Here is a 71,384-nt window from a genome sequence, read left to right as displayed (position 1 = left end):
ACTAACAAAAAAACTATCCTTATAAGTTATAAGTGAACAGTTAGCCTTATAATTGTAATTGAACTATTGAAGCGTCCAACGAGTGATCAGATGGATGCGGAGAGTACTCTAAAATATTTAATAACTTATGCATTTGTTTCATAGTAAAGCCTATTTTTGAGATCTTTGACAAGTCTCTCTACCTTTGAAAATTATAACGACCATTAGAGAAGTGCTTTATCCTCTTGTTTGTCAAAATCTAATTCAATTATGAAGGGTTGCATGTACTTCGCCCGGTTCTGAATCATGAGCTATGGAATAAAACCCTTTTTTTAAAAGACTGGACATTATTTAGAATCCACAGGGCAAAGAATAAGGACTGGATAAATGAGCTGCCGGCATGTGGGGCAAGCTAAAATTCTATTGCAGAACTAAGTTCCAGTGGGAGCTTTTGGGTTAGAATCATAGAATAATCAGAGCAACAACTAATCAATTGGAACCAGGCAATTTTATTTGATTAAGAATTGGGTCAAAAGAACTACATTAAAACAAGGTAATGTATTATGAGAGATTAACAAGAGTATAATCAAAGAATATTACAGAACTCATACTATGGGGCACTCAAGAACAAAGAATGAAAGTATTGTGATCAATCAACAAAAGTTAGAGAGCAAAAAAAATCATGCTGTCAGTTAGAGCAAGCAGAACTACTTATGCGATTTTTTTTTCGATGGCGAAGCAGAGGTTGGAGCCACTCTCAGCAGGTAATCTGAAGCACCAAATATGAATTTTATGGACTCTCCCTTCGAATTTCAATCTTGTAACCATGGCTTTCCAGTGCTTACCAATCAATACATATTTATTCACACTTACCCAGAACTTAAATTGAGGATAAGATGTTCCTCCTTCTGAATCAATCACCATGACACTCAGTCCGTTCTTGTTCCCCTTTGAAACAACAGTTTTATTCTTCTCTGTATGGGTTAAGTAGCTTCCCAATCTTTCACAAGGTGGGAAAAGGAATCTCCCTTCATTTGGATTAATATCGCTAATCTCAAGTTTCTTCTCTGTCACCCACATTAGGTCTGTGCCGTTGTATTGAGTCATCAACTGTTCGAGCATAGGAGGCATCCGTCGTCCTTGTGGTGCTGGTGCTGCTCCTTGTATGGGTGCTAGTCCTGCCAGTGGTAGTGCAGCTACTGCTGCTGGTGGCGGTGCAGCTACTGCTGCCGGTGGTGGTGCAGCTACTGCTGCCGGTGGTGGTGCAGCTACTACTGCTAGTGGTGGTGCAACTACTGGTGGTGGTGCAACTAATGCTACTGGTGGTGGTGGTGGTGGTGGTGGTGCAGCTATTGTGCTACTCCTCTTTGTTCTTGCTTTTTTATGAATCTTGACAACAAAGTCATCTGTTGTATACCTCTTTGTTCTTGGTTTTTTATGAATCTTGACAACAAAGTCATCATCATCATGATCGCCTTCATTAGACCTAACTCTTTTGTTCCCTTGAGTGGTTTTGTTGCTTGCCTGGCGCCAGGCTTGAATATAGTCATTGGCAACATCAGATCGAGGTCTGGGTTTTTCACCTCTTCTGAATCTAAGTTTTTCTAACTCAACAACTTCAAGTACAGCAGAAATACACTTGTTTCTTTCTTCAATGGTTCTACTGTTAAAGTGATAACCCTTAAAAGGGATTTTTTCAATTTCATGTCGTCTTAATTCCAACTGCTCAATATCCATATCTCCATATTCTGACTCAGCGATTCTAATTTGTTCAGGAAACATCATGTATACAACTAGGGTTTACTTCAAAATATACAACTGAACGAAAGTCTTGATTACCCAGAATGGAAATTAAAGCATAGAAGAAACTGATGATCAACCCACTTCAAGAACTGAAACAATAAAAAGATTTAGAAAAGAATTAATAAAAATACCTAGTATTTGGATGATCAGAACCTATACTTGAAAATTGATTGATTATTCTTCTTCTTATAAAGAATTTACTCTGTTCTGTGTATAAAGAATGAAAATCTGAATGCTTTTCCAGAAACCTAATTTCCCCTTTCTCTTTCTCTTTGTCGCTGTAGGATTTCTTGTTTCTAAAACTTGCAGAGAAATAGAATGAGAATTAGTTTACAGAGTTGGAGTTCAAAGTGAATACTATAGTTTCTATTTATTCTTTCCGAAATTACTTCTTCTCCAATCCAACTTCTAACGGTCAGTTCCATCAGCCGTTTATTTGAACTGCAATTTAGGCGGGAATTTTCTTGGACCATCCGATTAAACCTGTATCTCATTTTGAATTACGCCCACTACTTCTTTCTATCTGAAATTTCTTCTTTCTAACGGTCATTTTTATCAGCCGTTCATTTGACGCGCAATTTAGCGCGGATTTGCTTGGACCATCTGATTAGACCTGTATTCCATTTAGAATTACGGAAATACCCTTATCTTTGTTACAGAGAAATATGACCGAAGAAAACCCTAATTCAGAGAAAACCATTTTTGGGATCAAAACCCAGATACATTAAAGCTTTAAACATTTGGAACAAAATTAAGCACAACTTTGGGTATGAAGGGGATTTTGATTTTGATTTGAAATTTTCTACTGATGAAGAGCTTTGGCATTGTCAAGGTTGAATTTTCACAGATTGATACGAACCACCATTGTAGTATTAAAGAGGAAGGAGTAGATGAACCAATATCAAGAAGGCGACGGAAAACTGATGCGAACGCCATTTTTGTAGAACCAGAGCTTCGAAAACCAGAAAAAGAGAAGGAAGGGTTTGATTAGTGGCTGGAGATTGATCGATCAGAAACCCTAGAATCTCAAAAACCTTCGAAACAAGAGACAACAGATGTTACTGGGGCGGGACCTTGTAAGAGGGTTCACATTTCTTACCCTTCTTGGGTTAGGTTCAGTCATACAAATTCTGTAGGCGCCCACCATTTTGTTATCGGCACACACATGACTTTGATTTGGTCAATTTACAAGGCAAGCGTTATTCATACACCAACTAACGACCACCCTCTCATCTATCTATATAATTGTTAAACTCAGTTTCCAGATCGGCCAAGTCCAAATTACTCACCGACGCTTTTCTTCTTTGAAAGTACTTATTAAACTAGAAAAATGCTATTAGGCTCGATATATGAGATTCTAGATGACGCGCGTGAAAAAAAATGACGTTCTAGAATATAACGTATTATGAACAAATATTCAGATTGTATGACGTATGTGCTATAAAAAAAATTCTAAAGAGATTAAAAAAACCCCTAGAGGAAGAATATAATCTTTTATGTTCGTAACGCATTATGAATAACTGTATTATTTTGTGATTGTTCATAACGTATTATTTTTTTTATAACGTACCATAAGAGAAACATGAAATGGTTTGGAAAGAAAAATATATATTGTATCCGAGTTGAAGAACAAAAATAGGATATTTACATTATGAGTGATAGTAAAAAAGACTGAAATAAGACCGTTGATTATACGTTATGGGGTTCATGGTAATTCACAGAATTTCACAACCGAAGGAGTATTTTGGTCCGGAAGAAGTTGATTTTGGATTTTTGATTGACTCATTAAGCTTGATTTCCAAGTGGTGAGTATGGGAGAATTCGGGGTTGCCCTGTTTGTTCTACCAACTCAGGAGAGATCTATTTCTTATGCAACCGATTGTGCACCTACATTATTCTCATTCGTTTCAATACTTCCCATGTTAGTCCCACATTGTTTGGTGATATCGAGACATAGATTATGATGTAACACCTTATGTTCATATTGCTAGATTTTCTAGCATATCTTGTTGTAAGACAATCAGGAGGGGGTGGGTTTGGGTAGTATACACAGGAAATCATGGCATAGAAAATCTTGTTGGAGTCGACAATCTTTCGCTGAAACAACTTGCTGTTAGGTATCGACAAAAAAACATATGTGAAAGAGGTCATAGTGAAAAAAGTAAGAAACTGTGTTCATTTCAGTGCTAAGATGGTATACATACAGGTTCAAATAATATAGTTATGGTTCTCCCCTACCTAGTAGTAAGTAAAACTAAAACTAGTCTGAACTCTGAACCACACCACTAGAAATAACAAAGGAACAAAACTAAAATCTATCCACAAAGTATTGAACAAAAAAGTCGGATAATCTCTGCCCTGAGATAGAGCAAGCAAATTCTTTATGCTAATTGTGATTTGTCGATGGCGAAGCAAAGCTTGGATCTACTTTCAGCAGATAATCTGAAGCACCAATATGGATTTTATGGATATTTTTTTGAATTGAAGATTTTATGGATATTTCCTACCATCCTCCGTCTAGTAACCATGGCATTCCAGTTCTTACCGCTCAACACATATACCTTTAGACTTGGCCACAACTTAAATTAAGGATGAAATGTTCCTCTCTGAAAAAACAATTTTATCCTTTTCTATATTAGTTAAGTAGGTCTCCCATGTTTCACAAGGTGGGAAAATAATCTCCGCAGTTTTGGGTCCGTATTAGCCACATTAGGTTTGTCCCATTCAGTTCAGTAATGATCTGTCGAATCATCGCAGGCACCTCTAGTTGTTGTCATGGTCGTGGCTTTACAAGGTAGTGGTGGTAGCGGATGTAGCAGCGGTGGTGCAGCTGCTTCTAGTGGTGGTCGAATCTTCTTTATCTTTGTTGGTCTTTGATGCATCACGACAAAGGAGTTATCATTATCATCGTCATTAGACTGCAATCTTTTATTTCTCGTTTCCAACTCAATAACTTCAAGTAGAGCACCTAGAGGATTCCAACTCACTAGCTTTTTCCATTTGTGAAGAAATAAGGCTGTAAGCAACAATTTTCAATGAGGATTTATACACAACAATTAAGAAATTAAACTCTTTCTTTCCTATTCAATCTGGGGAATTGAAAGAAAGGGTATTTGAATTTAGTTTCTAAACCACAGATTCATCTTTTTCTTAATGAATCTGATCTTTATGAATTACTAATTGAAATGAATGAAGAAGAAACTTAAAAAGAGTGAAATTCAAACTGATACAAGAACTTTATGTCATTCAAAAAGAAAACGAAACATTTAATTCTTGACTGCCCAGAATACAAGTTAAAACAGAGAACAAAGAATGATCAAAAAATATTATGAGACATTAACACGAGTGATATGCGAGATTTACATGAGTGTGATCACAGAATATTACAGAACTAATAGTATGTGGCACTCGAGAACGAAAGTATTTATGATCAATCAAAAAAAGTTAGAGAGCAAGCAGAACTAATATAGAGGAGATTCCATGTCACCAAATTTCTGCAAATTTGGTAAACTTAACAACTGATGCACTGTACTGCACAAATTTGCAAACATACTTAGAGAAATTTGTGCCAGGAAGGACCTCACCAAAATGTCGTTCAACGCCCAGAAGGGCTAGAATTCTTGCTTCAACCATACTTGCAGTAACCCCCGATCCACCTTTAAACCATACAAGAATTGCAGAGTCATATTTCATATAAAATAGTTTGTGGTTTTAATGCATTTGATACAAGAAGAAACTTATATATATATATCCAACACTGATCCCGTTATATACATATAGAAAATACAAAGAGAAGAAGTAGTTGAATATGCCCAGAAGTGGTAGTGAATAACTATGATTTCACCAAACGTAACAATATGGTGTTGAAGGGTGTCAATAAATCAGCGCTTACAGTAAACGAGAAAGAGTGTTTCCTATATTCATGCAATCTATCAATTTAAATCATATCTTATATGACAGAGCTACATCTAACGAAAATGTGGAATCATTCATGAGCTACATCTAACGAAAATGTGAAATTCAAACTGAAACAAGAACTTTATATCATTCAAAAAGAAAACAGTACATTTAATTCTTGATTGCCCAGAATACAAGTTAAAACAGAGAACAAAGAATGATCAAAAAAATATTATGAGTGATTAACATTGAGTATGATCAAAGAATATTACAGAACTCATACTATGTGGTACCCAAGAAACAAAGAATGAAAGTATTATGATCAATCCACAAAGTTAGAGAGCAAAAACTTTATGTTGTCAGTTAGAGCAAGCAGAACTATTTATGCGAATCAAGTTTTCTCGATGGCAAAGCAGAGGTTGGAGCCACTCTCAGCATGTATTCTGAAGCACCAAATATGAATTTTATGGACTCTCCCTTCCAATTTCAATCTTGTAACCATGGCATTCCAGTTCTTACCATTCAATACATATTTATGCACACTTACCCAGAACTTAAATTGAAGATAAGATGTTCCTCCTTCTGAATCAATCACCATGACACTCAGTCCTTTCTTATTCCCCTTTGAAACCACAGTATTACTCTTCTCTGTATTGGTTAAGTAGCCTTCTAACGTTTCACAAGGTGGGAAAAGGAATCTCATTTCTTTTAGATTAATGTCGGTAATCTCAAGTTTCTTCTCTGTCACCCACATTAGGTTTGTGCCGTTGTATTCAGCGATCATCTGTTCGAGCATAGGAGGCATCCGTCGTCCTTGTGGTGCGGGTGCTAGTCCTGCCAGTGGTAGTGCTGCTGCTGTAGGTAGTGGTAGTGCAGCTACTGCTGCTGGTAGTGCTGCAGCTATTGCTGCTGGTGGTAGTGCAGCTATTGTTCTATTCCTCTTTGTTCTTGGTTTTTTATGAATCTTGACAACAAAGTCATCTGTTCTATACCTCTTTGTTCTTGGTTTTTTATAAATCCTGACAACAAAATCTTCATCATCATCATGATCGCCTTCATTAGACCTAATTCTTTTGTTCCCTTGAGTGGTTTTGTTGCTTGCCTGGCGCCAGGCTTGAAGATAGTCGTTGGCAACATCAGATCGAGGTCTGGGTTTCTCACCTCTTTTGAATCTAAGTTTTTCTAACTCAACAACTTCAAGTACAGCAGAAATACACTTGTTTCTTTCTTCAATGGTTCTACTGTTAAAGTGATAACCCTTAAAAGGGATTTTTTCAATTTCATGTCGTCTTAATTCCAACTGCTCAATATCCATATCTCCATATTCTGACTCAGCGATTTTAATTTGTTCAGGAAACATCATGTATACAACAAAACTATTACAACTAGGGTTTACTTCAAAATATCGGACTGAAGGAAAGTCTTGATTACCCAGAATGGAAATCAAAGCATAGAAGAAACAGATGATCAACCCACTTCAAGAACTGAACAAAGAAAAAAGAATTAGAGAAGAACTAAGAAAAATACCTAGTATTTGAAAATTGATCGATGATTCTTCTTCCTATTTTTCTATCGTTGATTGTTCTTGATAGACCAAAGAACGGGTAGAGTTACTCTGTTTTATGTATAGAACAAAAATCTGAATGCTTTTCTGCAGAATTTCTAATTTCCCCTTTCTCTTTCTCTCTTTAGGATTTCTTGTTTCTAGAACTTGCAGAGAAATTGAATGAGAATGTGAATTAGGTTAGAGAGCTGTTTCTATTTATTCTATCTGAAATTACTTCTTCTCTAATCCAACTTCTAACGGTCAATTCCATCAGCCGTTTATTTGAACTGCAATTTAGGCGGGAATTTTCTTGGACCATCCGATTAAATCTATATCACATTTTGAATTTTCGCTCAATTCTTCTTTCTATCTGCAATTTCTTCTTTCTAACGGTCATTTATATCAGCCGCTCATTTGATGCGCAATTTAGCGCGGATTTGCTTGGACCATCCGATTAAACCTCTATTCCATTCTGAATTACGCAAATATCCTTTTCTTTGTTATAGAGAAATATGCCCAAAGCCCAAAGGAAACCCTAACTCAGAGAAAACCTAATCTGGGGATCTAAATGAAAACATTTGGAACACGAATTTGGGAATGAATCTTGAAAGAGAGAAGCAAATGATGAAAACTAGTTTTGATGAAGGGGATTTTGATGTGAAAAATACCACCGACGAAGAGCTTTGGCATTGTCAAGGTTGAAGTTTCACTGAGAAGGCGACGAAAAACTGATGCCAACGCCATTTTTGAGAAGAGCTTTTGTAGAACCCTAGAATCTCAAGAACCTAGAGCTTCGAAAACGAGAAAGAGAGAAGGGGGTTTTAGGTTTGGTGAGTGAAGTTATCGTATTCAACTAGAAATCGATCATAAACCCTAGAATCTCAAGAACCTACGATGATACAAGAGCTGATAGTTGTTACTGGGCCAGGGTCTCGTATCAGGGTCCACATTTCTGATTAAGGTTCTGTAGGCACCCACAGTTGCCTATAAATAAAGGGACACAATTTTCTTTATAGGCACACATAACTTTGATTTGGTCAATTTACTAGCCAAGTTTGATTCACACACCAACTAACGACCACCATTTCCTCATTTAGTAGGCTACCTGTCCGACTACCACCCTCTCATCTCTCTATCTAACTTGTTAAACTCCTAATCAAGATCGAGATCGACTTAGGGATGAGTCTGACCCAAGTTCAAAATAACTTGCCCATTCATGAATGCTCTTCTTGCTTGAAAGTACACATTAACTTAGAAAAACGCCATAAGGATCGAAAAATGAGGTCCAAGATAATGGGTGGGGGGGAGGGGGGAGGGGGTGGGGGGAATGACTGTTCTAAAATTATGAACAAATGTTTAGATATTATGATAGTCCACATGTATTATGAACAAAATAGGTTATTTGTCACAATGTATTATAAACGTTCATAATACATTATGAGTAATAATAAATAGGACTTAAAAAGGACAGTTCATAATATTTTTTTTCTTTTGTTGAATAGATAATATTATATTAAACAACAAGAGTTCTATTACAATACATATTTGAAATAAAGTAAGGGATATTCTTCCATGTCTGCGATTTTTTCCTCTTCCTTGCCCACTTTGCCAATCTGTCTGCAACTTGATTAAAGTTCCTGTTCACAAACGGAAACTTAACAGATTCCGTTCTGGATCTGATTTCCTTTATTTTTTGAATGTTCTTTTTGGTTTGCCATTGTATTTCATTTCTATTATTTTGAAGATATTGAATCACATTGATATTGTCACTTTCTATGATAATATTTCTGTAATTGTGGACTAACGCCCATTCCATTCCTTTTAAAATAGCTAAAGATTCGCATTCCTCTGCATTTCGACTTCTAGTATTTGTTGCGTGAGCTTCTATGTATTTCGATTCATTGTTGTGTATAACTAGTCCAATACTTGCAATTTCATTTATGTTACTGAATGATGCATCTACATTTATTTTTACCCAATCTTGCATTGGCGGTGTCCATCTCTCTTGCACCACCTTAGTTCTGTTTTGAGTATTCTTTTTATATTGAGGAAAATTTATTATGATTGATATTATTTGTTCTAATGAATTGATTTCATGCTGAAAGCAATGATCGCACCTTATTTTCCAAATAATCCACATTATTGTCGCCAGGTGAATGCCATTATATGTTTGATTGGATTCAGAGTTTTGTTCCCATGAGAAGATCCAATCTCGAATCGAGGGGATCCGTTCTGAAATGATATTGAAGTAAAACCAAATGTTTTTTTCTAATGGACAGTGGAGAAGTGCATGTTCCACGGATTCCACGACGTTGCAGGTAGGACAATTCAGATTATTATCAATGTATTTTCCTATTCTCTCCCGAACTGGGAGGGCTTTAACGCATATTTTCCAAATAAATAATTTAATTCTAGGTACTACTTGGAGTGACCAAATAAGATTCCAGTTGGGTTCCAGCTGAGGTGGAGAATTCATACTGGTGGAAAGATTTCGGTACATAGATTTGACCGAGAAGTTTCCTGATTTGGTAAGGGACCACCTAAGTTGGTCTTCATTATTACAGTCAATAGGAATGGACAGGATTAAGTTTTTAATTTTATCTTCGAATGTGCTATTAAGAAGATTTTCATTCCAATGGTCATGTTCTATAAGTTGAGAAACCTTAGTAATCTGTGAGTTGTAAATATTCTCCGGGGGGTTGTTAAGTGTTGGAATCCAATTGTCTTTCCAAACCTCTACGTTCTTCCCGTTTTGGACCTCCCAGAACGAGTGTTTATCTATATTATGCAGATGTTTACTGATGTTTTTCCAGTGCCATGAGTGATGAGACTTAGCTAAACTCGGGTGATCGCTATTGTTATAATATTTTGACTTAAGGAATTGTACCCAAATAGCTTTAGGCTCAGATTTGATCTTCCAGGCTAGTTTACTCAACATCGCTTGATTGTCCAATTCTGTATTGTGAATTCCTAGCCCCCCCAGCTTTTTAGGGGAACAAATGGAAGACCAACTTTTAGTGCAAATACCCTTAGACTTACCCCACCAGAACGACTTTTGCAAAGTCGAAATGCTTTTGCATGTGCCTTTAGGAAGGGCAAAGCATTGCATTTGGTATCGGGGTACAGCTGCCGCGATTGTCGAAATGACAATAGTGCGACCCGCCTGAGAGAGGAAGTTATAATTCCATTTATCTAATTTGTTTTTAATTTTCTCAATAATGTCATTAAAGACCTTCTTTTTGTGTGCTCCTATGAAAAGTTGTGTTCCTAGGTATTTTTCCGATGTGGAGGCGTATTTGACTTTGAGAGTTTTCGTAATTAATCTCTTGAATTTAGGATGTGAGTTTTTAGAATAGAAGATGTTGGACTTACTATAATTAATCATTTGACCTAACGAGTCGCAAAACATCTTAAGAATGGATTTGAGAGTATGAATATTATATAGGGAGTTCCTCCCAAAAATGATACAATCATCAGCGAAGAGGAGATGGGATATGTTTAGGTTGGGATTATTAGTGGGAAAACCTATAAATTTGTTACCTTCGTGATTAGCATTAATGAGTCTACTTAGAGCTTCCATGGCGATAGTAAACAGAAAGGGAGAAAGTGGGTCGCCTTGTCTAATGCCTCTCGATGGGTGAAAAATTGGACCTGGGCGACCATTAACAAGAACTGCCATTGAGGACGTGGAGATACAATGAGTGATCATGCGAATCCAATGTCTCGAGTATCCTAATTTAGACATGATATCCGTCAAGAATTTCCATTCTATTCTGTCGAACGCTCTGGACATATCCAACTTAAGTCCAAAGTATCTAGTGGCTCCTCTCAAAGTACGAAGAGAGTGGATGATTTCCTGACCTATTATCACATTGTCCGTAATCTGCCTACCGGGAATGTATGCTGCTTGGTATGGGGATATAATGTTTTGTAAGGAGAACTTAAGTCTATCAGCTAGAATTTTGGTGATGATCTTGTAAGTGGTGTTTAGTAGGCTGATAGGTCTAAAGTCCGTCGGGTTCTGTGGCGTTGTGGTTTTAGGAATGAGACAAATATGGGTGTGATTAGTTTCCGGAGGGAACTCTGCCGAGGTGAAGAAATCTTGCACTAAACTCAGAATGTTATCACTAACTGTGTCCCAATTCGTCTGAAAGAAGTAGGGGGGTATCCGTCCGGTCCCGGGGCAGCCTCTTCCTTTAGGCTATTAATAGCCCTATTTATTTCTTCTTGATCAGGGATTTTGTCTAGTTCTCTATTCTGTTCTTGCGTGATCATATTGGTGAAGAGATCTAAAATTTTTGGGTTGGGGTTACCCCCAGTAGAGGTACTAATGTTAAGAAGGTGTTCGGTGAAAACTGTCTGAATCTCGCTCAGATCATCACACCAATCCCCTATGTTATTTTTAATCGCCCTAATTTTATTGCTCCTATTATTCTGAATCGCTTGAGAGTGAAAATTTTTTGTATTTTTATCACCTAGCTTTAAAAAATTATTTCTCGATTTCTCTTTCCAAAGCGATTCTTGAAGTCTATACACCTCTTCTAGCTTTTGACTTAACTTATTATACTCACTTCTATTAGTAGTATTGTTTAACTGTGTAATAATGTTTTTAATATTATTCTCAATATTACCAAATACTTTCTTGTTCCATTTAGTGAGATGTCTACTCAGATTTTTAAGATTAACTTGAATATTTTTATTATTTGTCCATTTTGTGGATATGAAATTATGACAATCTGGATGGGACATCCAGGTACGAATAAATTTGAAAGGTTTTGGTGTGGTGTGGAGATCTTCCTCTTCTGATAGGAAAATGGGAAGATGATCCGAACCCACCGCTTCTAAGTTTTTAACACTGAGGCGCCTGTTCTTGGAAAACCAAAAGAGGTTCGCCAAGGCTCTGTCTAGGCGTTCTTGGATGAAGTTTTCCCCAAATTGCTTGTTATTCCAAGTATAAGGGTACCCTTTAAATCCTACATCTAGAAGATTGAGTTTGTTGATATACGATAGGATCCGAGGAATGTGAGAATTAGAGGCCATGGAGCCTCCCTATTTATCTTGATTATCTAGAGTCGTATTCAGGTCTCCTATCAAGAGCCAAGGCGAATTCTTGTCTATATTCAGATTGTCTAACATTTTCCAAGGTCTACATTTATTTTTATGGTGTGGACAACCATAAAAACCGGTAATCGAATAATGAGAGTTGTTACTATTATTCGTCATAGTAGTGTGTATAATATTATTATCAGAGAACTCGATTTTTAGGTTTAAGTTATGTTTCCAGTACATAACCAATCCACCAGCTTTATTAATAGGTTCCACAAAATGATTGTTATAATGTTTATTAAGTTTGACATATTTATTAATATTTAGCGATTTGGTTTTAGTTTCTGACAAAAATATGATGTCCGGCTTGTGCTTGTGAATGAGATTCATCAAGTATTTTCTAGTGGTGAAAGACGATAAACCTCTAACATTCCAACTTAAAATCGAGGTATCATAGTAAGAGTTAGTCGACATTAAGAAGAACTAAGTTTAACTCCTGAACTAACTTTATCTAAATAGGTCAGAAGGCCCAAAAGGCTTACTACTAAGGGTCCGACTAAAGGCACTCCTAAGTGTCTGCTCGTTTATAGACCTCTACTGATGTTGTTAATGAGTGTGATTTTTAGAGGCACCTACTTTTCTGGCTGGTTACTGAATGGTTCAAGGCCCTAATGGTTAGCCTACCAAGTCTACTATAAACACCTACTTAGAATAAGAAAGACAGAATTTAGAAGAGATTCTAACGAATGTCAATTTGGTTATTGCCTAAAAGGCTCTCCTAACTAAAAGACCCAAGAAGATCTAACTAATAAGGCTAATGGTGAGAAAAATCAAATGGAAATACAGGAAAAAACAGAAACGATTACACTACCACCATTAACTATTAGATTGAGCTATAATACTATAACTGCTGGGATCATAGAAATACTCTTAACAACTTACAAGTACAAATTAGAAAATTAACATTTTCATATAACCGAAGATACCAAAAAACAGAGAGATGAAATTATCGACTTTTATCCTTTAAGAAGAAATAGAAGTCACTACTAACAAGATTAATACTAAGTTCAACAAAAAAACCAAGATTAATACTACTTATCAGTAGCAATCCAACCATAATCACTACAACTTAAAACTAATTAACATAAACTTAAACCAACTAGACTGAGATGCAAATGGCCCAAGAACAGACTAGTCTTTATCACCATCACTTTTCTTCTCCACTGAAAAACCATGGGATTTAAGCAGAGAGTGCGAATTTGTGCCTACGCCTTTCCTCCGTACTATCTATAGATTCTGGTGGTGGAGTATACCAACTAGAAGGACCATAACCTGTGAAAGAAGACGATCCTGAAGAGTTTCCTGAATTCCAACTATGTTGACTACCCGAGAAAGGAGAAGTGAAACCCTCCCTATAATCCTTCAACCTCTTGCTCATAAGCTGTCTCCTAACATCTTCTTCTATTTTACTTCGACTAACTTGTCCAAATCCTTTCTTTTTCCTTTCTGATTGAACAATTCATGAGGTGGAATAGGATTGGATTGAGCTTGAGAGGGAGGGACTATAGTGAGAGCCCAGTTATCTGCAGGACCATGGGCTACAAAATTGACCTCCATAGGGACACTGTCCAAATGATCTCGAGTTTGAATGTATGGAGTAACTGGGTGTTCCACTATTCTACATTTGTGACAAATGGCTTTAGGGAACTTGAAATAACTGAAGTTTACAGGCTTTCCACCATCTGTAAAGATCGAGTTGAGTGTTGCTAGAAGAGGGGTACGAACATCATAAAGAAATTGGATACGGATATTAGAGTTAGTGACCTTACTGAAATTTTTCGGCTGGATTTGTAAGATGAAACCCATGCATGAAAATATGATCTCCAAGTCATGTCTATTCTGAATCGAAGATGGAAGACCTGAGAAGCTACACCACATAGGTTCCTGGATGAGAGCAGGAACCTCTCCATGAAAAGGAAAGTCCACTTCTTGCATGACTACCAGGTACCCTCTTATGATCCAAGAACGACCTTGGTTAATTTCATTCATGGCTATCAGGTTCCTGGGTTTGATCATAAAATGGTTTGGACCAGTTGAAGAAGGGATGATCTTACTTTCTCTAAAAAATCTAGACTGGGCCGAGAGATACTTGCGAATAAATCCTATCCCATAGTCATACTGACAACAAAGACGGGCCAAGAAACCAGAAGAGATGATGGGGAGTTCTTTGTTTTCAGAGGGTTTGGGGTAGTTGATAGTTAACTTGCCATAGTCAGACATACTTAGTTGTATCGACATGAGTTGAGAGAGTTCTTCTATACTGTCTGGAAAGGTAATCGACATCAGAAGGAGTAGACGAAAGAGAAGATGATAGTGTGTTCTAAAAACCCTAACGTTGTCTCTCTTAAATATATGGAAGATGAAGGGGTTATGAGTTACTATTGACCCCCACTTACTGCTTCTCTTCACCATAAAGAGAAAACAGAAGATCAACTCCACGTGTACGACTAACACTTATCCAGTCGAGTCTTCTCCAAGATAAAATTCTAATCACTCCACTTGGAGGAACTCTAAAACGGAAGTAATGGGGGGAAGGCCTAACGTCAGATTGCCCTGTGAATCCGGCGCATGCGTGAGGTTTACAGAGTAGTCCGTCTCGGTTTATGAGTTAGTTATGCCACATGTTGAGTAATCGAAATAAAATTCAACAAATGTACTTAAGATGAGGGAATTAGGGTTACCTTCTAGATTTAGCCGAATAATCTTCCTCTCGTTCCTTTCTGAGATCCTTCTCCAGGCTATCTTCTCTTCTCGAGGAGAATAAATGTTTTAGATCTTCTCTTTCTCTCTCGTCTTTACTGACTTAACTTTATGAACTATAATGGTTCTAAAAAAGCATGTATTTGTCTTGTTCCTATCTATGTCTTTCCTTGCATGGGTACTTTAAAGGCTTTTATGGCAGCTTTGATGAGCTTCCATGGATGGGATTAGGTTTCAGCAGTAAAAAGGAGGAAGAAGAAAGTCGACTTGCTTACGTCAGCCGGCTCCTTCTCTCTCCTCAAAAAACTCTTCACAAAATATTATTTCTTGTGTGACCATCCAGTTCATAATACATTATGAATTGTCATAATGTATTATGGGGATTTATAGTAATTCCCATGATTTCACAACCGAATGGGTATGTTGGTCCAAAAAAAGTTGATTTTGGACCACTGGTCAATTCTTTTTTGCCCAAAATTAAGACTAATTGCTCTTTTTTGCATAGCCCGACTAATTACCCCATTCCGTGACGTAGATTAGATTTTAAGAACATTTTTTCTCTTAATAAAATAAAAATTGAAAGTAGATTTAATTAGAAAGATATTTGAAAAATCCACTCCTAACATGTAAATTTCATGAAAATTCAACATCAACTGTAAGATTAAATGTACTTAAAGTTCAATCAGAAAATAATAGAAAGAATTAGGTACATAAAATGGGACTTTGGTCTTCATAAAATCTTTTGACTTTTTTTTTTTTTGCTTTTTTTTTTTGTTGAAGTACAAACGAAACAAAATAAACCAAGAGGACCTAACTAAAACAGTGGTACAAAGATTCTGGAAGATCTGATAAAGAAAGCCACACCCAGGTTCCCACGTGCATACGACTCCATTTAGCTAAGTGATCTGCTTTATAGTTTCCTTCTCTGTGAATGTGAGTGTAGATAACTTGGGTGAAATTTACTTCTAGCTGATGCACTTTGTCTATGAGTTTGCCTGTCTGCCAAGAGATATCTGATTGCTCTTTGTTTAGAAGCAGAACTATATTACTGTTATCACTTTCAATATGAAGATAAGAAATTTTATTTTTCATAGACCACTGGAGAGCTTTGATGATAGCCCAACATTCGCATTCTTCTGCATTTTGTCCCCGTAAATTGCACGCAGTAGCCGCAAGAAAGTTTGCTTGGTCATCATACATAATACAGCCAACCCCTGCTAATTCCTGCTCATTCATAAAAGAGGCATCCACATTAATCTTAATATAAGGAGGTTTCGGAGGTGACCATAAGATAGTCCTGTCATTCCGCCGTGTTATGCTGTGAAGGTTTGGCATAGTCGTAGTACACTTGATTTGATCAATGATCATCATTGGTAAAATCTTAGTATTGGAAAAACATTTATCACATCTTGCTTTCCATATCTGCCAAAGGATATTCGCAAAAAGTTCACTTATTTGTTCATCGATATCTTTCCAAGAAGTAATTCAGTCAAGAAGATTAGTGATATTTTTTGAAATGATATTAAAATGAAACCAAATCACAGTCGCCAAGTCACAATGTAAAAGGATATGAATCATCGTTTCGTGTTCCTAACAAAATTCACAGTTATATATATGACCAACATACTGACCAATTTTATCTCTTACCTGTAGGCTATTAGTACAACATTTCCAAAGGAATACTTTGATTTTAGGCTGAATAGGCATATCCCAAATGAAAGACCATTCCTTTTGTTCATAAGGATAGTGTTCAGTACGTAAATAATAGTACATGGATTTAATAGTGAATTTACCTGATTTTGTAAGTGACCATCTGGCTATATCATCCATCTGTGCCTGTAAATTAATACTCAAGATAGAATTGCATATATCACTGTTAAAGCATTGAGTTAATATATTCGTATTCCACGTATTATTACTAATAAGTTGGGAAACCACAGTGAGGGTGCTATTAGTAGTATTGCTTATGGGAGGAGGGTGATTAGGGATCCAATAATCATGCCAAATGCTAATATTCGTGCCTTTGTTAATATCCTAAAAGGTTAATTTGGACACTTTATCAACCTGTTTGGATATGGATTTCCAGAGCCACGAGTGGTGATTCTTAGCTTCTTTAGATTTATGATCCTTAGTGAAATATTTAGCTTTGAAAATCTCAGCCCAAGGGGTACCAGGATCATTGAGGAGACGCCAGACCAGCTTACTAAAAAAGGCTTGATTATCTAGAATCGGGAAACGAAAACCAAGTCCTCCAAGTTTTTTTTGAAGACAGATAGCCGACCAATTAATCGTATGAATGGAACGGGTTTTTCCCCACCAGAAAGCTCTTTGAAGAACTTCAATACGATTGCTTATACCTTTAGGGATAGCAAAGCATTGCATTTGGTATCGGGGAACAACCGCTGCTATTGTGTTGATAACAACAGAGCGGCCAGCTGGAGAAAGGAGAGAGGCCTGCCATTTAGAGAGTTTATTCTGGATTTGAGTGGTGAGGGAGGAAAAAACTTTTCTTTTATTGGCACCAATGAAAAGATGAGTGCCGAGATACTTGTCCAGGTTAGAAGATTGATGCACTTTAAAGTTACGAATAATCATACGCTTGAATTTCGGATGAGTGTTTTTCGAAAAGAAAATCGTAGATTTATTGAAATTAATCATCTGCCCTGACGCCATACAGAAAATATCAAGAATGTGCTGAAGCGAGGAGATATTAACCAGAGAATTCTGACCAAAAATGATACAATCATCAGCGAAGAGAAGGTGCTTGAGATTAATACTGGTTCTGGGGATAGGAAAACCTTGAAAAGGCGTAGCAATCCTATTGGTTTCAAGAAGACGATTCAGGCCTTCCATGGCAAGAGTAAACAAGAAAGGAGAGAGAGGATCCCCTTGCCTAATCCCTCTACTGACATTAAAAGTGGGGCCCGGACGCCCATTAATAAGAACTGCCATGGTCGAAGTCGAAATACAAGTGTGAATGAGGCTAATCCACTTAGTAGCAAAACCCATCCTACGCATAATAATATTTAAAAAGTTTCATTCAATGCGATCGAACGCTTTAGACATATCAATTTGAGAGCAAAGAAGCTTTTCGATCCTTTTATGAGTTTGAAAGAGTGAACCACCTCTTGGCTGATAATGATGTTGTCTGTGATCTACCTCCCTGGAACATAAGCTGCTTGAAACGGCGAAATAATATTAGGAAGAACAAGTTTGAGACGATTGGCCAAAATCTTGGTGATGATTTTATAGGTGGTATTCATAAGAATAATGGGTCGATAGTCAGAAGTAGTCTGAGGGGTTTTGGTTTTGGGGATAAGGCAGATGTGAGTATGATTGACTTGCTCAGGAAGGTGGTTGTGAAGAAAGAAATCGGAAACTAACTTGATGATATCTGGTTTCACAGTATCCCAGTTAGTTTGGTAAAAAAGAGGAGGAAAGCCATCTGGGCCCGGGGCCGAGTCAGATTTAAGAGACCTGACGGAGTTATAAATTTCCATCTCAGAAGGGACACAAGTGAGGGCAAAATTTTGGTTGTCATTAATTTGATCGACAAAAAGATCCAGCAGCTCATTAGAGATTCTAGGATCAGAAGTAGTGGAAATGTTACGAAGATTGGCAGAGAAAATGTTAGCAATATCAGAAGCCTCCTAAATCCAATAACCATTGTTGTCCTTAATAGACGTAATACGGTTCTTCCTATTGCGATTAATAGCCTTAGCATGGAAAAACTTAGTGTTTTGGTCGCCTAGTTGAATATTATCATTCCTGGATTTCTCTTTCCAAAGACTCTCCAGCTGATTATACGCTTCCTCTAGTTTATTATTCAAATCCTGGTAATTCTCAAAGGTGTCAGTATTCTGGAGAGCCTCAGTCAGATTGCGAATCCGGTAGTCAAGGTGACCAAACACTTGTTTATTCCATCTGGCTAGATTAATAGCTAAGTGATTCAGTTTTGGCTGGATAGGATAGGTGTTGGATGGCCAGTGATCCCGAATAAAATTACCACAATCCGGGTGAGACATCCAAGTCTGAATAAATTTGAAAGGTCTGTTGCCCAGATTAGAAGTAGCATTGGTAGTCAGTAAGATCGGAATGTGATCAGACCCAACCCCAGACATGTGAGTGACTAGGGAGGAGGGAAAGTCCACGAGCCAACTATGATTCGTAAGGGCCCGGTCCAACCTCTCTTTAATGAGAGTGCCCTTAAACTGCCTATTGGTCCAGGTAAAGGTGTTGCCTCTGTAACCCGCATCTCTAAGGCCCATATTGTTAATCGTTTGGTTGATTTTAGTGACATAACTAGGGATCTCTTCTCTCCCTCCTTCCTTCTCCGAAGGATGTAATATGGTATTTAAGTCACCTATTACTGCCCAAGGGACTGAGGCCTCTATCTTCTGATTTCTAAGAGTGTCCCAGGGGGCCATACGGTTTTTACTATATGGCCTTCCATAGAAGCCCGTGAAGACAAAACTATGGCCAGTACTAATGTGGGTGAAAATAGTGTGAATCAAATGATCATCACACTACAAAAATCCGGAGTTTTCGTAACGACTTATTGTAACGACCCCCGTGGACGCCGTTACAATAAGAACTTTTTATAACGGCTCTCTCTAGTAAAGCCGTTACAACTAACACAAAAAACTGGCGCCACTTCCCGCGAAATCTCGGTCTCCCTCTCTCGCAGTTAGGGTTCTATCCTGGTAAAGATCTCTTTCTTCTCTTTCTTCTTTCATTACTCTATAGGGCTTATTCCCAGGTAAAACCCTAACTCTATCTTCTATGTTGTTTCTTATTTTTCCACCTATCTAGGGTTTCTTCAAAAAACTTGTAGTCCTAGAAGTTTTATTGGTCAAAGTTGTTACTTTAATTTTTATAGATGTTATGAATCTTCCTATAACTTTCATATTTCATCGAAATCCTCTTTCTAATTCACTTTTGATCTTTTCTCTTTCAACAGTTGAGCTGAGTATCAATTATAGCCCTGAATTTCAACTTCTCTGGTACAACTCTATACCTTATTCTTCATGTTCACTAGGACTTTAATTTGCTTCATTTTCTTGCTTTTTCTGAGTTCTTATTTCTTATATAGTCTTTTCTGATTGCAAGAAGTTTCAATTTGAACAAAATTAGGGTTAGATTGATTTGGGGGTGTTTCCATAACATAATCTGGAATAATAACACTATTATCTGAATGGGGATTAGGGCATTCAATCATTTGGGAACAATAAATAGTACTTGGAAAGAAATTAGGGGAAAAAAATAGGGAGTAGGGATCAACAAATTAGTAGTCTTCTCGGATTTCCTGCTGTGCTTTCTAAATCCCTTTTTCACCATGATAGTTAGAAAATTTCTTATTCACGAGCTTTATAGTTAATTGGTATATTTTAATGAGTTTAGGGAAAATGTTGCTATGCAGACTAGTAGCTCTCTTAATGAGAAGAGTGAGTTAATGTGCAAAGAGCAAATCATATGTTGTTGTATCGTCCCAAATGAAACCTTGGTTGGTCGGTCGGTCTAGTACCTAAGATTGTCACTCGTTTAGAAATTCCAAAGATTTGGTTATTGATATAACAGTTTCACATCAGTTGGGGTAGCGTCTAGAGCCTAGACTATAGGTGAGAAGCCAGTACTTAAGTGGGCTTGTAGTTGTGAGTTGTGAGAGTTGAGGCCAATGTAACTTCGTACATGTTGGACCTTTCCATGGGTTCAGAGGCCTAGCAGGTCGCCGAAAGATTGATCAACACAGTTGTAAGATTGATCGACACATAATTACCTGTGGATTAGTTTCAGCTGCGACTCATTGAAGAGGGCCGGAATATTATTTGAACAAGAGCAAGAATGAAGAAAGAAAATGAGGCTCAAAAGATAAAACAATACAAAAAAGAAAGATAAGTTTTGATAAAGCAGCACAAGATGACCTATTATGCTTCTTAGTTCTTTGGTTTAGCTAATAGAAAGTTTGCAGTTTTATATTTCATCTTCTTTCATTCTCTGTTACATATTTATACCATTGTTAATCACCTATATCTTAAAACAATAATGCCATTGTGTCATAATTCACATATTTGATTTGAATTACGAATTTTAATTTCTGTCTCTGTCAATGTGAATGGAATAGATGATATTCATTTAATTTGTTAGGGGCTTAGGGCATCGGTACTAAGAATTCTAGTTTAATATAGTCGAATATAGGAGGTGAATAATAAATTAATAACATGATTACGTGATCATACCTATTATCTCTTTTGCTTAATATAGGTAAATCGTTGATCTAGTTGGATTTATTTCGGAATGATGGTCATTTCGCCAAAAGAAGTAATGCCTTGCAATTATAATGTAATATACATATATCTTGTAAGAGTATTGTTGTTAGATATGTTTGGTAAGTCATTCGAGTTTTCATGTTTTTCTTACAGGAAACATGGTTAGCATTGGGTGGGTTTCATGATATCTTGTAAGAGTATTGTTGTTAGATATGTTTCTTAAGTGAATTATTCCAGATAAATAATATACGATAAAACTGTGATGCCAGTCACCCGCTTTATAGATCTGACCTTATTTCTGTCTATAAGGATCTTTTAGCATCGAGGTTGTGTTACTATTGAGCTTTCAGTGATATCAGTGTCTTTCTTATCTACTTCTATGTTTAGTTGTTACTGTTATGAGAGCATCAGTTTCTTAGTATAATACTACTGTAACACAATGACAATCCCAGTTAGCTTTTCCGTGTTTGTACTAAATCGTAGTATACTGAAAATATTGCTGAAATTCAGGGGCATCGATTTATCTTTTCATAGCACATCTCATTGAGCTCTTTAATATCTCCGTTCCAGCTAAGTCCATTCAAGTCAAACTACTTGCTGCTTGAAGCGATGTCTTGCCTGGTTGTTTAGGTGCAGTTCGGCTGTGAATGGAAATTAGTGTTGCTCTCTTCAGTCTTCACATATTTGATTTGAATTACGAATTTTAATTTCTGTCTCTGTCAATGTGAATGGAATAGATGATATTCATTTAATTTGTTAGGGGCTTAGGGCATCTGTACTAAGAATTCTAGTTTAATATAGTCGAATATAGGAGGTGAATAATAAATTAATAACATGATTACGTGATCATACCTATTATCTCTTTTGCTTAATATAGGTAAATCGTTGATCTAGTTGGATTTATTTCGGAATGATGGTCATTTCGCCAAAAGAAGTAATGCCTTGCAATTATAATGTAATATACATATATCTTGTAAGAGTATTGTTGTTAGATATGTTTGGTAAGTCATTCGAGTTTTCATGTTTTTCTTACAGGAAACATGGTTAGTATTGGGTGGGTTTCATGATATCTTGTAAGAGTATTGTTGTTAGATATGTTTCTTAAGTGAATTATTCCAGATAAATAATATACGATAAAACTGTGATGCCAGTCACCCGCTTTATAGATCTGACCTTATTTCTGTCTATAAGGATCTTTTAGCATCGAGGTTGTGTTACTATTGAGCTTTCAGTGATATCAGTGTCTTTCTTATCTACTTCTATGTTTAGTTGTTACTGTTATGAGAGCATCAGTTTCTTAGTATAATACTACTGTAACACAATGACAATCCCAGTTAGCTTTTCCGTGTTTGTACTAAATCGTAGTATACTGAAAATATTGCTGAAATTCAGGGGCATCGATTTATCTTTTCATAGCACATCTCATTGAGCTCTTTAATATCTCCGTTCCAGCTAAGTCCATTCAAGTCAAACTACTTGCTGCTTGAAGCGATGTCTTGCCTGGTTGTTTAGGTGCAGTTCGGCTGTGAATGGAAATTAGTGTTGCTCTCTTCAGTCTTCACATATTTGATTTGAATTACGAATTTTAATTTCTGTCTCTGTCAATGTGAATGGAAATTAGTGTTGCTACTTTAATTTCGCATCTTAATGATCTGACTCAAGTTGTTTTCAGAATGCTTTTGACTCGTATGCTTGATCCAACAAAAACTAGGACTAGTCTAGTAGTGTATTTTAGATAAGGAAATGACCAACCCTGATTTTTCTAAAATTCTCATTCTCCATCTCTAGCAGTTGCTAATTGCTCAAAGTCGAAGGAAACTCGGTGGCGACGGCGATAAACCGGAGAAGCTTTTATACACGGATTTGGCTGTGAATCTCAACTCTTCGAACCAGGTTCGGTCTAAATCTCTCAAAACTCAAATTAGTTGTCTTTGTTGTTTATGGTTCTAAATGTCTCAAAACTCAAATTAGTTGTCTTTTATACACGGATATGACAGTTGTTATACTCTTACTTAGGCCTGAATGCTAATGTCAAGTAACCCATTTTTGATGAAATCATATGTCACAATATTGTGCTGATAATGTGTCCCTTTTCAATTCCTCTCCTTATGAAAAGTTTACAAGCATCTATAGTTGTTACTTCTTAATACATTGATATGTTTAAACATTGAGTTTATATTTTAGTTTGATTAGCTTCAGTTTTTGTCTTTAGTATGTTTTACCTATCATCTTAGAATTTTAAGCTTTTAACTATGTAACTATACCTTTCATGAACTCTTTTATATCTTTATTTCTTTGATGGAAGTTAGATATCATGGACAAATCTTGGATGATTCATGATGATAGGCGTTCAAAGAAGTTTGCAGATGGTGTAAATGCGTTTTTGGATTTTGCGTTTACTCACGGTCCTGTTATGGGCGGTGATCAAATTAAGTGTCCATGTGGGAGATGTAATAACTCTAGATTCGCAGTTAGACAAAGTGTTATGGAGCATTTGTATTACCATGGGATGGCAAAACATTATAGAACTTGGTTTTTGCATGGAGAAGCTAGACCGATAATATCGAATCCTTTGCCTGCTCCAGTAGAGGTTACAAATGAAGAAGTTTATGCTGAGGACCTTGAAAGGTTGGTGCGAGATGCTTACGGGGTTCATGACGAATCTGGATTAGATGTAGATGGTGGAACGGACGAGGTTGAAAACGAGGATCTTGAAAAGTTGTTACAACAAGCGAAGAAGTCTTTATACCCGGGTTGCGATAAGATGAGTGTGCTGTCCTTTGTTATAAAATTATGGAATATTAAAATCATGGGAGGTTGGAGTAACGCGTCTTTTGAATCAATGCTCAAGTTACTGCATGCAACTCTACCTGACGGTTGTAATCTTCCCAAAAATTTTACACAGTGCAAGAAGATCATCTCAGATTTGGGATTAGACTACATTAAAATTCATGCATGCCCGAATGACTGCATTTTGTATTACAAAGAAAATTCGGAACTACAACAATGTCCTCGATGTGGCCAGTCTAGGTATAGCAAGAAAAAGTCACCTGCAAAGATTCTTCGTTACTTTCCTTTGAAGGCGAGATTACAGAGGTTGTACACAGTACCGGAAACCGCAACCGAAATGAGATGGCACGATGAAAAACGTAGCGAAGATGGGATATTAAGGCATCCAGCAGATTCTGAAGCCTGGAAAGATTTCGATGTCAGGCATCCTACATTCGCTGCAGACTCGAGAAATGTAAGATTGGGTTTGGCAAGTGATGGTTTTAATCCCTTCCGAACAATGAATATTTCCCACAGCACGTGGCCAGTGGTACTTATTCCTTATAATTTACCACCGTGGTTGTGCATGAAACAATCTTATATGATACTGTCCATGCTTATACCTGGACCTAAAAGTCCTGGAAATAACATTGACGTGTACCTGAGGCCTTTAGTTGATGAACTGAAAGAATTGTGGGAAGAAGGGATTGACACGTATGATGCTTCCAAAAAAGAAACATTCAAAATGCATGCAAGTTTATTATGGACTATTAGTGATTATCCTGGACTTGCTATGCTATCTGGATGGTCCACGAAAGGTAAGTTGGCATGTTCAACTTGTGGCGAGGAGACAGATCATCTTAGGTTGCGTAATTGGAAGAAGGAGGTTTATATGGGGCATAGGCGTTTCTTACCTATGACACATAGATTTCGAAGAAATACGAAGGAGTTTAATGGAAAAACTGAGCGTAGAGTAGCTCCAAATCCTCCTTCGGGTCCTGATATCTTGCAAAAACTGAAAGACATACCACACGAATTTGGTAGGGAACTGGAGATGAGTGTACGCGCTCCTAGAAAAAGAGGAAGAGATGACGAGTCCATCAAAATGCCTGGTAACTGGAGAAAACTGAGCATCTTTTATGAATTGCCGTATTGGAAAGATAATCTGCTTAAACACAACCTAGATGTTATGCACATTGAAAAGAATATCTGTGACAGTATTCTCGGTACCATTATGGATTTTGATGGAAAATCAAAGGATAATAAAAAAGCAAGATTGGATTTGAAAGATATGGGTATTAGACAAGAACTTTGGCCACAACAAGAGGAGGGATCTCGTACATGTACCCTTCCAGCCACATGTTATTCTACAGACAAAAAAGGTAAAGAGTTGTTTCTCAATGTTTTGAAGAATCTCAAAACTCCGGATGGCTATGCATCAAATATTTCTACTCGTATCGATCTTAAACAACGAAAGATAATTGGTTTGAAGAGTCATGATTCTCATGTGATCATGCAACAATTGTTACCTTTGGCAATTCGAAAAGTTTTGCCAAAAAAAGTGTGCTCTATATTAATAGAGTTCAGCACGTTCTTTCGTGAGTTATGTTCAAAAGTAGGTAGTGTTGAAGATTACAAGCGATTAGAAGAAAAAATTCCACTTATTATGTGCAATTTAGAGAGGATATTTCCACCAAGTTTTTTCGATATAATGGTTCACTTAGCCATCCATCTAGCATCAGAGGCAAAAGTAGGTGGACCAGTCCAATATCGATGGATGTATCCCATTCAAAGGTATTTATTTTTCTTGTTTAATTGTTTTATTTCTTAGTTACTCGTGTGTTACTTGTCTAATGAGGTACTTGTGCGATTAGGTTTTTGTATACTTTAAAGAATTACGTTCGTAATAAAGCACAACCGGAGGGTTCTATTGCCGAGGGATATATTGTCGACGAGAGTGTCACGTTTATGACAAGATACATGAGTGACGTTGAAACACGCTCTAACGTAGCGCCTCGGTACACAGACGACAATCCGATTGGAACTGTTCGGAATATTAAGAACCTGGATGTTGCTGAACGTAATAAGATTCATCATTATATCTTGTCAAACGACAATGATGCCTCCGTTTATGTCAAGTAAGTATGATTTTAACTATTATGACTTCATATATGAAAGTCTTTCTAAGTGTATTTTACTAGAGATGATGAAAATACGCAACCTCTTTGCAGTGCTCACAAAAGAGAGTTGAAGCTTCGCTATCGTAAACTAGATGATACTGCGATTCAAAGAAAACACATAGAAGAGTACGGTACTTGGTTTAAGGAACTTGTGAAAGATCTTAAAGAATCTAAACAGCCGTATCCAGAAAGACTTGACAACCTTGTCAATGGCATACACCCACGTGCCGTAATATTGGCAGGTTATACAATTAATGGATACAATTTCAAGACTGTTGCAAACGAGAGAGACGCTAAAACGCAGAATTATGGTGTTGCGGTCGATGCAAATCAACCTTGTGGCTCAAGTGCAAGAGATTCAAATCCGGTTGATGCAATATTAACATATTATGGACGTGTCACGGAGATACTTGAAATCACGTATGGACCAGGATGTGAATTTGTAATATTCAAGTGTGATTGGGTTGATGTCTGCAAAGAAACAAACAGAGGAAGAAGAGGTGTAAAGATCGATGATTTAGGTTTTACACTTGTTAATTTCTATCGTATTATGCCAACTCAAAGTGACGAGCCTTATGTGTTGGCGTCTCAAGTTAGGCAAGTTTTTTATGTTGAAGATCTAACTGAACCTGATTGGCATGTTGTGGTGAGCAATAGACCTAGAGATATTTACGACATGAATATCCCTATACCAGATACCGAGCAAACTCTTGCACCTGCATGCCACGATGCTAGTGATGAAGAAATCGAATACATTAACAAAGATGTAAACGACGTAACATGTGATGGAGATAACTAATAGATTCAAAGGATCGTCTGGAAATGCGTGACCAAAGATGGAGAATTTGAAGAGTTTTTGTTTTGTTCTTTTTTTCCTTTAATGATGAGTTTAATCACAATCTGTATGGTTTTTGATAAATTAATGAATGAATAAATGTTTAGTTTCCGCGATTGTATTTTTTCTTTCAATTTTGGTTCAATTAGATGGGATAATTAGATATGTTTTAGATACAGTTACAAGTGAACTGACCAATTTTGTACAGGATGTCTGATAGAGGAACTACTCAACCTTCTAAGAAGGGGAGGGGACGAGATTTATTAAAATTCCTGAAAGATCTGGATCACGGCGAGAAATACACAGTTGAATGGGATGATAGCTTTCGGCCTGTTGGAAAGATTGCCGGGTTCTTAGCGACTTATATATCTTCGTTTGTTAGAGATCCAGTTCGATTCCCTCTGATTCATGATAAATGGGAAAAAATGGAATCTGCTGCCATCAATGACACAATTACAGACTTGAGGGTAAATATTTCCTACATTTTCGTTATAGTATCATATTTTTTTTATTTATTTCATATATAATTATTTTACCATGTTATTTTCTTAAAGGTGTATTTTGATTTCCCTGAGAATGAAGAAGTTATAAAATGGATTAAGAAGGAACTCAAAGAAAGATGGAGAACTTGGAAAGCAAGAGTTAAGAGAGAATATTTTACACCTCACCTTCCTAATATAGATGAGTGCAGAGCAAATATCCCTCCTGGCGTTGACCCTACTGATTGGTTTGGCTTAATTCGATATTGGTGTAGGGATGACGTAATGGTAAATATATCTTTCCTTTAATAGCTACACTGAGTTTACTTCATAGGTACTAACAATGTACCATCTTCCGATATACAGAAGGTAGCTGAGACCAACAAGAAAAACAAAGCTATGACAAAACATCCTTATGTTGGAGGGCGTCAATCTATGGCCCAAATTGGACATGCGGTAAAATTTTCAATTTCTTTTACAATTTTTGGTTCAATTCAGTTGGTTTTGTTTGAAATTGATAATTGTCATTTACTTTGTATATTTGCAGTATAAAAAGAAGTACGGCACTCAACCTAGTCGATTTTGTATGTTCCACAAGACTAGATTAAGAGCGGATGGAACTTGCGTTAACCAAGAGACAGCAGATTTAATTGTAAAGTTTTAATTAAATTCAATTAAATTTTATTTTGTTCATATAATGTGTAAGAACTCAATCTTATATAGGTAATCAAGCGCATGTAATGTTAACAGGAGCTGATGGAGGAAGATCAGGAGAGGCGACGAAGCGAGAGCTCGAGCGAGTTTGTCGACGCCCCTGGTCCAAATGATGTTTTCGGAAGTCATATGCCACCAGAGTCACGTGGGCGAATCCGAATGATGCCCTTTGTCTCACCTACGGATGCAGGTTTTAGAAATTCAAGCTCGGGTGGTGTTTCAGGTCTTCGAAAAGAAAATGACGGGCTGAGAAAGGAATTGGCTGAACTGCGTGAAATACAAGAGAGACAAGGAAGAGATATGGCTGCACTTATGGCACTCATTCAGTAGCAACAACGACCACCATCAACTTCAGAATCTTCACAACAACTCTGTAAGCATGTTTTCTTCTTCAATTTCATCTTGTTCAATTCCTCAACCATCTTGTTGTAGTCCTTAATTTGTGAATACGTGGTTTAGGCAAGTTTTATAAACAACTTTTCTGGTATTACAGAAGCGGTGACTATTGAAGGAGCATGCAACTTTTTGATCAATGTTTTTGGAGGTTTGGTCTCTCCTTCATGGTTTCCCATATATGTGTACTGTTTTTTGAATTTGTTTTGATGACCATCTGAATTTGGCATGTAAACTACTAAGTCTAGATTGTGTGATTCCGATGTTAACAAGATTCCATTTGCATCTGAATTTTCCATGTAAACTACTAAGTTTAGCTCTCTAACCCCATCATCACTCTACTAACACTACCCACTCTAATTCAGTTAAGTCATAACACCAACACATTAGAATTTACTTCACTTTTGCATCTGTTTTATGCTATGTTTTGTTGTATTTCATAGGGAAATGTGATCGAGAAAGGCAAACTCTTTAGCGTAAAACCCTTATAGTGAGTGTGTATATGCAAGAGTACTTCTTAGTATTTTTATGAATTCATTTCCATGCCTACAGGTTTTATGCTTACATTTGCTTTGATGACCATTTGAATTTGACATGTAAACTACTAAGTCTAGGTTGTGTGATTCCGATGTCAACAAGATTTCATTTGCATTTGAATTTGGCATGTAAACTACTAAGTCTAGCTTTTTAACCCCATCATCACTCTTTTAACACTACCCACTCACTAGAACCAACTGTAATCATATTGTAATTTGGTTACTTGTTTGTGCTTAAATTGGTTGTTTCTGAAGAATTCTCTACTGATATCTCTGTTTCTGAAGAATTCTTAATGTCATGTTAAATGCGCTAATGTGTATATATTCATCGTTTTGGCAGGGTTTTTAAAGTTTTGCGCAATGATGAATCCACACCGATTAGAGATTTTGCTTGAACTCTCATTGCGTATGAAATCTACCATCACCTAGTACCTACTTGTTATCTCTATTTCGTAAGTAGTTGAAATGCATTTAGGGAGCTGAACCGTTAGTTTAGTTTATGATATTGTACTCCGATAAACAACTATCGACATCTTGTGAAACATAGTGACATTATAAAGTAGTTTACTAGTTAATTCATCATCTTGTCTATATATTTTCATCTTGTGTAGCTTAAGTTCTATATTGTGTTTGGGTTGAATGTTTAAAGGTTTTGTGTGGTTGGGTTGAATGTTTATGGCTTTGAAACAGGGAAATGTACAGCAAGTAAAAGCAGCAAAATAGTGCTGCTGGTTTTCACAATTTACTGCAGCTTTTTTTTTTCTTAAAAACAAACATTTGCAACGGCTCAAAGCCGTTACAACAATTTATTTGTAACGGCTGGTCCTCCCTCACGGCCGTTACAATTTGACTCCCGCTAACAGTTCCCGCGCACTCAGTTATAACGGCTTAAAAGAGCACATCCGTTACAATAAAACTAGTTGTGACGGCTTCTGCTCGTTACATTTTTTATTGCCACGACACTTATTGTAACGGCCTAGTAACGGCCCGTGGCCGTTACAACTACACTTTTTGTAACGGTTTTTCCCTTGTTGTAACGGCTTAAAGCCGTTACAACTAGTCCGTATTTTTGTAGTGTCAACATGAATAGTTTTAACATCATAATCGTTTGTCCAATATAACGCAAGCCCACCCGCTTTGTTCTTAGGCTCAACCACAACTAGATTGTAGTTATCATGCAGTCTGAGACTTTTGTTAAGTTGGTTAGTGGTGCTTTTAGTCTCAGAGAGAAAAATAAAGTCAGGTTTATTGGATTTAATCAACCTGTAAAGGTGTTTGCGATTCAAGTATTGCCCACACCCTCTGATGTTCCAGGCCAAAATGGAAAGGTCGGGTTTCGGGTGGTCCATAACTATGCTAAAGGCACCACAGGGAGAACTAAACAAAGACGAGAAATAACAAAAAGAAAGATAGAAAGAGAGAACAGAAAGAAGAAAAAACAAACTAAAGAAACATAAAATAACAGAAATATAAAACAACAAGAAGAAGGGTGACAACAGACAAAACCCTAAACAGAAAGATAACCAGCTGACTCCTACTATCTGGTACTAGTTGCCAAAGGACCAAAAAGGATTCAACCAAACTAGTGTTTCGAACCACACTGTTAGTTGAATCATCAACATAGCTTATGAGCCAAACAGGATCACAGGCCAAGAGCTTTGGCTACTAGTACCAGAACAAACAAACAAAAAAGGCCCTCTAAGCCTAAAGACAAGAACTGAAAATAAAAGAGAAAACAGTCAAGAAGATAGAAACAGAAGACTAAGCCCTAAAACAACAGACAAGAAGAACTAAGAAGACTAAACTGGTGGGTTTACACCTTCCCCTTCCTCCCCTTGCACTAAAATATTCAGACTTCGGGACAAAAGCATCGACTCCTCGAGGAGAGTTTGAGTTTCCTGATTATCTGTAAACAAGGAATGAATATGATTATCATCCTCTGAGAACTCAGAGGAGCTGATCGAATGGTGACTAGCCTGATCACGAGTACGTTTACCTGTAGGGTTGAAAAGAAGATGGGGTGGAGTTGGACCTCGAACTGGTGATGGTGGGGGGGCAAGCATTAGAGGTTCTACTGGTTCAGGAGAAATGATAATGGTCTCATCCATGGGATCATCCATTGGGTCTGAATCAGATTATTCATCGTCACCTGAAAAATAGTACTGAAGAGGGGTGGGACACCGATTCAAAGGGTGTTCAATAATTCTGCAATGTTGGCAAATCGCCCCTGGGAATTTCTTATAACTTATCTTAATCTCTGTAACAGTATCATTGAAGATTGGATTAACCACTGCCAGTAGAGGAGAACGAACATCATAAAGAAAATGAATACGAATAACTGGATTGTTCACAAAACCAAGATTACGAGGGCGAATCTGAATGATCTTACCCATACTCTCAAAGATAGCATCATGGTCTTCCTTGTTCTGAATCGCTTGAGGGATCTTATACAGAGTGCACCACATCGACTTCATAATATAAATCATCAGAGGTTTCGGTGAGGGGGAACTCAACTTGCTTCAGGACCAATAACATACCTCTAAGAACCCAAGGCCTCCCGAAGTTGAGAGCGTTGAGGACGAACAGACTCTTGGGTTTGATTAGGAAAGTATTAATCGGACCCTGAGTTAAAGCATAGTCACAGTCACGGAAAAAGCGAGATTGAGGGTAAAGTAAGCTTTTGATGAAGTTTAGGGAAGCTTCGTACGGGTTACACCACCTTGCTACAAACCCTTGAGAAATGGGTTGAAGCTCAGGTTTAGTTGAAGGTTTGGCGAATCGGATGGAAAGTCGACCACGAGAAGTCAGTGTGGATTAGGAGGCCATAGAAACGATTACGAAGGGATGAAAGATAATCTGGGTTAACGAAGAGGTAAGAATGGCGTATAAATGGAGGTGGTTTGAATAGAAGGTAAAGGAGAAGCAGGACAAACCAAGCAACACGATAAACAGGAAACTCCAATACAACATGATTGATTTGCATGCAAGGGGATTGGGGGGAGGTCACCACCAGAGCAGCCTACTCTTGAGCTCTGGTGACGACTGACCACATTCTAGAGAGAGAGGAGAGGAAAAAAAACGACAAAAAACTTAAAACCCTAGAGAGAAAGAGAAGGCGAAAGACTCGCAGGAGAGAGAGCCAGAGAAAGAAACAGAAGGAGAGAGAAGAGAGGGGTGAGTAAATGTATGTTACCTTGATGGAATGATGATTGAGTACCCAACACTCGTTCTGCTGCCTCCTTCTTAAATGCGAGATGAAGTGTACCCAATCATCTTTACTTCAGTCCTCGGGAAAGATTAAGAGGGAGATCTTCTAATTGATCTGCACTCTCTCCTATCTATTCTCTCTACCACCACGTTAAATGCATGCCGAGGAGGATTAGAGCAGTAATTCAATGAGGGGATCGAGAATGCAATGATGATCTTCCGTCGGATCTAAAGTTGGTGTTGATTCCCGAGAAAAGAATAAATACAACTGAAGTAATTGCTAGACGATTCAGTGGTTTTTGAGTGTTGATGATAATGGTAGCGCCGCCGCTCGAGTTGAGGGAAGAAGATGAAAAGGAGAAAAGAGAAAAAACCCTAGATGACGTCACTCGGGAAACTCTCTCTCCTCAAAAAATCCTCTCTGTTTCTTTTCTTGAAATGTTTTCTTCTCTTCCTTACTTTGAACTATTATTTTGGCTCATTTAGTCAGAGTCTACTTTTACTTTCCTACCAGGTTAACCATGACTACAAGTTGTTGGGTGGTTTTGGGCCTCTCTTACCCCAAAAGCTAGCTCAAGAGGTAAGGCTTCTCCCACACTTATTAACACACCTCATGTCTCCTCCACAACCAATGTGGGATTAACCTAACACAAGTCTACAACACAGGCAATGTAGTCAAGCATTTCTTATGGTCAAAGTAAAGCTAAAGAACTCAACAAAAGACATCCAACATTCCAATATTATCACAAAACAACACAAAAAGGCAAACTAAAGCATCCAGTGTCAGCCTTGAGGTCGTTTCGGGTCTCATGGTCGAGGGGGTCACATTTGAAGAAGTGTTTCCTGTTGATTGTAGGATATATTCTCTCAATATAGCATATATACAGAATATAGGATATATTCTCTCAATATGGGATATATATTGAATATATGATATATATATATATATATATATGATATATGAGATATATGGGATATACTAAATACGTTATATAATATATTCTATATATGTAACTTTTGTAATTACATCTCCAATTGTATACACAAGAATTATTAAAGAAAACGAGTTTCTCTCAATCTATTATTCTTAATTTGTATTAGTTTCTACTTGGTATCGAGAGCAGGTTCGGTAATTGAACCTGGTTATTTCGAATTGAATTCCGCTGCGAATCTCGAAACTGAAAGCTCAATGGGTTCCAATGATGATGCAACAATGGTACTATGAAACCCTCACGTTGTTCACAACCACATCGATGCACCCTTTCCATTAGGTAATACCCTGAATGAGAACAATTACACCCTTTGGTCAAAGGTCATGAAGATGCATATTAATGGTCGGAAGATGTGGGGATATATCAGTGGCACTAAAGCGAAACCTGCAGAAGGAAGTGAAGAATATGAAAATTAGACTCAGCATTTTTTCCTTTCACATTGGCACTAATGAACAGGTATGTTTGTTTGGAAACTGCGAAAGAAGTTCGGGACTCTCTTTAAGCTATGTATACAAACACATACATAGGAAGTGTTTCTCAACAAAAACAAGTTGGTCGATCTATTGCGACCTATTATGATGAATTAGCAGCAATTTTTCAAGAAATTGACCAGCGCAACAATGTGAAAGGAAAAAGTGCTGAGTCTATCGCCATCTTACAACAATATGTAGGACGTCTTAGGGTTTACATGTTCCACTCTGGATTAGATCATTGTGCTCGAAAGCGTGTGTTTCTTGGACATGCTGATTTTCAAAAGGGTTATCGTTGTTATGACCCTGTGGAGGGGAAAGTATATATCTCATTAGATGTTTCGTTTCGAGAATTAGATCCATGTTTTATGGGATCTTTCCTTCAGGGGGAGAAACAAAATGATAGTAAAGGAAAGTTCCCCATTATTGGGGATATATTTCAGGAACTAGAGGATTTGACAAGTAATTTGAATATGCCTAGTAATCTAAGTGATGATGGAAAGGGGAGTGAACCAGAGCAGGTTACAGGGGGAGATCAGGGTAGTGAAGACGAATTTAATGAGAATGGAGAGGATCAGACGACAGGGGGAGATCAAGCTGAAGTAGTAGAAGTTGCCCGTGACTCCAGCTTTCTAACACCATCTACCGAAGACCTGCCTCTGATTCTCGAACCTCAGGTATTACTTGATCCTACCACTGTGAATGATGTTCAACCTAGACGTTCAGAAAGATCTACTAAAGCTATTCCAAAATTTACTTATGAACCAGATATTAATTCTAAAGCTAAATACCCAATTTCTGATTATGTGTCCACCAATAGGTTGTCTAAGTCATTCATGCACCATGAATCAATTGTCCTCTGTATCTATTCCTAATAATTTGCAGGAAGCATAATCAGATCCACGATGGAAGAAAGCTATGAATGAAGAGATGAATGCATTACAAAAGAATTCCACTTGGGAACTTGTTGATAAACCCCACGGATATCGTATTGTTGGGTGTCGTTGGATCTTTACAGTAAAGATGAATTCAGATGGAAGTATTGACAGGTATAAAGCCAGACTTGTTGCCAAAGGGTATAACCAGACGTATGGTGTGGATTATGAGGAGACCTTCGTCCCGGTGGCAAAGATAAACACTATTCGTGTACTCATTTCTCTTGCAGCCAATCAAGGTTGGCCATTACAATAGTTTGACGTCAAGAATGCATTTCACAATGGAGACTTAGAAGAAGAAGTATACATGGAGTTACCGCCTGGAGTCATGAATTCTGAAGTAGGAAAAGTATGCAAATTAAAGAAGGCATTGTACGGGTTAAAACAGTCACCACGAGCTTGGTTTGGACGTTTTACGAAGAGCATGAAGGCATTTGGATATAAACAAAGTCATTCTGATCATACCTTGTTTATAAAACAAAAGTTAGGCAAACTTACTGCTTTTATTGTTTATGTTGATGATATATGGTTGTTACTGAAAATGTCTCAGTGGAAATAGGCTCTGAAAAATTATTTGTCGCAGGAATTTGAGATATAGGATTTGGGGCAGTTAAAATACTTCTTAGGCATTGAAATTGCAAGATCAAGTCAAGGTATTTTCATGTCCCAACGAAAGTATATATTAGATCTTCTTGTTGAAACTGGGATGCTTGATTGCAAACCGGTTAGATACACCGATTGAAGCAAATCATCACTTGGGAATATTTTCAAATCAAGTTCCATGTGACAAAGGAAGGTACCAACGCTTAATGGGGAGAATAATTTACCTCTCTCATACTAGACCGGATATTGCATATTCCATTAGCGTCGTGAGTCAATTCATGCATAATTCAAGTGAAGAACATATGAAGGCAGTCTTTCAAATACTAAGGTACTTGAAGAAATCTCCGAGAAAAGGTCTCTTATTTCGGAAAGGTGGTGATATGGAAGTAATGGGATACACCGATGCAGATTGGGCAGGAGATATAACAGACAGGAGGTCAACCTTTGGATATTTTACGTTTGTATGTGGGAATATGGTAACATTTAGAGCTAAGAAGCAGAAAGTTGTTGCTAGATCAAGTGCAGAATTTGAGTTACGGGGTATGGCTCAAGGGGTATGTGAATTACTATGGATACGAAATACATTGAAGGATCTTGGATTTAAGCTTGTGAAAGCAATGGATCTGCACTGTGACAATAAAGCGGCAATTATGATTGCACATAATCCAATTCAACATGACCGTATGAAACATGTTGAAGTGGATCGGTTCTTTATCAGAGAAAATATTGACAAAGGGTGCATATGTTTTCCATTCGTAAAATCAGAAGATCAACTTGCAGATATTCTAATAAAAGGAGTTTGCGGACGAATATTTAACAAAGCGATTGACAAGTTGGGCATGATTGACATGTATGCTCCATCTTGAGGGGGAGTGTTGAATATAGGATATATTCTCTCAATATAGCATATATACAAAATATAGGATATATTCTCTCAATATGGGATATATATTGAATATATGATATATATGATATATGGGATATATGGGATATACTAAATACGTTATATAATATATTTATATATGTAACTTTTGTAATTATATAAGGGGAAGAACATCTCCTATTGTATACACAAAAATTATTAAAGAAAACGAGTTTCTCTCTATCTATTATTCCTAATTTGTATTAGTTTCTACTTTTCCTTATTGCCCAGCTCGGCTGCAAGTTTGTATTATCTAAAAATATTGCAAATTATTAACGAATTACACTAATTGCTCACTGGTAGGGCTTCATCTCAACGGACCAAAGGTCCCGTATCCAAATCTTGCAACACCTATTACTTTTTCTTCCACGTACTATTTTAACCAAATTTAGTTTCATGAATAAAACATACATCATATTGAACTTTTTTTTCTTGAGATTGGACTTTAAGAGTAATAACGTTTCAATGACATTGATACATCATGAATATAATATACAATACATTATGAATTTGGATAAGCACTATAGACCATATTGAACTTAATCTTAACTAGAGTGATACAACAGAAAGATGACATAAAACCATGAAACAACTTTTTTCGTTGAATGATGTTGAACAATATTTGTGGTCTTCCATAGTTAGGTTGATATAACACGATTTTGGTGTGCATTTCAACTTGGTTTAACTTATATATAGATGCAGATAAGATACATAACCTAGAAGTTATATCAGTCACTCACAATTGTTTTTACGTCGGTTGTAGTTGGTGTTTGACGTTAAATTCTTAGTTGCATCATCTTCGATTTTTCCTCATTGAATTAAATCAGTTTCTTTGACTTAATTTCTAATTTTGCATCTACATACAACACGGTCTTGCAGGTTGATCTTTTAGTTAAAAGCAAAGATATTTCTCAAAAAAAAAAAGTGACACATAAAGAACAATAGTTTAAAAACAAAAAATATCTTAGTTTCTAGAAGTCCGTTTGGATATAAAGTGAAAAAGAATAGAAGACCATTATATTTTTACGAGAGACATATCCACTTGAAGTAGTCAACCAAAACTATTTTTCATTCGTATTTTTGAATCTTTGAGCCTTCAACGGAAAAAAAGAATCTTTGGGTGTTGTAGTTTACTTACTTTTCGTTGTTGATCTTTCATTTTGGATTAGTTATCTTTCTTAGAGTTGACATGGCCTATTTCCTCAGTTAAATCCCCCAAGTAAGGCTACAAAATACCTGTGGGTCACTAAAATCTCAGGGTTGGCCCCGCATCGTTCCAGGTATTAAGCATCTCTAACACCTTAGAGAGTTCATCTGATTTCACTCATTCCAAGCTTTGGTTGCAGAGGAAAAAAGTATTCTTACATTAACAGTATTGATAAAGTTCAAAGGAAAACATTAAGTAACTTCTAATGGTAGCAATACAAATGAATAAATCGAAAATAAGGGAAGAGAACAAATAAACAGTGGAAAACGTTGAGTTACAGTCACATTATAAACCTTTTTCTACTGTACTAGAAATCATCTTTTTTGGAAGTTGAAGAACTTGATACCATAAGCAAAGGTGAAGAGGAAGAGGAAGACGAAACCAACATGGGCCAAAGCAACATACTTGAGGAAGTCATATTCATATCCTAGATTTGTCTTAAGAAACTCCTGTACTGTTGGCTTGACCAACATTCCTGGTATATCAATTTCAGTAGTAATGCTGCCCAATTGAGATGTTATCAGGCCATAAAGCGTCCAAGCTACAGGCGAAGCCCAGAATACCATCTCCACCATATTGGGATTTGCTGCAAATAATTGAGGTAAGCGAATCAGAATCGGGCACAAGGATGTTGTAGTAATGATGCGAATCAGCTGTTGCATCTGTTGTTTTTTGCCATTTTACTCTTGATCTAGAACTATTTTGCTACACTATTAGACTATATACTCTAGGGGTTTTTGTTTTCTAAACTTGGATGTGAATTGTCTTCGACTTAAATGTTCAAACCCATTTACTTATTTTCACATGGAGAAATAAATTCAGGAGTTTGAAGAACCAATATGAAGTCTGTTATTTTAAGTTTACAAAACATTATATCTCAAAAATAATATAAAAATAAAACAAAGACTAAACTAGTGATCTACAAGTAGTGGGACTTAGTTTTGAGTTACAATTACGTACCGTTCGAGGGATGAGGAAACCGGAGAACAAATTCCATAAGCTAAAGAAGAAGGACATAACAATGGCAGCAATTTGTTGGTTTGGAGTCAAAGCGATCAACATCATTCCGTACAGCGTGAAGTAGGTAAAGCACATGAACATGAAGTAGAAAAACCAAAAGAAGTTGCCGGCGATCCAGGGAAATCCAATCATAGAGTAAAGGATAACAGAGTAAACAAAGGTCTGGACTAAAACATAAATCACCTCAATTGCAACCTGCAAAAGAAGATATTAGAGATTAGATCTCTAAAATTTACTTCTCGTAAGAAAGATGGAAAGCTTTCTATTTACAGATTATGCGACCCTGAAGTAAATGTTGGATTCCTTCTTTGTTATCGCGATTTTTTTTGGATAAGATATGCTTGACTTCTTATACTTGTAACAACTAGTGAATGGGAACGATAAACGAAAAGGACGTAAAAGTAGATATCCCATTACCTGAGAAAACGCATAAGGGATTGCTGAGTACATTCCTGCAGCTCTTTCACGGTAAAAAACTGTCCTTTCGATTGCCACAACAGATTGTACTGCAGAAGTATTACCCGCTCCAAGGAAAAGAGTAGCAGCATACATTGCTCCAAGCAAATTTTGCAGGTCTTGCTGCTTTGAACTGTAACATTTAAATGCAAATTATTAGCTCAAGGAAACTAACAGGCTGTTTTAGCCAAACAGAAGAGCAGAAGACAAAAGAAACTAATTGCTTACGTCTTATCTCCTTTCTTCCAAAAGATGACACCAAATATAATACCAATGGCTATAGTGGTGAACAATCGGATTGCATTGTACTTTGGATTCCTCCAGTATGACCAATGCTGTTTCCAGAAACATGCAAGGCATTGAGTTTTGAAGCTCTGGGAGTACTTTGTTGGGAAAAAAAGGTCCTCCGAATCTGGTGCAGGAGTGCTTAGCTCCTCGATTAGTTCCTTATTTCTCCTGAAGAGAATAAATAAAAACATAAATACAGTAAGATATGATAACAAAAGAGATTTCGAGAAGACCAAATTACTAACATTGTAGAACAATGTACTACTTACTGATAGAGTGAGGAATTGGCATAAATTTCTGCAAAATCTATATCAAGCTGGGCCTCAACAGACGGAGCAGTAACTTCCAGCATCCATGTAGCAGGATTATACCCATCTCTAATCTTGGGAACCCCAGGCATTTCCTGCAAAAAGTTAAAATAATAGTGAATCAGAGTTTTAAAGTCCACATCTAAAACTAATCGCTATAGTGTGCCTCGGCAAGGTTTTCTAGTTGCTTTTGTTGTTCTAAAGAGACATATAATGGATAAGTCCAATAAATTCTCATTTCACCAGATGCAACTAATCCAAATAACTGGCCCCGTCTATTCAAATTCTGTATTGTGAGGAACATGTGTGTTTACCAGTCTACAGATAACATTTAATCATAATGTACATGTAACATAGATGCAATTTTTAGCTCTATTGCGAGCTGCAATTAGATGTCAACGGGATACTCACTTCAAAATATTCTATAAGCTTGTGAGAACAGACACCAAGAGGTCCAGCATAAATGACTTTCCCTCCTCTCTTCATCAACAACAACTGCAAGCAAAACCATAATAAATTACTTTCAAGAAACTGAAAAAACAAATAAACAAAGTCCGACAAAAAGATGGAGTCAGACCTCATCAAAAGCTTCAAAAATGTCAATGCTTGGTTGGTGAATTGTGCAAACAACGGTTCTTCCTGTATCCACTGTATTTCTCACTGTTCTCATAACAATCGCTGCAGCCCTAGCATCAAGGCCTGATGTTGGCTCGTCCATGAAAATTATGGACGGATTGGCAACTAGCTCGACAGCTATCGTGAGTCTTTTTCTTTGTTCAGTTGAAAGACCACTTTCTCCAGGCATGCCAACCAGAGAATCCCTCAATTGATTAAGCTCAACCAACTCCATGACCTCATCCACAAACATCTAAACAGTAGGGATCACCAGCAAAAAACTCGCAATCAATACTGTTGCCGTCTAAAGTCTCCCGACACATACAGACACTTCGATAAAAGTAAATAATCAAGGCAATTATGGTATAAAGCAATCACGTCATAGTGACTCCTGGATAAAAGTTCGTGATTTTATAAGTAAAAAAAAAAACTATTTAAGTCGGATATACCTTTCGTTTATCCTTTGTGACATCAGGTGAGAGACGCAACCAGGCTGAGTACAAAAGAGACTCGTAAACAGTAACATTTGGTGAATGGATATCATTCTGTTCGCAGTAACCACTAACCGCGCAAATGTGGAGTGGTTCTTTGGGTAACCGGAAATGTTAATACATCCTTCAATATACCCTCCAGTTTTCCTCCCTGCTAGGACATCCATCAGAGTAGTCTTTCCAGCACCACTAACACCGACTAATGCGGTCAGTATACCTGGCCTAAAAGCCCCGCTAACATCTCTTAACAACTGCAGACGGGTTTCATCAATCCCTTGGCTCTTCATTTCCTGATTATGGAAACTCTCATTAGACTTACCTTGGTTTATAAATAATGTAAAACGAAACGTAAAACTTATTCTTACTACAACTTTAACTTCATTTTCAATAATGTCCATATACAACTGTAGATGGACAGTCAGGATTATGTCACTTTCTTTATCAGCTGCAGTTTCTTTTGGAATACATCAGAAAAAAGTGAAAATGTACAGGATACCAAGACCTTTAAACATGTTAAAGGTGGAGCTGGTTTAGGAAAAAAAATTCCTTATGAGCCAACAAATACTCTTTGTAAGTTAGCTTTAGATAGTTCCTTTGACCAGACACTGACAATTTAAATAAACTAGCTGAAAGACCAACCAGTGACAGTAATAAGTTTCTGGACCTACGTTGCAGTGCTACTGACAACCAGAAAATGTGGTGCATGTCACCTGTCCTAATGCCATCCATCCATATGGCACCACCCAGATCCACTAGCTTGGTTCTACAAGGTACAAGGTTTTACTTTGGCCTAAACCACCCAGATCCACTAGCTTGGTTCTACAAGGTACAAGGTTTTACTTTGGCGTCAAACCCCCCAAAAGTCTAGCTGATATGTAAAATAAGGAGTTACACAATAACTCATTTGATGTTTCCAAAACAATCTAGACGAGTGACTTACAGCAGGCATATCAACATAGTAGTTGACATGGTTGAATGCGAGGGAAAGAGGTTGAAAAGGTAAAATCATTCCTTTTCTAGATGCTTGGGTTGCAGCATTAGCATTTGACCCAGTAACCACTGTTGAACTACTAATGGCCTCTTCACTGGACAATGACTTCTTACTACCTTCACGATCCTCATCCAAAATTACTCCCTTAGAGTCCCCGGTAGCTGCAGACCCATTTAAGGATTAAAAGAAGTATCATAAGAATCTGATATACACCAAATAAACCACGATTGATAAAGGAAAAGGGATAGCTTACGGCTTAAATATGTGAGTGCAGCAACAAATAAAAGATTGAAGAGAATAGAAAATCCAAAGAGCGCCGCAACAGATATCCAATACCAATATCCATCGAGAAACAAGCCTCTTGACTTGAGAAGGACCCTCCCAACTGTGGACTCACCAGTGACGATATCATTTATGGGCTATATCAGAAGAAAAGAGAATCATTAAATTCTTCTATAGGGGCTACAAGAAGAAATATAAATATCTTTTCTACTCTAGAAAAAACATAGCGAAACATGACAAATAATAGTTTTCTGCCCAGATTAAATTAATTGGGAAATCATACAGTGCTCCATCTCTCATCAAGAAATTCGTTGATTGCAATGGCATTTTGGCCGTACGTCATGGGAGAAGCATAATATCCCCACTTCATCCATGGCTGAATGTCATCTGCAAAGGAAAGAAATTTCAGCCTAGTGTAAGGAAGAACACTCGGTGTTCTTAATCATCCCATAAGCAGAACTGAGAGTAACCAGAACAAGTTTAACAGAGACAACAAATTGTCTTTACTATAGATATCTCTAATCATGAAAAGATCACAATCTAACCTTTGGAAATAATATATCCTCCAAGCACAAAGAGCAGTAGCAAGGTGAACGAGCCAAGCACATTTGCAACAACAGCTGTTCTTCCAAGGCCTGCTATAAGGCGGAAGAGAGAGAGAGCCATCTGATGAGTGCCAAAGAATGCCAGGAACTGCCGGAAAAACCTGAACATTTATAAGATACGTCAAACTCAAACAGTAGTCCTCCCAGGCTTCGGTCATTTGTGGAAAAGCTAAGAGACTCTTTAACATAAGCCCACTAATGTGGCATCTGGGAAGAACTCCAAGCTATGCAAGCACACAAAATTTACTAAATTGGACTTGGAGGACTCCATTTACCTGCTAGCAGAAGGAGCGAGCCCAACTGTGTAATAAGTGAGAATGACCCATATGGCTGATTCCATCAGTGAGAGAGGGATTCTGAGGACCCATATTGGTAAAGCATAAGCCCATGCAGGGAAAAACAGGAAATCTCTCTGTTTATAGAACACCGGAAGCCTGAAAACAGTCAGAGAAAGTTCCGCCATCCCATTAAACATCACCTGAATTAGACTGAAGAATAATGCTCCAAAAAATTTTCCTCCATCCTCTATTTGACCAACCTTCATTTGTGTTCTGAGGAACACAGTCATGGTAATAACTGACATGAATGTTATTTGTCCAGTCTTAAACACGTAAATGAAAGAATTGCGCTTCATTAGTAACCACTCCCTTGAGAAACATGCCTTGAAGAGTTCCCAGTTGGAGATACCATACTTATCTTTGACTAATGCAGCAGGATGTGCTCCTGATTTGTTATAAGGAACTTTGAGGTCGTCTAAAACCTGCTTACCAATATGGAAAGATTTGAAGGAATGAACAAACTCATCTACAGAGATGTATCTGTAAGGCTGGTTATTGTCGAACCAATATTGTTCTTGATCCTTCTTCGAAGTTACCTCTTGCAGAAAATCTGCAACTCCTTTTCTTTCAGGGCATTTGAATCCATTAGATTCAAAGAACTCGAGAATATTCTCACGAGGACCGTAGTAGACAATCTCACCCTCAGAAAGTAAGATAATATCATCAAAAAGATCAAATGTTTCAGGGGCAGGCTGTAAGAGAGATATTATCATAGTTACATCCATAACATGAACCATCTGTTTCATAAACTTTACAATCTGAAAGGTAGTCGAACTGTCGAGCCCAGTTGATATCTCATCCATGTAATAAACTTTTGCTGGCCCAACCAACATCTCCCCTGCATTAAAAAAAGTTAGACGAACATAGGTTCATGCAATATGATCATACTGATTCCCTAGTGTGACTTCCTATACTTTTATTTGGTACAGCACACATACCAGTAGTCACACGCTTCTTCTGTCCACCAGAGATGCCCCTTCTCATGGTGTCGCCTACCAAAATATCAGCACAGATATCCAAACCAAGTATCTATAAAAAAACACCGGAAGTTACATTTGCGAAACTTGGACCAAAGGTAAATTTAACCACTTGAATTGGACAAAAATAAAACCTTGAGAGCATAATCTGTAACCAAACTGCTTTCCTGGCCCTCAACTGCTATGGCTTTCATGAATGCGTCAATCTCAGGATCTGGTTTAATTTCCGCTTCCTTTTCTCGTCTCGACAATTCCGCCAACATGTCATATCTGGTTCCAACTCCTAAGCAACGTCCAGAGAAATCTAATGTTTCCCTGACAGTCATCTCACCGTTTTGAAGATCATGCTGGCTAATATATGCAGAAGTTCTTCGTGGGATGAATTCTGACAATTCATGACCACAGTAGGTGACCTTCCCAGATACCTGTTAATTTCTTCGAGTTAATCATTGATAAAAAACAGCGTGAGTGCATCAAATAAATAAATGTGACACTACAACACACATGATGAAAAAAATTTACACAAATGAGAGAGAGAGAGAAGGACCCGTAAATTCTTATCAGGCTTCCCTGCAAGTGCTTGCAAAAATTTAGTTTTCCCTGAGGCTGGAGGTCCAAGTAGCAGTGTCAATCTGGAATCAAAACATATAGCATGAAAGAGATGCGCCACATTGATTAAAAAAAAGTATCGTGGGTCTCACAATTCTGCTTAGATGGTACACAAATTCCGTTAAGTTCATAAACATACCTAGTGGGTCTCACAATTCCGCTTAGGTCTCGGAGTATCTTCTTAGTTATTCTCTTAGATGGTGAAAGTCGAATAGCACCAAGAATCATCTAAGGAACAATTAGAAGTTCAATTTGAATAACAAATATGAGATTAAAAACAGAGACATAGAGAAGGGTATAATTACTTCTACAGCTACAGCATTGAGTGTGGAATTAAGTAAAGTTGGTAATGCCCTTCTCCCAAGATATGCATCTGCCTCTACTGATAAATTCTCAAATCGAACTTCAATCTTTGGAATATCAATTCCAACCCTATTTGAAACAAAAGTCAATCAATCAATTCACTAAAAAAAATACAACTTCAAATCAAGTAAGATATAGAAAGAAGAGAGAAAGAACCTGTCGATTCTGTCTCTAAGCCTACGAAGAAAACGTTCATTATCATCTTCAACAAACTTAAGAATACTATCTAAGAGTTGTTTCTTGTCTTGAAAACCTAGATTACAAACATCAACTTCAGTATGATGAATTCTTCCATTATCCAAAGCTTGTTTCAACATTCCTTTCGTCATTCTATCATAAGTAGGTAATCTTTCAATGGCTGCCCATTTAAGTTCTTCTTCATCATTCTCTTCACTTCCATTACGAAGTTGAAATCCATCAGAAACACTTCCTGTGATCGACTCTCTCATACTACTTCCCGTCGATCTCCCTAAATCGTTCCCGATGAAAGCAGATGCCATCTCAAAATCAAACTGATTTCAGAATAAGACTAATAAGAAATAACAAACACAATCTCCACGGATAAACAACAAAAAGTGGTTTTTAACAGTTTTTTTTATATGAAATTAGAGTTACGATTTCGTGCTATAGCATATGTTATGGAGATGAAGATGAAGAAGTTTGATCATTAATGTTGGTTGATTATGAAAGAACTCTAATTTAAGTGATTCAGTCACCTTGTGACTCTGACTTTTAAATAAAGCTACCCCAAACTCTCATGTTTGACTTTCACACTGGTTAACCGTTAAATCATTATTTTTTCTGTTTTAACTAATTATAATGATTTTAGTATCTTTCATTAAGAATATAGGATAAAGGAATGGGTTATTTCTAATTGGCCCCCACTTTGTAACCGATTAACTTTAAGCCCCATGTTAGTCTAGCATTTAATTTGGCCTCCAACACCATATTTTTGTACAAACAATTCTTTTTTTATTTTCGTACGATGTTTCATTACAAGGCATTGATACATTACGGATGTAATAAGCACGGTAGCTGCCAAATCAAACAAGAACAGGCCTAAAGCCCAACTAACTATAGCCTAAAGCCCATTTACATCATTTATGCCCTAATAAGCCCAAGTTCAATAATCCAAGGAGATCAAACCTGGGACCTTTAGAGTATATGTCAACACTTTAACCACTCGGGCAACCAAGTGTTGACCAAGTATTACAGTTTCGTTAGTTGTATTTCTACTCAGAAAATTATGTCGAAGAGTCTTTCTAGTTTTAAAACTAATTTGTATAAACCCATCTACCTAAATTTGAAAAGTGATTTCATTATATAGTAACATTTCCCCAACACAAGTCTGATACAACTTCGAAAAATTAGTTTATACATATGAAACAAAATTCTGTATGTATCTTTATCTTATCTAATTCATTATGCAAATCTTTTTAAAATTGGGTCACTTAATTATTCATGTATTTTACCACCTTCATGATTTCCCATGCATTTTGCTTCAGTTCTGGTTGGCGCATCTCCCGCCACCATATAGTTTGACTAATGTTACTTCCCAACTGCTCACAAAGTTCCATTGATTTTTAGCTTATTTTATTTATTACAGGATCACTGCCTCCACATGTAATACACCATGTTGTCAGATGACATCACCAGTGACGAATTCCCTGTAATAAAATATAATTCTATTATAAAACAATATGCAGAAGATCCAAAAAGAAAACAAATGCTAACGTCAAGGCCGGCCCCCATTCCTGAAAATCAATGTCGATGCTTCGTTCACAAAGTTGTCAGAATCAGCAAGGATTGGGTGTATTATGCATGATGAGAAGGGTGACTTCACAATAGCTATGTCAGACACAATCAGAGGACAAACAGCAGAGGAATGTGAATGCATTGCCATCCTCCAGGCAGTTCAGTGGGCAACCGAACTCAAGATTTCCCATCTCCAAATAGAAAGCGACAACATCAATCTGATAAATCATCTTAGGGATAGGAGGAATGAAATCAACTGGCAATCGACCAAACACATGGAAGGAATAATTTCACACATAGCAGGTTTCGAACACATTCAGTTCTCCTATGGTCCGAGATCTATCAATGTTCTAGCAGATAAACTAGCCCAGTGGGGGAGGAAAAATGAAGTTAGGAGAATTTGGCATACGAAGGAGGCTATGAGTGATGATGTGGCTATGTAATTTCTTGTTTGTAGTTCTTTGTTTGTTTCCTCAGCAAAAAAAAAAACGGCAAGGCCGGCCGAATTATTTGGGAGGTCCCCGGCGAGTTAAAATTTGAGACCCTATTAGTGTATGTTAGAATAAATAAATAAAATTGCTGCTTAGAGGAAGATTTGAACCCTCGACTTCTTGCAAATGATCTAAACTCTTAACTACAAACTAAATCATGACATGAACTTGTTTAAAATATAAAATATTATTCGAAAATAAGGTACAAATTTTGAAATATAAGGTCCATAACTACTTAACTCCAGTTAAATCAGAATGTTTGTTTTCTTGGTCACTGTATGACTAGTCTAAATAACCGAATTAGGAGTCCATTATCAAAATTATTTTGAAATGACTATTGTTTCCTATTCAGACAAGCCAAAATCAGACAAGCTAGACTCAGACGAGTCAGATCTATAGAAACGAAGTAACGAACAACGCCTTTTCGGGGTTACCTAAACTGAATTTTCACAATCAGTATTACGAGTAGTAGCATACCTTTGTGATCTATTACAATCTTTCTTTAACAACTGTTGTTCTCAGCCCTTTACTGTTGAACTCCAGAACTATTGTTTCCTTGTGTACTGACCTTCTATAAGATTCTGAATCTTGGATGTCAAATGCGCATCTTTGTTGCTTACATTTTGCTATTTTCACGATACTCAAGAATGCTCTTTCTGAATACTGTTGAAGAAGAAACACATTTACAACTGACTTTTCACATCTCTAATATGAAAACCTGGGGTTATTACTACATGAACAATTTACTATGACAACATATGCAGTACAAAGCAATCAAGCATGATCAACCAACTGGGTGGTACTTTTCATTTTTACAAAATCAGATCTGAAATCAGATTCGAGAGCTGAATTAGCTCGAGTCAAATTTCAGAACTTTCTGAATCGTCTGAATGGCTTAATTGGGTTTGAACTACAAACAGCTCGCAGCAATACCAGCCCAAGTTTCACTAGGTTAAAAAATCTAACAAACTGCACTGTACAACTATTTAAACTATAATCATACTTCTAGAAACGACACCGTCAAACTTTCAGCAGAAACCTTGTCTAACAAAACTGATTTTTCACTTAGATATCTTTCGACAAAACCAGTCACAAACAAGTGTAAAGTGAAACAAAATAAAGTAGAACCAAGTGTCCCAAAATTTGCTTCAACAGAATATCAGGATAAATTGTGACTTACACTTGGCCCATCAAAGCCACCTTCACATGCATCACACAAATCCAATGCGACTTTCCGGAGCATGGGCATCTATAACCATTTCATCATAGAAGAAACACATGGTTACAAATGAGTCATCCAAGTTCGATGAGACAAAAAAAAACTGATTTCAAAGTTAAGGTTTAACTAGACAGGCATACCTGTGAAGAAGCTTCGTAAATAAAATTTCTTTGGATTCCTCGACCCTGTATATGTTAAATATACTATCAATAAAACACCATATACATTTAGAAAGTCCACAAACTGGATACTGTTAAAGAAAATTTGAGTCATAATCAAATAAACTACTTTTGTATGTCTTAGACAGAAATGTAAGAGAAAATTTGGAAGCAAGTAATACTAGATATAGGTGTTCAACTCAGGTTTGGAGAGATCTTCGGCACAATCAGACCTGCACTAGACCAATTTGTTCTCCAGATAGAACTTTGAGGGGGAGTTCGGTGGAAGAGGGGGGAGTCCGGTGGAAGAGGCAGTATAATGCTCTTCCCATCTTATTAGACATGCAAAATATTAATAATATCCAAATACTCACACTGTGCCGCAGAGAGAGATCCTCAATCGCTTTGCAGTCATATAGGGAAGATACCCCATTTGATGTGACATCTCCACAGTCCTAAGACATTTAGAAATTACTACATTTTCGATAGGATAATCAAACAAAAACAAGCACATAACTCTTCCTATAACAAGAGAGCAAATAGCATTATAGTTTTCTACGGAATAGTGCAAGCTAACAATAAAGAGACTTACATTTAGCACAAAGAAAGAAGTTGAATACAGCATGTAAGCATGGGACGGGTGTTTCATAACAGAAAGTTTCATTAAAAGAAAATTGACAAATATGCCCATAGAATTAACAGCATATCAAATAATGAGGGGTGCACACATAACCAAAATTACCAAGAACCAACAATTCAATTTTCCCCACAAGAGAAATGGATTACCAAAATCACAAAGTAATTGAGAGCTATGGTGTTTCATTCATCATGTCGTCGGTTGGTCAGGCTTAGAAATCCCAATTGACAAAACTTTTGACCCGAAAGAAAACAGAGAACTTGTATAAGTAGATGTGGTAGCTTCTCAAGAACAATTTTTTTACTTCAGAGGGAAGCATTTGTCCTTTTGATGATAATGGTGTTTCTGAAGAATATACTATTGTTGTTGTCACTTGTCAACAAAAGAATAACTTGTCAGAACGTTGAACACAAAGAAGTAGGGGGACATCAAATTCCTTAGTCATCTATAACATAATGCCAGTTTGCAAAATGCCTAACAAGGCCATTATGTCGAAGAGGGTAGAGTGGGCTTTGACTGTTTAAAGTTCACCAATCTAAGCACCCAATTTCTTTGGGCTAGGTCATTGACCTTTAGGATTTCACATTTAGCTGAGATGTGTTGGCTCATAACATGTAGCTGTGATGAGTGTTTCTGGGGCTAGGTTGTTTCGCAGTAACAAGCTTCACTTCTCATATATATATATTCTTGTGCAACTCTTTTCTTTTGTTCTCTATTATATCAGTTTCCTTGCCAATTTAACAATAAAAGTAAGTAATTCATTCCATACTGATATTTTTTATCGTAACTCCAATAAAAAAAATATGTCTATACTCTATCATTGTTTCCAAAGCAGTAAAACAAAGATTGCTTCAAATGAAGTTTTTAGTTACATAAAAGTGATTAAAGGGATGCAATATGTTTTCGACAATACTATTGGGAACTATATCTCCTTCACACTGGAAGCTTAATGAATGATTAAAAGTCCACCTGTCTAGTTCCATCAAGAGATTCAAAACTATGAAAGGTCAAGTTGTTATTATTAACTACTCTTCACCAATGAATACTTAACTTATATTCTAGTTTTTTCTTCTCATTTGACAGGAAAATGAAGAAAATTGAATAAAAAATTAAAACATTGGTGAAAATGAACCTCTAAATGGAGAGAAGTCAAACCCGGCCATCCACATGAAATGACATGTTGAGAATCTGCAGACAAGATAGACCAATAAGAAAATGATGAAGCATGCTCTACTAGTTCCCTTCAAAGCTGAAGCATATTGGGACTTAAGGTGGTCAATAGAAACAGATAGGAAATATTTCGAGATGCCATGGAGGAAAAATAGTCAGATAACAGTCCCATGGTGAGATTGCTAACCTGAATTGAGAAGCACGCATCCTGATAATGAAAGTTCGACCAAATGTCTACAATTTCGAGATAGAACAACCAAATCATTGTTTGTCATCCACGGTGTTACTCTTTCTAACCTCAACGTCCTTAAGTTTGGCATACACGTCTGAAAGCTTAATGAAGACAAATCTCCAAGGCAATAGCATAAACCCAACACTTGTAGATGCTTCAATGACTCCAGAAGATTTATTACAACAGAATCAGATATCACCTGCTAAGAACACAAATTACGATGCTGACCAAGAACCAATTTATGAAAGTGAGAGCTCCTATATGAAAAAAATAAATCAATTTATTGGTAGACCCTAAAAGTGAATGGAACCTATACACAAGCACTGAAGTGGGGATCCACCGGTTGATCTGTCTCGTCAAGGAGACTGCATATACCCTATAGGTCTACCACAAAAATACCGCCTACCAAGGTTTTAAAATACGTTTTTACGCCTCAAGGCAGTTTGCTCTCAAGGCGAGGTGGTGCCTCGAGGCGCGCCTCGATGCGTAAAACTTGAAAAAAATTTGGCTAAAGACAATGCCATCAATTATGTAAAACCATAGCATAACACGTTTTTCTACTTTACTACCACATATAAAGTCTAAAGTGGTGCCAAAAAACTCAAACATAACAGTGAAAAGTCTACTACCATAGCATAACAAGTTCCCTTAGCCTAAAATACATTTGTTTCTTTTCATGGCCTAAAATACGTACGCCTCGAGACCGCCTTGCCTCGAGGATACGTCTCATCCATTTTTTCAAACATTGCCGCCTTTATCCCATTTAAAAATACCTGAAAATTAAGAAGCACTGATTCTAGCGAAGGACAGAAGTTAGGTAATCCCCTGAGGGCATATTCGCCTAATGATGCACCTAGACCAACTGTTATGGCCTTAAGTGGTCTGATTGCAGGTCCCAGATTTTCCAACGAAAAACAAGTAAATCCCCACCCAAATTCCAATTCTACGAAGCCACAGTTGTTGCGCAATTCAGCAAGTAAGCCATCATATCTCGGCCAGTCACTTTCTTGCTGACACAAGTTCCTACAGCTCCTTACATTAAGAAGCTTCAAACCAGAATTTGTTCTAATAATGTGAGCTAAAGCAGCTCTAGAAACCTGCATTTTGAGAAGTATAACCATATGGATTAGCAACACATAAATAAAAAATTCGAAGCAAATACATTATACATATTCCTAGAATGAAGTAATGAACATGCTGAGAAAGACCAGTATAAAGAACCCAAGTCATTAATTCTACATGTACCAAACACGTGACACACATCAATAAAGGAATAGTGACCATTATGATGGGTCATGAAAATGTCCCATCTAAGTCGTTTAATTTAGCCAAGTTAGTCGGTTTCGAGTCTTTATTATAATAAAATGGTTGGTTTTCTTGATTAGGTGTCTTTTGAAGAGTTAGGTGTGAAAAACGGTTAAAAACGAGGAAAAGATGCATGAAGGGTATTTTGGTCATTTGGAGTCAAGGACAATCTGGTAATTTGGCCAAGGTCAGTGCGTGGTTGAAAAGTAGAGGTCGAGACGAGTTCGTAGGAGAAAACAGAAGTCAAATCGGAGTCCGGACGAAGGAATAAATCAAAGTCAAAGGTGGGTCAAATTTTGTTGACTAGGTGGGACACATTCGGTACACATGCGGGCGTGCGGGATTCTGCGGAACACGTGCCGCTTGCCGAAGGTCGTCGCATCCAAATCCGATGTTTCTGCTGAGCAGCGAAATAGGACCCTTAGAGCATGATCCCGTACATCCCGTTGCAACTTAATCCGTAGCCCCGATCTCACGTTTTAATCTTAGCCTCTCCCTTCCGTGTTTTTGAGATCGGACGGCTCCTGTGCATCCGCTCCTTTTACTCCTTTTCCGTGTGCCCGAAGCATATTGGCTTGCATGCTCCCGGACGCGTGTCACTCTCCTGTCCCTCCAGATCCGTGCCTTGAAGATCCGACGGATCCTGTGCGCGCCGCAGCTTAACTCTATAGATCCGGGAGTATCTTAGCGACCGAAACTCATTGGAAACCCTAGCCGCCGACCAGATTGTGCTTTTAACCCCTAGAATTCCAATTTTGACCCTCAGCTTTCCACTTTTTACCAATTTAACCCACCAAAAACCCTAACCCACCTATAAATAAGTCCCTTTCTCCTCCATTAAAACCTAGACTTGCAAACCCTCTCAATATCCCTCTTCTCTACTCAACCTATCCCTCTTCTCACCTATTTCTTTCTCTCTTTTCTACTACTAAATCTATCTTCTCCATTATTTTTCCATCTTTCTCTACTACTACTTCTTCTATACCACTATTCTTTCTTCCATTAATAGTCTTCTCCTTCTTTCTTCCATATTCTTCTATCATCTTTATCCCCTTTCATCTCTTCTTTCCAACTTCTATCTACATCTAATTTCTTTCTTCTCTTTCTTTTTCTTATTTGGGTGGCAATAAAATAACTATTACTTGGATTTATTGGAGTACAATTCTTGAACACAAATGGAGCAAATCTTGGATAAAATGGAGATACATGGGAATATGGATTTTGAACATTCTTGGTGATTTATTTCCATTAATTTCTTAGTATTTTCATTTATTTTACAATGTCAAGGAATGTCACTCTAGATTCCATGTATAGTTAATTTAGCAATCTAAGGTTGTGAATGAAACCCATTTTGGATCTTTATAATACTTGTTCTAGATTAATTAAATCCTTTGATGTGCTTTAATGTCTATTGATTGTTTATCTATATGGATTGGATTTTCTTTCCATTACTCATGCCTCATAATTAGATATTTCATACTTTCGTTAAGTTGTTAGATGGAGTATGCTTTTTAGATGATGAATAATAGTTAAGTGATCCGAATCTTTATAAGGAAGACAATTAGAATTAGTGATTATAAAAGTGTTTTATCTAGAACATCATCCGGAATTCAAATAGTTCATTATATTGGATCCCGAGTAAATACAAAAGTGATTTAAGTAATTAAGTGCTTGTTTTATAAAGTAAAATTATGCGGTGGATTTTATAACCTTAGATATCTCTCACTTCTCACTTAGATAGTTTTTAGTTAGTTCTTTTTGTTTTCTTATTTCTTACAAATCATTCATCAAATTTATGAAGTGGGGTGTGTGTGTGTTTTTTCTAAGTTAGTTATTGACATTTTGATTATTGGGCTAAACTCGCCGTCAATATCCGAAGTGCCTACCTATCCCTTGGGACGATTCACGAATTTACTAACACATTACAACAAAAGTATGAATTTAAAGGTTCTCGTTCTACTCAGTTATACATAAAACACATTTATTTGCTCGACCTAGACACATTCTGGAAAAGAGATTGCAAGCTTCAGAAGTGTGTTAACATACCACGGTATTAGATACATCAAGCCTCTCCAAAGAAGTACCAAGGAAATTATACAGAGCGTCATCGACAAGAGAAGTGTCCCTCAAACACAGACTCTTCAGCAAGTATGTAGAACACAAAATCTTCAGAATGGATGTTGCATCGACACCTGCAAAGAACATGATCAGTAATCAAAATTGTCCAATTGAGCATTCGAGCAAATACAATGACCCAGAATTCCTGGGAACATTTCAATCATTTTCTTTCTGTGTGTTCCACATTTTTCTCAAATCGTAATCATGAACATCTTGAGGCTTGAGAGCTATGCAACTGGACAGTGGTACAGGTATAGGTATGGTATTTGTGCTGTCATACCAGTACGCGGTGTCGGACACAAAGAGTGGAAGAAGGCAAAACAAGGACACCGCCTCAGAGATAAATAATATTTTTATCTTAGTAATTAGGTCATCCATTCTCATCACAGCTTTACTTTTGGATCGACAATTTTAACTGAAGGCCAGATTACAATTCCGGTTAAAAACACGAGGGAAAAATTATGTACGCGTGATCCAAATAGGTATATCAGAGTTCAGAGAGCTCAAAACTGAAGCCAAAAAAAACTGTACGTAAGTAATAGCCAGCCTAGCCCAAATGATGGCCAAATTGCACTTACTCTTGCAACCACCTATATGCAGCTCTTGGAGTCTAAAGGCCAGCGAGCTTGAATACTTCTGCCCACGATAAATCCCAAGGTAGTCGTCCGGAGAGGGAAAATCAGAAAGAAGAGCTAAAACCGAGACTGTCCCAAAATAAGTGTCAGAAACATTTATCGATTGTAAGCTCAAACATCTCGACATAAGTCTAGAAATGCCCTCATCTGTTAATGATGTACAGCCTTTGAGGTTCAAGTAACATAAGGAACGAGATAATGCCACGAGTTTTAGAAGATCCGGATCTGCATTCGCATTGAAAGGACCCAGTTCAGTGAAATGCAAAACAACAGAAGATTATCTATAACTTAACTAATAAAAAAACTATCCTTATAAGTTATAAATGAAAAGTTAGCCTTATAATTATAATTGGTGTCCAATGAGTGTTCAGGTGGATCTGGGGAGTACTCTAAAATATCTAATAACTTATGCTTTCGTTTCATAGTAAAGCCTATTTCTGAGATCTTCGACAAGTCTTGACCTTTGAAAATTATAACAACCATCACGGAAGTGCTTCATCCTCGTGTTTGTCAAAATCTTATTCAATTATGCAAAAGGATGGCATGTACTTTGCCGGTTCTGAATCATCAGACTTATGAGCTATGGAATAAAACCCTTTTCTTAAAAGACAATACATTATTTAGAAGCCACAGGACAAAGAATAAGAACTGCATAGATAAGCTGCCGGCATGTGGTGCAAGCCAGAGAACCTCAAAAAGATCAAACAGATCAATCATGCTAGACTCTAGAGTGGCATTTGAAAACAAATTAAGTTGAACCCCATTCACTCCTTGAATCTGGACTCCTAGACAGAAACTGTGGATCTATATCTAATATGATCTCACCTTCTGAATCTTCATGACCTCCAAAGATCTGACGTGTTATAAGGCATATTCAATTCCAGTAGGAACTGACACATTTTATGCCCCAGTGGGGAGTAAAACATTGGCGGTTCCAACCCTCCCCCTAGTGTTCGTGTGCCATGCATAATCATGTTTGTTTTCCTAAACCCCATAAAGTAACGCCCCAAATTTGTTTTATTATGACGAACACGTTCGGCATTTCTTTACTCGGTAAAAACATTTCCATCCAAGTAGAAATGCTGGAGAAAAGTATCAAGCAGATGAACTTCCTTACCGTTGATATCAGTTCGACCCTCCAAGGTGATCTTTGTGATGTTTGAAAACGACGGTCTTCCATTCGTCATGGTATATGATGTAGCATCTGAACCATTGCACACATCAATTGTAGTAGATATAGATGATACTTGTGTCGGTATTGCAGGACTAATATCAGCAGCAAAATCAACTTCATTTATCAGAGGACACTTCTGCGCCAATTTAAACAGAGTAGACATTCTAAATTGCAAACCATAAGAGGCATTCAATTTTCTTAATGATGGGAATGCCTTACTTAAGCACTCAATGGCAGTTTCAAGATGTATTCGTGGAGATTTAGAGATGTTAACCTCTTGTACTGCCTCAAAAGACAAAGATGGCAACTGCAAGATTCTAGAAGGATTACTAACAAGATTCTGAATATCAGTGCAACAATCTTTAATTTTCTTTCTTGTTGCAGGGTCCTTGTTGCATGTCATATAAGGAAGTATAGAGAGGAGCAGAGAAGCTGACGTTATCTGGGGGCACCCTGATAGATCTATTTTCTGGACATAAGAAATAGAAAAATATTACATTCCAGAAGGTAATATAAATTGGAGGAATAAAATTTTATTTCTCGGAAGGCTAAATGCACCCCATTACGTGAACTTCTAACCAGGAGAGATATCAACATGTAACTACTCAACAGAAATCAGGTTGGAACTTGTAATAAGTAGACGACATGCAGTCAGAAAAATGTTAATCCCTCTCAACTTCATTACATATTTATTGTCATTTATGGCACATACTGAGCTTTCCTCATGGCTAAATTGTTCTTGCGGCGAGGGAACACTGACAAGAAAATATATTCTTTACGTGATTCATCAAGCATGATGGGATGTGTGAAAGCAGAAAGTTCGAAGATCACGGCATTAGAATCATATGCAGAAGCAGGTGCACTGCTAGCCACCAATTGGTTTCTGGCTACATAATCATACTTCCTAACCAACATAATAATTTCCCATGGCCTTACCATGCATTATTTGCTGAATGATATGTCACAGACTCCTTAAGGTTAAACCAACTTCACCTATGCAGTTCTGCTAGGGTGACCTGTGGCTACCTGATATTGTCGCATTTCCTCAAAATGTCCTCTATTGGACCACAGTAAATTCAGGTTGTTTTGAAATTTCGAACTACAGAGTATAAATAGCTAGAGATCGTCAATCACAAAAGAAGTGAACACCTATGTTAAAGAACAACGCAGAAAGGTAGTGCAAGTGAGTCAGTAATTGAGACTCAAGAAAAATAAGAAACTGCCCAAAGGAATACTACATGAAAGTCGATAAAAGAATGTATTAAAAGAAGTCAAAGTCCTGCAAAAGCACATTTACAAGAATTCAGATGAATACCTCGTTATATTCAGTTATGCGAATTCTGGTATTATTGCATTCCCCATTTTCCGAGGCATTCCTCACTAATGGATCTCCAATCAAAGTAACAACTGCGTGAATACTCTCCTCTGCGAACTTTGAAAAAGAGATACTTCTTTTGTAACCTACAAACAAGAGCAACATTTAACAAATTGTTGATAGATTTGATTGATATGATTTAGGGAGCAAAATATAATATGTGCACCTGCAGCAAAACTAAGAGGCAAAAGACTTGCACGGATCTGCGTACGGCAAGCATAAATTAGTTTTTCAAGAAGAAACCCGTAGTTAATTGTAGCATCGAATACTAAATAAAGGATACCTTTTATAAGAAAAAACATTTCACTAAGCGGCAAAACTCTAGATATAGATTCAGCTTGTAACTTTGAAATATGTGTTTATAGAAAAAGAAGTACTTCTACATGCACAGCAATTTGATCATTTGACTGATATGGAAGGTATTTGAATTAGACAATATGAGACATTACTAGAAAACTGGTGGACTTTGCATCAGGTATTTAGAAGGGAAAGATTGAAACAGGTATTAGAGTTTCTTTTTCCCATTATGTGAACAGTGGAACTTCTGTTATACCTTTTGTAGGATGTCAGTGTAGTTATATTCATTGTTGCTGGAAGAACACCCCATAGATTCATTGTTACCCTCAACCCAAACAAGAAGTGCTTCAGCGAGAAGCTTTTCACTAAGAAAATGGCAAAACCTAATCAAACTCACAATGGTAACATTTTAGTTAATCGAGCACCGACAACATATATAAACGACCAACCTGTTTACTGTCAAAAGAGGGTGTTCAACGCAATGCTGTAACAAATTATAGGGAACATTGATGAAAGAAATACAACGAGCAGCCCACATCTACAAAAGAAAACTACCATATTTAACTACATTGAATGAAATGCAGTAAAAAAGAACAAAAAGAGCAAACACGAAATTTGATGTCAAAATTGTAGAAATTATGAACACCAATTTATAAGTCATGTACCTACAAAGTTGCGTGCAAGATATCCCGTACAAAGTTCTGGAATATAGCCAATTGCTGCAAACATATTGCCATACTCATTATCAAAATCGAAGCTTCCCTCTAATATGACTAAGAACTAAGCCACATAATATACTTTTTCAGTACTCTCTTACCATGATCAATTGCGAAATTCCAAATTTCAATGAGAACTTCCAAGTCTATCTGAATGAGAGAAAGCTGGTTGGGGGATGTTGCCTTAGATAGCCATGTCTTACATTCCAACAAAAGAGAATCCACTCCAAAAAATAATGCACCCTGACAATTCAACAACCATAATTGTATATTCATATCGTAGTTTCGAAATTGAGTAAGGTAGTGATTGTTTTTTCTAACTCAGATCTGAAATTTGACTCGAAACAGACTTCAAAATGTTTGTTTTTGTCTAAATCGTAATATCAGACTCATCTGAATGGCTGATTCTAGGCCCACTTAAGTACAACTATTCAGATTCAGACAAGTCAGAGTCAGATAATGAGAAGAAAAAAACATCCCCAAGTAGGCAAATAAAATCCAGAACTGAAATTGTTGATAAAGTATGGAACATATCGGTCTTACCTCCATTAGAGGGACGAAATTACTGGAGTTAACGTTAATTGTACCACCATAAATATGCTTCAAAACATTAATCACTACCTCTATGTTCCACTGGATCGGAACACTCTCTTGGCATGATTCACTACATGAACAGCATGATAATCACTAGAAATATTAGTAAGTTTCAACATATAAGTTTTTTTCTAAGGTCTGAAATCTGAGTCAAGTTTGTGTTTTTTTTCTAAAGGTCTTTGTTCCTTTTCAGCTATAAAATCAAATCTGAAATGGAGAAGAGTATAAGGTACTAGAAAAGTAATTACACAGACAAGAATTCAAATTAGACAAGTAAATTACACATAAAACTCAGATTCAGATTCAGATTCAGATTCAGACCTTAACAACAAAAAGAACACCTATATTAAGTATCGGAAACTGACCTAAAATTTCCAGTGAGGAGACCACAGAAATACGAAGATTCTTCAATGAGTCTGTGATTAAGATAAAGAGATAACCAAAATTAAACAACAGTGAACTTTTTTACTGGAAATTGAGATATCGAAGTTAAATGAGCAATCGGGAATGAAGAAAAACTTGCCGGTTTCTTTCGGCTTGAACTTTAACTAGTTGGAAGGTGAGAATCGAAGGGAGATTCCAGGTAGAAATTTCAGTAGTTGATATCAAGATCTCTTTGTGCATTTCTTCTGATTCAATTGTGAGAGGATCTCTCAATTCGAGAACCACGAAATCATTCTCAGAGATTGAAGCCATGGACGATGTTGATAGTTGAACAGACATCTCCCCAAAATAAAGCCACTGAAATTTGTTTAGCCCTTTGGTCAAGCTATCAAATTCCGTTTTCAGTGCAAATTTGGGTCACCTCCACGTTTCGTTAATGCACAAATTTTATAAATCCGATAGAAATATGATGAGATTGTACATCAGGATTAGCATGAAAATTTTACAAATTTGTAGAAATGATAGAAATATGGTGAATTTGTATATACGGGTATGTTTGTTACGTGTGAAAATAGGGTTAGAAAATGAATTTTCGTAACAAATTCAGTTTTCCGTTGTTTGGTTGGACACATTTGGACAAGAAAATCAATCCTCGTAGAAAAAAAAAAAGGTGTGAAAATTGCCCCAAATATTTTACCACCTTTTACATGGGAAAACCCAATTCTTACTCACTTTTGGATGTTGCGCGCTTTTTCTTCAGCTTCGAATCTATCCACAAACAACACAAAGGATTGAGAGAATTCGAATCTTTGCAATTCTTCGAAGATGAAGAAGCTCTGACACCGCTTGAACCTTGACCGACCATGTTCACGCCTGCATCCGAAAATGCCATTTCCTCACTGTTTCTCTCTCTACCCATCGAACTTTTGGGATTTAATTAGAATTTCTGAAGACACCTTATGTAATATGCTATTAGCACCCCTTTTTACATGTAAAAGTGGCGCCAACAGTAATAATGAAGAGCGCGTCTAGAATTTCTTCTCAAGTTTTCCAACATGGTACCAAACACTAGAAAAGTGATCTTTTCGTAAGAAAAACTACATTTTCTTTCCCATCAGAAAAAAATATTGATTTTCTTACTAAGACATGCTAACGTATCAAACAAACCCTAACAAGAATATAGATCCAGCAATTCAAAACAAAAAGATTATAAATCCGTAATGGTGAATAAAATTGATGTATATAACAAATGTACACAATCTATTAGTTGGAGGCGAATAAACAATTACATAGTTATGTGTGGAGATAAATTGAATAACTTCTTGACAGTAATACTGAAAGATAATATTTTTAGAGTTAATTCTATTTTGGCCCCCTAAAGATGACCAACTGACCAAAATGGCTCCCTAAAGATGACCTGCTTCCAATTTGGCCCCCTTTTTCATCTTTCCGTCATTTTCACCGTTAGGGTTTAGTGCGCTGGCATTTTACTTCCAGAAATACCCATGCCCGTATCTACCCCCTTGGTCCACGCGAAGATTTATGGTCCCCAAACCTGTCCAAAATATTTTTTTTTGATAAAGCATGTCCCATCAATTCAGTGAATGACTATCACCATTAAAACACTTCACCTACCCACCATAAATACCCCCCAAAAAATCATCCATTTAAATCAAACACAAACCTCCATTGTTGAACAAAAAACACAGAAACCTCCATTGCTTGCTAACCGAAATTCATTCTTCATCTCCACCACTTCACCGGTGTCAAATGTGTGACGACTCAGATCATACAGCCATTGATTGCCCCTTGGATCTACAGTCCTTGCAAAAACCCCAAATGTATAGGGATTAGATTTCTGCCTTCAGCTAAGAACAAAGAAGGTAAATCAAGAAAGTATCTAAGTTGCCAATTTTCGTCATGCCCAGGGTTCCAGTGGCTTGATGAGGCCAAATATTTACACGAAATTGATGCCACGAAGAAACCCCAAATTTGTAGCTCGGGAACTAAGGATTTATGTTTTCATTGCGGCCTTCATGATCATTTTGCTAAAGACTGTCCATGGGTGGATACGCCTTGCCCTAGGCCTAAATGCATAGGAAGGAAGAAGATCCGAACATCAATGACAGATCAAAATTACCAAAGAAAGTTCTTGTCTTGAGTTGTTTGCAACAAATTTAATTGGGTTTCAGATTTAGTGGACAATAAAGTAGGTAAAGAAAAGGGGAAAGCAGTCATTGAGGTTCCTTCTGATGAGTTTTGCAGTGAGTTTGTGAAGAAAAATGTTCTGTAAGGTTATTTCTGATTTAGGGGGGTAAAAAAGAAATTAGGGGCTAATTTGGAAAGTTAGGGGCCAATGTTCTGTAAGGTTTTGTAAGGTTCCGTAAGGTTATGTTTGATTCTCTTTTAAATCAATTAAGTTTGTCAAGAAAAATGATTTGTGACGAATATCCAAAAACTAACATTAACATTCAAAGTTAGGATCAAAATAGACCAAAATTCTAAAAGTATCAAAACCAACCAGACAAAATACACCAATAGTTTCTCCAAAAGAACTAACAAAAAAGACAAACCATTTCAGAGACACCTGCAAAACTAAACATAAACCATTTCAGAGACCACTTGCATCTCCCCCCCCCCCCCCCCTGTTTGATTGATTAGATGACCCAGCACCACGATTTCGAAACTGTCGAGTAAATCTTGGGACATTCGACCTTTCTGGTATTACTAAACGGGGCCTAACCGGTGGAGCTTGACTTTGTTGATTGCTGGAGGATGATTGACTTTGTTGTTGTTGTCTTCCACCAGTTCCCCTTGTTGCTGCTGATGGTGCGAATCCCCTGCATCCCCTTTTGTTGTGGTCGTGAGTATGGCAAGTGCTGCAAAAATAGCCACGGCTCTTATTTCCCGCTTGCTCAAACTTATCTCTCCTTCTCTGTGTTCTAGGCCTGCCTGCTGCTCTAGATAGCCTTGGGGGTTTCACAACATACCTTGGCTACGAAAGGTCGAGAAAGGGTATAAGGAATTGGTATGCCAGATAAAAAAAGCAATGAAATTTTACAATATTACCTCCGCCCAAGTCGATTCATCTGGGATTGGTGTAACCCTGTGTTTATACGTCTCCCCTGTATGCTTTGACAGTGTAGAAATAGATACAGTACCTATAAGGGGTCAAAATAGAAATAGGGGGTCAAAATAGACAAAGAACAGTAGAATGGACTTACTTCGTGAAGTTTTCTCTTCTTGGGGTAATTACAGCAACATCGTGAACACAAGGCAATCCTGAAACCTGCCAAACGCGACATGTGCATGTTTGATCTTGCAAATTAACTTGCCAGCGAACTCTACTCCTTACACTCACATTCCAATGATTGTCGGCAGACGGTTGAACCTCGTAGTATCGAACCCTTTTCTTAAGCTTCTCCAATGCACGTTCAATCTTAGGAACCAAACCATCATCAGACCATGTTTTTGCTTTGGACCTTCGCTTATGAAAGGAACCCATACACATCAGCCAATATTTCTCTATCATATTGCACAAAGGTTTATCTCTCATCTTCAGAATCATACTATTAAAGCTTTCAGAAAAATTGTTGGTTATGTAATCACACTTGGAAGTGTGGTCGAAGTGTGCTCGAGTCCACGTCGAGAGAGCCTCTCGTTCCAACCATCTTTTTGCCTCAAGACTAACACCTTGCAGCACAGACATCCATTTATTGAAGTCTGCTTCTATGTATGACCTGGCTGCATTCCACACCAACTCCTCCAAATGTAGACCAACATGTACTCGCTTGAAGTTCTTGTACATATGTCAGAAGCAGAACCGATGTCTTCCACTGCCAAACACAGTATCTACAACATCTATCAAACCCTTCTGTCTATCAGACATAATCGTCAATGGTTGTTGATGCAATGTCAGTTTAGGACCCACGGCTGAAAGAAAGTTCAACTATGTCTCTTTGCACTCATTCCGACACACATAAATAACAATGGGAAAAATCCCATTAGTAGCATCAAGGGCAAGGATAGAAAGAAATACACCTCCATATTTTCCCTTAAGGAAACACCCATCTAATCCCAGTATAGGTCTACAACCTTTCAAAAAACCTTCAATGGAAGCTTTGAAACACACACACATACCTAATGGTCAAAATAGAAAAGGGGGGTCAAAATAGAAAAAGGGGGCCAAACTGGAAATATTGAACATACCTGTGAATGTCTCGGTTGCATCATGCCTAGATACTGTAGCTATACTACCTCGATTGGATAACAAGATTTGTCGAGCCATCTCAGGTGTTTTCCGGTAACCCTCTTCAAAATTCCCATGCACCTTCTCCATCATGAGGTTTCTAGCACTCCAAGCTGTTTTGTAACGAATGTTGACACCCTTATTAGTCTTCACCCATGCTTGAATGTTATCCGGTGTGAGGGCTGGGTTTTCCACAAATAAATCCATGAACACTCCCGAAACCCATTTCGCATTAGCCATCGGATTTTTATCTTCAGCATCAGCTTGACAGGTATAAACTAAGTTACTCTTACCCAACTTATAAGTGAATCCATCACGAAGCAAAGAAATGTAGACATTCCAATTGCATCCGTCAGCCTTGCACTTAAACTTCAATCTCCGCTTCTCATTCTTAATTTGCTTATAGGCAAATCGATTAGCAATTGCATGAGTTCTAATTGCTGCTATTGCTTCCCCAATTGTGGCCCATGTCTGTCCAACTTCAAGCACATTTCTATTTTGACCCACTTCCTCTTCATTGTCTTCATCATCTTCAGAGGACGCATCCTCATTCTGATAAAAATCAGCAAACTCTTCAAATCTGGGGTCATACTGATCTATACCTTCTCCTTCATCTGAATAATAGTCACCTTCATCTTTATCTGAATCATCATTTGAGTGGTATCTATCTTCTGGGTTGACATCACCTCCTAAATCTAAACCACCTTCATTGTCAACTTGATGATCAACTGTGGCTTCTGTTACTACTGAAACTTGATTACCAACTAACTCATCACTAACCCCAACCATTCTTCTCAGTATGTCTCTCCAATTATCTTCTTCAGATCCCGTCATGAATCTATCCCAGTCAAATGTGGACCAATCTATTCCAGTTTGGCCCCCTATTCCAGTTTGGCCTAATTCGGCTGATACTCCTACAGACCCATGTTGGTCACTGACTCCTTCATCAACTACCATCTCAGATACCCCTTCATCCACTACCACTGTTACTTCTCGATCAACTTCCATTTCTGAAACCCCTTTGTCAACTTCCATGGGATCAACATTTCCCTCAACTTTTTCTTCCTTATTAGAGGGATGCATTTTCTTTCTTAAAACATGTCTTTTAGGTTGACGACTAACCCCTTTTGACCTGCGACGACAAGTAGCCTTTTGCTTTGTTCTTGATGTCTTCTTCCAACACAGGTAAAAGTCAGGAGGGAATGGGGGAATTTCAGGGAAATCAGCATAAACAAAAAAGTGTAGAAAACCACCACCATAACTTGGTACACATGCCATAAAGCTGGTCTCCAGATCTGTATCATTCTTAACAAATCCTATATGCTTCTCAACTTGTATAATAGTCCACAAATCAAGAACAGTTCCTGCAGGGATCCCCATTTCATGGCAAATGTAGTCCAGGAACCTATCATATGTCATATGATCTTCAAGTGGATAACAGACGTCTTCGATTAGTAAGGTTTCTCCTCCAACATATTCTGAATGATGAACATCATTCCATTCCGTTTCTGGAACCTATTCACCACCATAATGCACCTGAACATCAACCATTGAAGGTGGATCGAACCGGATTTCATCATCATCCATGTTTGAACTACTACTCATGTTGGTAAAATTTAGGGCAAGAAGAGAGAGATTTTTGAAGAACCAAGCGAAGAAGAAAATGACAGAGAGAGAAGAGGGAGAGAAATAGAGGGAGAGAGAGAGAGAGGCGTTTTGTAAATTGAAGAAGACGCATTGGTTAAGGAATGACTGAGGGAGACGTTTCACGCCGCCGCCTCTTCATATTCTGCTTGGTAGGTGAAGTCGTTTTAATGGTGAGTAGTCATTCACCCACTGAATTGATGGGACAGGTTTGGGGACCATAAATCTTCGCGTGGACCAAGGGGGTAGATGCGGGCAGGGGTATTTCTGGAAGTAAAATGCTAGCGCACTAAACCCTAACGGTGAAAATGACGGAAAGATGAAAAAGGGGGCCAAATGGGAAGCTGGTTATCTTCAGGGGGCCATTTTGGTCAGTTGGTCATCTTTAGGCGGCCAAAATAGAATTAACCCATATTTTTATTGATGATAGTTAGTATTTAACAAATTTTGTTAGTTTGAGAAGGTACGGGGTGTTACTAAGATAAAATAAATTTAGGCAATTAAGTCAGGGTGTAAATCATTAAAATATAGATTTAAAAAATCTATATAACAAAACAGAACTTGTTTTGCTGACTGGGACAAAATAAATGAAGCTGATTAGGACAAAATAAATGACTCTTTCATCTATACTGTAATTAATCTTTAAATTTCAATGGATCCAACGGCCATCTTGTTCGATGTTTATCTCTCTCCCTTTATTAGTTCCAATGATAGAACCCTTCATCTGTCATCTAAAACGACTCACTGAATCTGCCCCTACATTAAACCCTTGCTCCCAATGGGTTGATGCATGAATATTCACTTTCATCATTGAATTTCAATTCTACAATTATTATGGAGCAATATCAATGGATTTTGATCTACTAGGAGAAGTACACACATAGATGCTTGATTCAGATGAGTTCCTAATATGATTTTCCTTGAAGATTAGGTTTTAGAAAATTTTCAATTTTTCATTTTCAAGTAATTTTATCTTGTTCAAATAGGAATGCAAGTAGGAATCTTAGTTATTTTATTTAGATTTTGTGAATTATGTGTTATCAGTATCACTCAGTAAAGGTTTATGTATTATTTATCTAAGTATGGATTTTGAGATTGGTTTTAAACAATTCTTAATTTCACCAGATATACGTCTTCTCACAAGATGGGTTCACCAGATGGATTCACCAGATGGATTTTCAGCTTCACCAGATGTATATATATATATATATATATAACACACTTTTCTCTCTCGGTGTTTTCAAGGATTGATTTTGGACTTCACAAAAGATGGTTGTCGTTAAACAATGTATGGAATCTGTCTGCTATAGGTCTTGAATGAATTATTGAGGGCCTAGACATGCTTTTTCAATTGATTTCGGCAGAGTGCGATTATTGTTTTTGGAGTTTTCTAATGCAATTGTTTGGACAAATCAAGTAATCTCTCCCCCTTATATATATATATATCCATAGAGTTTGGTATTGGAGTATCCCAGTTTCTTCTTCGAAAACTGCTTCATATTATACGAAAGAATTCAATTTAGTATGTTTATCGCATTTTAGCATCAATTCATACCATCTAACAGAACAATGAAGGTAAGAAAACTGTGAGAGGCGGTTGGTGCGGTTTACCAATACCCAAATTTAGAAACCAAAGTAGGCGGTTTCATTCCAATAGGCAGTTTGGTTTCTAAATTGGCATCAATTGTGAGGCGGTTTAGCAACCCAATTGTGAGGCGGTTTGGATTCCTAAATTGGGTTGGGTTTCTTAAATTGAACCGGCTTATAATAATATAAATAGGGGTCTTGAGTTCTTTGAAAAATATCAATCAACATCATCAACACAAGCAACAACAACTCTTCTTTAGAGAGAGCTAAAGAGAGAGAGCAAGTGAGAGAGAAATTTTTTGTTCATAGTTTTGAGCGGTGTTAAATTTCTCGGTCGTCGAAGATTTAGTATAGAAGGTTAAATTCTATACGGTACCATCTTGAGACGAACTTGCGGGTTGTGTGAGTCGTCTTCATCTATCCTTCAATAAAGATTGTTCGCCCGAGGACGTAGGCTTTAAAGCCGAACCTCGTTAAATTCTGTTCGCCTATTTGATTTTGGCTTAGCTTTTCAATTAATCTTCATAATCGGATCAATTTCTAGGATAGGTTCGATAGCTTCCGCGACTTTTAGTTATAACAAAAACAACTTTTAGTCAAGTTCAATTCATAATTTGAATATCAATCCTTATGTATTGTTTTCTTGGATTGTTCACCCGGTTAGTTCATTTAGTTTTTTATAAGCTTGAATTGTCTCAATTTAGTGTTGCTTATTAAGTATTTGTTTTTTTCCACTAAAACTTAACCTGAAATTGGTGTTACATGAAGATAAAGCCAATAGCAATCTATTATAGTTGGTATTGGTCATTCAAGTAGCTTTCTATGTCCCATGTTTCTTGCATTACACTTCGAATTGTTAAAATTGAAGTCAGGCGTTATAATTTTCCGGTGAGTGATATTCATTCATTTTCTTCTTCATGTCACTCTTTATTTTGAATTTTTTAGGGTCATCAGTCGTCCTATTTCTTTCATTTACTTTTTTAACTTTTTTTTGTCGAAGATAAATTCGAAAAGATAGTTGACATTGTTAAAGGCAGGGCCGTGTGGTGGGGGGTGCGGGCAGGGCGCCCGCACTGGGCCCCCCACCACAAGGGGTCTACTTTCATTATTGGCCTAGTTTATGACCAAATAACTAAGTGTGAGAGACAAACATATCAACTAATAGTGTGTAGCTCTCCTGGTTAGGCGTGGAATGTTCCGCAAAACCCACCCGAGTTCGAATCACATGGACTCCATCTTATTCTATTTTATATCCTGTTGTTTTTATGAGGTTGAGGGTAATGTTAAGTCAACCCGTATTTTCACTCCGTCCCACCCTTTCTTAACTATTTTTTATTTTGAGTACATCTCTTGTCTAATTTGAATGGTTTTTAGAAAATTGAAATATATTTATTTTTTAAATCCCAACAATATGTAAAACTGTAAATATATATGAAAATACTGATACGAAAGTTACTATATTCAAAATTCGTCTTTAGATTTTAAACTATGCGTTGTACCACTATCATTTTAAGTTAGTCATGACCACTAAAAGTCTCTGTATAAACTAAATGTTTGATAAGTTTCATAATTTTGATGACATATTAGGATCCAAATATTCTATGAAAATTTAAAATTTCTATGTTGTTTGTAGTATAAATTTTTGATCTAAGATAAAATAAATCAATATATTTTCTCACAAGTGATTGTAGATTCTTAGACTAGACTTTTTATAAAACTGTAAATATGTAAAACTGTAAATATATATGAAAATACTGATACGAAAGTTACTATATTCAAAATTCGTCTTTAGATTTTAAACTATGCGTTGTACCACTATCATTTTAAGTTAGTCATGACCACTAAAAGTCTCTGTATAAACTAAATGTTTGATAAGTTTCATAATTTTGATGACATATTAGGATCCAAATATTCTATGAAAATTTAAAATTTCTATGTTGTTTGTAGTATAAATTTTTGATCTAAGATAAAATAAATCAATATATTTTCTCACAAGTGATTGTAGATTCTTAGACTAGACTTTTTATAAAAATGAAATTTTAAAATATTTTTTTTTCCTACAATTACTTTCTTCGAAATACGTTTAGATTCATCTACAGTTTTCATTCATATACCGATAATTTTGTCTTTTATTTTGATTAATTTTTTCTTGTAAGTCTTTTATCGTTCGATGGGCCCAGATTTGAATTTCGCACTGGGCCCCCAAATTCCCAGGCACGGCCCTGGTTAAAGGAGAAACAGGTTCTTAGTAAAATCATAATTTCAGCCCATTTTTAAGTTTTATAAGTTAGTTGAATTTAGTATTGGATTGGAGGAGGAAGTATTGTACCGATGGCCGATGGGCTTGGTTTCACAAATTGTTCATGAAGGTGACAAACAGGTTCTTCCATAAGCTAATATATTTGGTCCATAGAGAAAAATTGATCTCAAACCATTTCAGACTTAATTCAAGTGTTTGTTTCTCTTCATCACCATTAGTTCCTTTTCTCATCTTATTCTCTGCCTATCTCTTTACCTCTCTACAGAGTTTTTCAAAGACTCTCATGACTAGAGGTACGCATTATTTGTGTACTAATTTTCATTTTTCTGGTTTTTGTTAGTCCCGCGTCGATGTGATGTGTGGAATCACCTTGTGCCATATGCAGTGAGATTGTTCAGTAGGCATGGTCCAAGTCCCGTAAAGAAACGGACAAAGATGTTATAATGTTCTAATGGGGACATTTGTGAATTAGATTGTGTTTTTTTTTTTTCAGTCCAACCGATTTCGATCTTCTGATTCTGGGATTTTTTGCAGTGAAGGTATGTCATCGAATTTTGTAAACTTGGAAAATAGACCTACAAGAGATAGGGGCGTAACCAGAGTTCTCCACGGTTGGGACACCACCAGAATCTGTGACTGTAACTTCAAAACTTTCTATTTTTAAATGTGTTTCTTCCATCCTTTCTAATTTGTCATTCATTTTTCCAATTCCTTGTCATTAATTTTCTTTTACATTCTTTCAATTTCGTAGTTCTCTCCTCCAAATAACTAATCTATTTTGTAATGCAGTTTTTGTCTTTCAGCTCATTTGGAACATCATTGAAGTTGAATGAGTTTTTTAGTTTGTAAAGGTCTCCCTCTATCTAGATTTTGATATGTATAGTAAAAATTGAGTTGTCCTGTATTAAACTATGTGTCAATTTCTTATTCACTTTCTTATCTTGTTCTAGAACACAAAGTTAGAATCAACTTATACAATATCTTTCCTTCATAAAAAAAAAAAACTTATACAATATCTACTTAAATACTTCAAAGGCTATTCTTTAGGTTAAAACATGCTAACTTTGGTTTAAGTATAGTTCTTGCATAATTATTTATGCTTACTCGATTTATGGTTCTGAAGTCGAATTCATCTGGTTGTTCCTAAGTATCTCCTTTCTGGCTTTCAATAAAAAGAAGGAGTGTCTCCTTTCTATTAGTATTTAGTTTTGCTATGTCGAATGAGTGATTGTAATCGATTTGGTTGTCCTTCAAATATGCAGGTTTATAGTCTCCATTTACGTAAGACATATATGAATGATTCTTGAAGTCAGGGGAAAAATGTGTTTTGTTTGGGCCAAGGATTCCTAATTGATTCTTGAAGTTTTTTTTTTGATGAAATAATTGAGTCTTGAAGTTAGTATCGATTCCATTGTCCTTCAAATGTGCAAGTTTATATTCTCTATTTACTTAAATAAAATATCTATTTGATTCTTAACGTTAACAACAAAAAATATTTTTTCAACAAAAAAAAAAAAGAAAATTGTGTTTTGTTTATCGCAAATAATACTTTCAAATGTGCAGATCTATATTTTTATTGGACAACCAATTCAATTTTTAGAATAAATTTTTATTTGCTTATATTTTATTAATTATTTTTCGTACACTCAAATATCTGGTTTGTTTATGCTACAAGTGGAATAATAAAAAGTTTGTTTGCGCTAAGCGTAAGTTAATTTTGATAAAGAAAGTACACCACTAAATAACGCTTTTTATACCTAACAAAAATGCCCGTGCCAGAGGCACGGGTCATACCTAGTATTAATAACTTAACATAAAAATCAAGAGATGTCCATGAGAAATGAAGATGAAAAAGATGAAGGAAGAGATATGTTTTTAGCTTTAGTTTCTCCAGATTTTTTGTTAGATATCTATTATTTTGGTCGAAATTTTCGTCATGTCGGTAGAAACTTCTACATTTCTAAATTTCGATCGAACTTTTGCTTATGTCGGTGGAAACCAAGGAATAAAATTCGATTTTGGTGGAAATTTCGGTCACTCCCGAAACGAAAACGTTCTATAGATATATTTCAGTTAGTGTCGACATTTTACAAATCCATAGAAATGATAGAAATACGATGCAATTGTATACAACAAGATTATTAATCCATAATGAAACATAAAAATCTACTATACAAAACAGATCAATATGACTGTGACAAAATAAATGTCTTTACTGTTGACTCGGACAACAACATAGACAACAATCCCCTTTTTAATTTGGATCATTCAATGAATCTCAAGTTTAATATGACTATTTATCGTTTAACCATGCCCCTCCAATCGAATCAACGACATATTGACACCCAAAACCCTTCTCCTCCTCCAGTTGCGTGCCTCTTTCCATCAATAGTTTCTCTCTCTTCGACTTCTCTAGCTTAGAAACCTACTTCAACAACATCGATTTCAACAGTCTAGATATATCAAACATACGATACAAGAAGATGAACAAAAAGTGGTAGT

General features: G+C 36.9%; 4 protein-coding genes and 2 pseudogenes across 7 annotated transcripts; 2 read left to right on the top strand and 4 right to left on the bottom strand.

Moving 5' to 3' along the window:
* Positions 1 to 3,935: 3,935 nt before the first annotated feature.
* On the bottom strand, positions 3,936 to 8,108 carry LOC147567947 (uncharacterized). Of its 2 annotated transcripts, XR_015230912.1 has the most exons (3): positions 6,059 to 8,108; positions 4,751 to 5,243; positions 3,936 to 4,643 (listed from the first exon to the last, which is right to left on the bottom strand). XR_015230912.1 is itself a non-coding variant. In XM_086654443.1 (2 exons), exons 1-2 carry the CDS (start codon positions 7,040 to 7,042, stop codon positions 5,394 to 5,396), a joined length of 861 nt encoding a protein of 286 aa, XP_086510569.1. In that variant the 5' UTR covers positions 7,043 to 8,100; the 3' UTR covers positions 3,936 to 5,393. The 2 variants fall into 2 exon arrangements, 1 of the variants encoding a protein (XP_086510569.1); XM_086654443.1 differs by having other exon boundaries at positions 3,936 to 5,438; positions 6,227 to 8,100.
* A 7,733-nt stretch (positions 8,109 to 15,841) lies between these two features.
* LOC147567946 (uncharacterized) lies at positions 15,842 to 17,983 on the bottom strand. The gene is made up of 3 exons (XM_086658773.1): positions 17,096 to 17,983; positions 16,679 to 16,867; positions 15,842 to 16,453 (listed from the first exon to the last, which is right to left on the bottom strand). Exons 1-3 carry the CDS (start codon positions 17,981 to 17,983, stop codon positions 15,842 to 15,844), a joined length of 1,689 nt encoding a protein of 562 aa, XP_086514899.1.
* A 4,902-nt stretch (positions 17,984 to 22,885) lies between these two features.
* Positions 22,886 to 29,794, top strand: LOC147567945 (uncharacterized). Its single transcript, XM_086654438.1, has 10 exons — positions 22,886 to 23,190; positions 23,603 to 25,860; positions 25,941 to 26,204; positions 27,290 to 27,548; positions 27,636 to 27,848; positions 27,927 to 28,016; positions 28,108 to 28,212; positions 28,311 to 28,647; positions 28,768 to 28,818; positions 29,544 to 29,794. The coding sequence occupies exons 2-8, from the start codon at positions 23,612 to 23,614 to the stop codon at positions 28,602 to 28,604; spliced, it is 3,474 nt and encodes a 1,157-aa protein (XP_086510564.1). The 5' UTR covers positions 22,886 to 23,190; positions 23,603 to 23,611; the 3' UTR covers positions 28,605 to 28,647; positions 28,768 to 28,818; positions 29,544 to 29,794.
* A 5,822-nt stretch (positions 29,795 to 35,616) lies between these two features.
* LOC147567944 (secreted RxLR effector protein 161 pseudogene) lies at positions 35,617 to 36,276 on the top strand (annotated as a pseudogene).
* A 1,469-nt stretch (positions 36,277 to 37,745) lies between these two features.
* LOC147567943 (pleiotropic drug resistance protein 2-like) lies at positions 37,746 to 47,713 on the bottom strand (annotated as a pseudogene). Its single transcript, XR_015230911.1, has 21 exons — positions 47,606 to 47,713; positions 46,358 to 46,549; positions 45,039 to 45,394; positions 44,831 to 44,951; positions 44,659 to 44,747; positions 44,458 to 44,542; positions 44,045 to 44,335; positions 43,872 to 43,962; positions 42,871 to 43,771; positions 42,536 to 42,696; positions 42,274 to 42,377; positions 41,962 to 42,127; positions 41,658 to 41,869; positions 40,676 to 41,007; positions 40,189 to 40,479; positions 40,023 to 40,106; positions 39,573 to 39,706; positions 39,244 to 39,471; positions 38,977 to 39,148; positions 38,500 to 38,754; positions 37,746 to 38,125 (listed from the first exon to the last, which is right to left on the bottom strand). The product of XR_015230911.1 is annotated as a pleiotropic drug resistance protein 2-like (transcript).
* Positions 47,429 to 59,654, bottom strand: LOC147567942 (ubiquitin-protein ligase). Of its 2 annotated transcripts, XM_086654441.1 has the most exons (19): positions 59,282 to 59,654; positions 59,124 to 59,174; positions 58,708 to 58,828; positions 58,266 to 58,407; positions 58,118 to 58,167; positions 57,898 to 57,986; positions 57,705 to 57,813; positions 57,318 to 57,354; positions 57,092 to 57,237; positions 55,720 to 56,245; positions 54,546 to 54,827; positions 53,896 to 54,041; positions 51,318 to 51,641; positions 50,500 to 50,743; positions 50,275 to 50,330; positions 48,880 to 48,960; positions 48,488 to 48,532; positions 48,309 to 48,377; positions 47,429 to 47,791 (listed from the first exon to the last, which is right to left on the bottom strand). In XM_086654441.1, exons 1-19 carry the CDS (start codon positions 59,479 to 59,481, stop codon positions 47,618 to 47,620), a joined length of 2,892 nt encoding a protein of 963 aa, XP_086510567.1. In that variant the 5' UTR covers positions 59,482 to 59,654; the 3' UTR covers positions 47,429 to 47,617. The 2 variants fall into 2 exon arrangements, with proteins under 2 accessions (XP_086510567.1, XP_086510568.1); XM_086654442.1 differs by lacking the exons at positions 47,429 to 47,791; positions 48,309 to 48,377; positions 48,488 to 48,532 and having other exon boundaries at positions 48,785 to 48,960; positions 50,298 to 50,330.
* Positions 59,655 to 71,384: the final 11,730 nt, after the last annotated feature.

Source organism: Eschscholzia californica, unplaced genomic scaffold, assembly GCF_041429995.1.
Source record: "Eschscholzia californica isolate CP2 unplaced genomic scaffold, dmEscCali1.0.p SCAF_1, whole genome shotgun sequence".
NCBI lineage: Eukaryota > Viridiplantae > Streptophyta > Magnoliopsida > Ranunculales > Papaveraceae > Eschscholzia > Eschscholzia californica.
Note: the sequence above shows the minus strand (reverse complement) of the source record. Positions and strands in the feature narration are given on the sequence as shown.

Excerpts from the sequence above, each read along its gene's own strand:
- LOC147567947 (XM_086654443.1), bottom strand. The coding sequence starts at position 7,042 with ATGATGTTTCCTGAACAAATTAAAATCGCTGAGTCAGAATATGGAGAT. Across the intron at positions 5,439-6,226 it reads ATCTTCAATTTAAGTTCTGG|GTGGATCGGGGGTTACTGCA; the intron begins GTAAGTGTGCAT and ends TATGGTTTAAAG.
- LOC147567946 (XM_086658773.1), bottom strand. The coding sequence starts at position 17,983 with ATGGCAGTTCTTATTAATGGGCGTCCGGGCCCCACTTTTAATGTCAGT. Across the intron at positions 16,868-17,095 it reads GGAAATCCATATCCAAACAG|GCACAGATGGATGATATAGC; the intron begins GTTGATAAAGTG and ends ATTAATTTACAG. Across the intron at positions 16,454-16,678 it reads GTTGTACTAATAGCCTACAG|ATATGGAAAGCAAGATGTGA; the intron begins GTAAGAGATAAA and ends ATCCTTTGGCAG.
- LOC147567945 (XM_086654438.1), top strand. The coding sequence starts at position 23,612 with ATGGACAAATCTTGGATGATTCATGATGATAGGCGTTCAAAGAAGTTT. Across the intron at positions 27,549-27,635 it reads ACACAATTACAGACTTGAGG|GTGTATTTTGATTTCCCTGA; the intron begins GTAAATATTTCC and ends ATTTTCTTAAAG. Across the intron at positions 28,213-28,310 it reads AAGAGACAGCAGATTTAATT|GAGCTGATGGAGGAAGATCA; the intron begins GTAAAGTTTTAA and ends TAATGTTAACAG.
- LOC147567942 (XM_086654441.1), bottom strand. The coding sequence starts at position 59,481 with ATGTCTGTTCAACTATCAACATCGTCCATGGCTTCAATCTCTGAGAAT. Across the intron at positions 57,355-57,704 it reads ACACTGACATCCTACAAAAG|ATCCGTGCAAGTCTTTTGCC; the intron begins GTATAACAGAAG and ends TGCCGTACGCAG. Across the intron at positions 56,246-57,091 it reads GCATAACTGAATATAACGAG|AAAATAGATCTATCAGGGTG; the intron begins GTATTCATCTGA and ends TCTTATGTCCAG.